The 71,947-nt window shown below is 40.3% G+C and overlaps 2 protein-coding genes across 2 annotated transcripts in view; both read right to left on the bottom strand.

Annotated features, from left to right (window-relative positions):
* LOC143027230 (uncharacterized) overlaps window positions 1–2,094 on the bottom strand; it is a 494,887-nt gene extending 492,793 nt beyond the window's left edge. The window contains exon 1 of the mRNA XM_076188447.1: window positions 1,899–2,094. The gene's annotated coding sequence lies outside the window, so the exon portion shown is untranslated. The remainder of the gene's footprint in view (window positions 1–1,898) is intronic.
* Window positions 2,095–27,183: 25,089 nt separating this feature from the next.
* Top1 (DNA topoisomerase 1) lies at window positions 27,184–48,688 on the bottom strand. Its single transcript, XM_076188455.1, has 11 exons — window positions 48,562–48,688; window positions 48,254–48,281; window positions 40,564–41,126; window positions 39,705–39,875; window positions 38,276–38,422; window positions 36,659–36,795; window positions 32,984–33,221; window positions 30,644–31,000; window positions 29,866–30,108; window positions 29,513–29,764; window positions 27,184–29,309 (listed from the first exon to the last, which is right to left on the bottom strand). Exons 1-11 carry the CDS (start codon window positions 48,589–48,591, stop codon window positions 28,647–28,649), a joined length of 2,829 nt encoding a protein of 942 aa, XP_076044570.1. The 5' UTR covers window positions 48,592–48,688; the 3' UTR covers window positions 27,184–28,646.
* Between the last annotated feature and the right edge of the window lie 23,259 nt (window positions 48,689–71,947).

A 71,947-nucleotide genomic window follows, 5' to 3' on the forward strand; every position in this document is an offset into this window, starting at 1 on the left:
CTGCCGTAAGTACACGAGGCAATGCGGTTGGACCTTTAAGAGAACGCCCGGTTTTCTTTTGGTTGTGCTATTCATATTAGCTATGAAGGGGGGTTGGCAGTATTCTCACCTCCTTGCCAGCTGGTTTCTGTTGAGATATTTCTCTGGTGTCACCTTATTCATTATATTCGGTGAAGCCCTATATCTATAGGGTGCCCAATGGTCCACACCGTCATTATGACGGTACCCCATATATCTATGAGGAATTTCCCTGTTCGAAATCAGGGACATGCCAGTTACCAGTGGGTCCTGCGACTGTGTGTGTGTGTGAGCTGCTTTTTGTCTAATTTTTCTTACAAAACCTGTTCGATATGGGTGCCCCTGCTGAGATTTCCTCTCTATCGAAATAGTTTTTGCAATCATTAAAATTCTGAAGCCTATCCACCACGTCAAGGTGTCAACTCTCGGATATATATACATATATATATATATATATATATATATATATATATATATGTATATATATATATGTTGGTACATTATGACAAGTTGATGAAGGTGGAAAAAGATTCCTCTGAAGAAGCATAGAGCGAAACCGGTCAGGAATAAACTCAGTAACTCGGAACTAGACCCGTGACTTCTTTTTCCTTGTATATATATATGTATATATATGTATATATATATGTATATATATATATATATATATACATATATATAAAGGTGATCAGTAATTCCTTACTACATGTTAAGTTGATATGACCACAGCTTGAGTTTGATTTGATTTTTTTTTCTTTTTAATATTAAATCTTTTTGAAGGTGGATTTTTCATCCTCGGGGAGTCGAAATAAAATGTTTCCACATTTTAGTTTATAATGTTATGAATATATATATATATATATATATTATGTGTGTGTGTGTATTCACCATGGTCTTTGGATCACGTGTTGGACTCGTGACCGACAGCTATTTCCCTCGCGGAGGAGAGCTCAGAGCTCGTATGACCGATCTATGGGTAATGGTGTGATCTTACACGCACACATACACAACTCCCCGCCCACGAGAGTTGGAGTAACGACTCGAAGTGCAGTGATACTGAAATTCTTTCAGCCCTGGGCAGGATTCGAACCCGGACCGCCGTAGTGACAGTCGGAGACTCTACCAACCGCGCCGCCGAGTCGTAGTGTGTGTGTGTGTGTGTGTGTGTGTGTGTGTGTGTGTGTGTGTGTGTGTGTGTGTGTGTGTGTGTGTGTGTGTGTGTGTGTGTGTGTGTGTGTGTGTGTGTGTGTGTGTGTGTGTGTGTGTGTGTGTACGCACGCATTTCCCCAAGCTTGATGTTCCTCATTACAACAAACGAAATATTTTTGTATTGTCTCCCATAATTCTGGATTCCCCTGTGGAATATGACCACCTGCATGCGCACACTATTATACAATTAAACGGTTAATATGTTGCCTTCTATTTGCAAAACCTGTTACCTCTAAACAATGCAAACTCATTCCGTACCAGCAGGCTCTGCCCATTTTGTGTTTTGCTGCCGCCTAGCGAACTAAATCATTTACGTGACACCCCATCGGTACCTCTTTTCTCCATCCCTTCCTCCCCCACGCAATGGGTGGCACTAATCCTTCCAAAAATTCTGCCGCCTCCCCCTGGCAGCGCCAGGCTTGTACTCTTCTCACCTCTCTGGCGTCACCTCTGTAGGGTGGAGGTTAAAGGGAGCCCTTCTGTCCAGCAAAGGGTCAAGCGAAAGATAGGAGCAAGTCATGGACCAGTTTACGTTAACTTACCCAAAGCTGACCTCATCAATTGCCTTGGGTGAAGATTTTGCTCCTTCAAAATCCATATTCCATTATCATTCTACATGACGTTATACTATGTTAACCATGTGGTCAATAGGGTTAAATATCAAATCTACTTACTTCGTCCATACGTAAAAATTGGATCTTGCATGTCACTACATTTTGGTCGATTTCTTGCTAATATATTCATTCAACAAGTCTTGCTTTACTATATCAGAGCCTGTAATAACGAATTCGTTCATGAGAATGATGTGGGACCAAATTAAGTAATGTACCATACACACACAAACACTTGAGCGGACTTGTATACCTTCACCTCACAAGGTTCAACCAACACTGTTGGTAGCATTACTGTACGGTCGGCTGCAGCCATGTGTCGGTAGAGGGGAGGGGGCGGGAGGGCGAGAGCTAACCGAGACATAGTTGCTAACTGCTCTTTTCTATGCCATTTATTTCGTCAGATATTACTAATTAGAATATAAGAGTATTTTATGATATCAACCTACACATATACATTTACCTGCGCTATATATATGTAAAGGCGCAGTTTTTTATAGATACATTCCTACATAGATGAACATGATTTATAACTAACATATGTCGGCAATCTCACTGTGGATACGTTTTCTGATGTCTACAGAAAACGGTACATAGAAAACTATACCTTTAAATCTGTTTTGTTGCAACTTAACTATGCGTAGAACTTAGATTACGTCATGATTTTTGCATTTGAGTTGTATTTATCCTGTATATTTATCCTGTATATTTCCCCTTATATTCGATGCAAGAGAAATAAAATCACATAGACGTTTGCTGAATTGTCGGTACAGAATGATAAAGTTAACCCGATCGCTTTTCACAGTTGCACTTTTTATGCATTTATTCATTTTTCACAGACGCAAAAAAATAAGAAGTATGTAATTATATGAAATATTTTCAAGAAGATTCGTTATAAGAGACTGATAATCATCTATTAGGAACATACGCCAGGTGTCGCGTAGCTTCACTCACACGCTGTCGCCAGTCCCCACAATTTCTCCTAGCAAGTTCCCATCCATCCACCCTTCGCTTTCCAAATAATTCTTTAGGTTTTATCGACTTAACCCATCTATGAGATCTGTGGGCGTCCCCTTAGTATTCTGAGGAATGTCTCTTGTGGAGACAACACTGAGTGGGATCAGCATCAAGAAACGTACCACATTCCTACTATACTCATTGCATTGAGAAATGGCCGATAGGGCGGAGCACTGGGAGTTCCCCTGTGGTGCCACATATAATTATTCTATAATTTTATTTTATTTCATAATTTTATTTTATATTTTTATAATGTTGACACATATAATTATATTATAATTTTTTGTCACACACCACCACTGAGGTAAAAATCAAAGCAATGTTTTCTATACAAAGTTTTCGTTTCCTCGAGTCAGACATGACATATGAGCACTAGAGAGCGACGGTGCCGCTACATCTATTCTCTAGCCCCGGCCCCCTCACACTGCATTCAGTGTGAGCCGTGCGGGCCGTGTTATCTGTGGAGATGTGGCAACACCGGGAAATCTCCTAACCCCGCCTTAACGGTCACTTCTCGTTGCGCTGACTATAGTATTCTAATTTAAACCCGAAAGAGTAAGGGGAATATTTAATCTCGCCTTGCATGTGTGCATGTAGGGGAGTGTATATTCCCATTGGCAGTTAATAATTCGAGTATGTTCGTGAGGTTATTATACTCGGTGCATCGAAAACTGGCCGTTAGGGCGGGGCACGGAGATTCCCCCTGTGTTGCCACATATAATTATTTTATAATTCTATTTTATTTTAAACTTTATTTTATGATTTTATAATGTTGCCACATATAATTATATTATAATTTTTTGTCACACACCACCACTGAGGTATAAATCAAAGCAATGTTTTCTATACAAAGGTTTCGTTTCCTCGATTCGTGGACATGGCATATGTGCGGGAGAGAGCGACGTTGCCACTCTATCCCTTCTCTGGCCACGCCCCCACACTGCATTCAGAAAACATTGCATCCACACGCACGTTCTCGCCATGGATAAATATATATATATATATATATATATATATATATATATATATATAGAGAGAGAGAGAGAGAGAGAGAGAGAGAGAGAGAGAGAGAGAGAGAGAGAGAGAGAGAGAGAGAGAGAGAGAGGGCGGGCGGGTGGGTGGGCGAGCCGTGCGGGCCGTGTTATCTGTTGAGATGTGGCAATACCGGGAAATTCCCTAACCCCGCCTTAGCGGCCAGTTCTCGTTGCGTCTACTATAGCCGGAACGTTCACGAATTATGCTGGTGCCTAAGCTGACCCTCAATAAATCGTCTCTGTTTAGATACATAACCATTTCAGCAATACCCCATAATTCTCCGAAAGCACTTGAAATTGAAGACGTCGGGACACCTCTTCAGGTCAGCATTCAATAGCCATGTCTCACATCCAAGACAAGGAGCACAAGCGACTTGAAGAGTCAGATCTTAGCTCCTACATATAGATAACGTCATATATTCTGATTGAGCGAACCCATAACACCATGGGCAGTGCCAATCATTCGAAGGACTTCCTAACTTGACTATGCAACTCACTACCTATGGAAAATATTAAGACACCCGACAAAATTCCCTATCCCTTTTAATACATAATGATGACAGTGTAAGCTTAATCTAGGTGACCGACCCACCGAGTTAAATCTGGGATACTCATGTGAATTACAACGTTCACATTAGAAGCATAAAACTACATACCTGTGATCGGCAGGGACTCATCGAACTCTGAAAAGTACAATGGCATCACAAACATCATGTGTCTTTGTGATTTATATTTCAACAAAACATAGTAATGTAGTGCCACAATGACACCACTGTCGTCAAAATATGTAGTGCCACCGTGGCATCCAAAATATTTATTTAATGAATGGTTGGGCGAGATGTTCATAACGTCTTCATAAAACAGTGTTCCTTCAAGAGCACCACCTATGAGGAAAATCAAATATATCTATATGATGGTAATTTGGAAAATCTGATATTAAGTCTATTGTTTTAGTAGTAATTGCTGCCACCACCCAAAACTCCCACAACATAAATATAACTGGACCCTATGGTAGTTCTTGAACAAACAATATTTTATTCCATTCTCCCCCTTAAAGGCCGTTTTGATGTCAATTTTGTATACTCCAGGTTTGGTAATTAAAGAATATTTCAAGTTTTCAATCAGTTAATTATTAAATTGTAATAAAAATATAATAAAAATATGAATGTAATATACCCACTATTACAGTAGACACAGTTTATTTAAACTATTAGAAATGAACCGTTGGGAATTAACTAAAACCCGTCCTGGATGATTATATATGAGACAACGAGGTACTAGATAGGTAGCGTGTTAGGGGGTTATATAATTCAACGCCGTAATGGCGTAGTAGGAGGCATGGGTATTACGATCTAACCTTCTGGCCACTTATCTAATGTTTACTTCACCTACGCCTAACCTAACCTCAATACAAATATATTTTACTTTATCTCTGGAGAAGAGCACTCTCGGCTACAATCCCACTTTACAAATTTCACATCATTTACCATAAGAGATTCTTTCGATTACATGCTCTATAATCCATGTTTGTTCGTGTTGCTTATGTGTTTACTTCCTTTTCCCCCTGGTAGGGAGGAGAGTTCTGGGTTAGCACTTGCACTTAAATAATTTGTTTATATACTATATAATATTATTTTATATTGTTCCATTATGTCACTATTTTCAAGGGTTTGGTGCAGAAAATATACCTGGTAGGGAATATAGTTCTGAGTTAGCACTGACTATTTTTCAAATGCAATACCTATCAATGCCTCTTGTTGTTCGTGTCTCTAGGTAACACCCCGACTAACACCTCGTTCTATATGTCAAGACTCCGTTACTTCGTTTCTTGATGTAATATTTATGTATCCTAAATCCCCTATATTATTCCTCTAATGGAATCCTGAACTGGAGGTTGGGAATTTTTCTCCTTTTCCTTAATCTAAGGTTCCTAGTCTATGTTTACATCCGAATACGTTCTAATAATGTCACGGAGGAGTGTAGTGAGAGTTTACCCAAAATGCGTACTCGATCTCGCTTATAGAATTTTCTAGAAGAATGCAAATTAACGAAAATAATAATTTCTGGCCTTGCACGGCCCTACGACCCCCTGGAAGAAAAATTCCGCAACAATACGTGAAGGATTCTCTCTGATTTGATCAAACCCCGCAATAAAATCTATTCTGTCACCTTTAGAGAATAACTACTTTTTTATTTGGTTGATGAAGTACTCCCTCAACCAGCGCACTCGCAGATGTACAAATCACAGGTGACCCTTACGTACACAGATTTACTGTGAATAACTTCCTGGTTTCTTCACCAGTCTTTTTATTGGTTGGATTCTCCAATTGACCTTTTACAGATTTGACTTGACTGGACATGTGCAGGCGCTACGACGGACCTAAGCTACGACTTTCTCTTGCGGATTTGCCCCATGGGTGGCACACTACTCTTTCTTCCGTAAACTCACTTCTGGGCAATCGGCGATTGTCCACCAGGTCCTGTCAAGCGGGTAATTGTGGACTGAGTTGGGTTCGCGACCTCAACTCGAACTAAAGAACTTCCCTATTTTCTAATACTACTCCAGTTGAGAGTCCTCAATAACCATCATATGTAGTCTCTCTCCTAGACTCTAGATATGAACTTCTTTATCCTACTTTAAGTTTATATTAAGTTCCTTCACCTATTGCCAGCATTTTCCTTTACAATATAAATACATACATACATATATATATATATATATATATATATATATATACACACATCCACAACACGACCGCTTCATCAATTCGGCAACCCCCCCTCTCCGTCCCCCCATGCAGAAAAGGAGAAGACGGGGAGAAATCAATTCGGGCTGCGTCAAATTTCTCATACATACTTCTTCACCCCCCATCCCCCACCCACTCCCCCTCATGCATCACAGCATCATCTATACACAACCCTTTTCCATTCACCCCTATCTTCTGTCCTCTCCCGTCCATCCTCAACAGATATTCCTCTCTTTTGTAATGCCCCTTTCACCCCATCCATCCATCTCACCCTAGGACGCCCCCTCATATTCATTCCTTCCATCTGTCTTCCACATCTCTTTTACTAATCTTCTTCACTCATTCTTTCCATGTGTCCAAACCATCTCAATACTCTTTCATCAACCCCATCTCCCAATTCCCTTTCCACCCCTGTTCTTCTCCTCATCTCCTCATTTCTCACTCTATCCAGCCAAGTAACCCCTATCATACTTCTTAGACATTTCATCTCAAACACGTTCAAACTCCTTCTCTCTTCCTCTCTTATATTCCATGTTTCTGCTCCATATAGTGCTGTCGGCACAATCACTCCTTCATATAACCTCTTAGCATCTATTCCCAGATGTCTATTTCTCACTACACTTTTTAATCCACCAAGGCATACTCGCTTCTCTCAATCTACATTCTGCCCCATCTCCACTTCTCCCTTCCATGCCACATTCGCATCCAAGTATCTAAAACTATCCACTTCCTCCAGTCTTTCACCCTTAATGCTCAATTCTAGCCTGCTGTCACTCTCCCCTTATACATCTCATCACTTTACTTTTGCCCACATTTATCTTCATCTTCCTTCTTTCACACACCTTCTCAAACTCTGTCTCTAACTTCCTCAATACTTCCTCTGATCCTACAAGCGCAGTGTCGTCAGCAAACAATAACTGGCTTATTTCCAAGTTTCTCCGTTTTCTTTAACCATCTCCAACCACCTACCCACTACTCTTGCATTCACCTCTCGCACCACCACATCCATGTATAGATTGAACAGCCAGGGCGACATAACACATCCCTGACGAAGTCTCACCTTTACCTCAAACCATTTACTCTCTCCATTTCTAATCCTAACACAAGCTCTACCACTCTCGTAAAAACTCTTGACTGCTCTTAACAGCTTTCTTCCTATCCCATATATCTGCAGTACCTCCCACACTGCCTTCCTGTCTACCCAGTCGTAAGCCTCTTCCAGATCCATAAAAGCCAAAAAAAAACATCCTTACCTTTTCCTATAGCTTTCTCACATATCTGTCTTACCACAAAAATCTGATCTACACAACCCCTACCTGTCCTAAAACCACACTATTCCTCACCAATTACTCCCTCTCTTCCTCTACTAATCCTCTCAATCAAGACCCTCCCATAAGCCTTCCCAACTACACTCAACAAGCTGATCCCTCAAACTACTACACTCACACTTGTCCCCCTTTCCCTTGTAAAGTGGAACGATACAGGCACTCCTCCAGTCCTCCGGCACTCTACCCTCTCTTAAACAAACATTAAATAACCTCACCAGCCAGTCCACCATAACTGTACCTCCTTTCTTCAGACATTCTGTATGGCATCCATCCAACCCAGGTGCCTTACTTGCTCTCATCATCTTAACAGCTGCTTTCACTTCATCTTTTACTATTTCTCCTCCATTTTCCTCACTCATCACTCTCATTTTCTTAGCACTTCCCACTGCAACTACCTTTCCCTCCCTATCCTCCTTCACATTTAGCAACTCCCTAAAATACTCTGCCCACTTTCCTCTTACTGCCTTCTCTTCCATTATCATCTCTCTATCTGCACCTTTTACTTTTTCTTCTCTACTTGATTGACCTCCTCTTCCTCTTTTAATTTCTTTCCAAAACATCTTTTTATTACTTTCAAAATTTTCTGTCATAATCTTACCCCATTTCATATCTGCTCTCCTCTTTGCTTCTTTTATCTTATGCTTAACTTCCTTTCTCTTTACTTTGTACCTCTCATACGATTCCCTCATCCTAATTTGTAGCCAATCTATGAAAGCCTGCTCCTTCTCTTCTACACCCTTCTTTGATTCCTCATCCCACCACTCACTACCCTTCCTTCAATTTCCTCCCGCCCTCCTTGTTCCACACACCATCTTTGCACACCTTATGACTCACTCCTTGAACCATCCCCATTCCTCCTCCATTCCTAGTTCTACTCTATCCTTCACTACCTCCCACTTACTAGTATAGGACCCCTTCTCTCCCTTGTCCCCTCTTCACTCCTGAGTACCTCCCAACTACACTCCCAAACTCACACTCGCCCCTCCTTTTTTATTTTAGTTTCACTCAAGGCCAGCACATCCATCTTTCTTCTTACAGACATACTGCCTATCTCTTCCCTTTTACTCTCATCTGTACCACATCCACGCACATTAAAAGACCCAAACCTTAGGGTACTGGTTGGAAAACTCCCAGACCCTCTTATGCCTTTACTTTTTTTAGGAATGTCCTCTTTGGGGCTACAGGTTGCAGGACTCCTAATCCTATCCCCCGTCCCGTTTTTTTTTTTTTTTCGCCTTTTACGACTCAAGTGGGAAGAATTGGTTATAGCATTCTTTTTCCCCACCACAGGCTAGGCGAAAAAAGGAAATGAATATTCAGAGAAATGGTACAGGACAGTAACAAGGGGTTGGGGGACAGCATAACGGAGGGACAGTCGTAGTATAAAAGTGTCATCATTTCTCTATGAACAGAGTTTTTCCTCTATCACAGACAAAATGATGTGTGGCTCTGGTCCGTAGGGGCGCCCCATATAGACCCTAAAATATCAGCTGCATGCTACTTTGCCACAATAACATGCAGCCAATACCCCAGACGGGGTGTATATATATATATATATATATATATATATATATATTATATATATATATATATATATATATATATATATGTATGTATAAATACATATATATATATATGTATACATATATATACATATATATATATATATATACATACATACATACATACATACATACATACATACATATACCAAAGGCTTTTTCCCCCTACACGGGGGGTAACCAAGAAGAGAAAGGCATAGAAACCACTCCCACCCGTTCCATTTCCTATATATTCCATCCCCTCCACCCTCCTTCCTCCCTCTTATCTTGGCACCTCCTGGATGATGGGTCATCCCTGCATCCTGTCCACTGCCCTGGGTCAGAAGCAGCGTCGCAAGACACAGCACATCCACAGCAAGACCGCTTCATCAATTCGACGACCCCCACTCTCCGCCCCCCCCCCTGCAGAAAAGGAGAAGACGGGGAGAAATCCATTCGGGCTGAGTCAAATTTTTTATCATACATACTTCCTAACCCCCATCCCCCACTCACTCCCCCTCATGCATCACAGCATCATCTATACACAACCCCTCTCCATTCATCCCTATCTTCTGTCCTCTCCCGTCCTTCCTCCACAGACATTCCTCTCTTTTGTAATGCCCCTTTCACCCCATCCATCCATCTCATCCTAGGACGTCCCCTCATATTCACTCCTTCCACACTTCTTTAACTAATCTTTCTTCATTCATTCTTTCCATGTGTACAAACCATCTCAATACTCTTTCATTAACCCTATCTCTCAATTTCCTTTCCACCCCTCTTCTTCTCCTTACCTCCTCCTTTCTCACTCTATCCAGCCTATTAACCCCTACCATACTTCTCAGACATTTCATCTCAAACACGTTCAAACTCCTTCTCTCTTCCTCTCTTATGCTCCATGTTTCTACCCCGTACAGTGTTGTTAGCACAATCACTCCTTCATATAACCTCCCCTTAGCATCCATTCCCAAATGTCTATTTCTCACTACACTTTTTAATCCACCAAGGCATTTACTCGCTTCTCTCAATCTACATTCTACCTCTATCCCCACTTCTCCCTTTCCTGCCACATTCGCATCCAAGTATCTAAAACTATCCACTTCCTCCAGTCTTTCACCCTTAATGCTCACTTCCAGCCTGCTGTCACTCTCTCCCCTTGTACATCTCATTACCTTACTTTTACCCACATTTATATTCAGCTTCCTTCTTTCACACGCTTTCTCAAACTCTGTCACTAACTTCCTTAATCCCTCGTCTGATCCTGCTACAAGCACAGTGTCGTCAGCAAACAACAACTGGCTCACCTCCCACTTTTCTCCATTTTCTTTAACCATCTCCAACCCCTGACCCACTACTCTTGCATTTACCTCTCGCACCACCCCATCCATATAAAGATTGAACAGCCAGGGCGACATAACACATTCCTGACGAAGTCTCACCTTTACCTCAAACCATTTCTAATCCTAACACAAGCTCTACTACTCTCGTAAAAACTTTTGACGACTCTTAACAGCTTCCCTCCTATCCTGTATATCTGCAGTACCTCCCACAGTGCCTTCCTGTCTACCCTGTCATAAGCCTTTTCCAGATCCATAAAAGCCCAAAAAAACATCCTTACCTTTTCCTATAGCTTTCTCACATATCTGTCTTACCACAAAAATCTGATCTACACAACCCCTACCTGTCCTAAAACCACACTATTCCTCACCAATTACTCCCTCTCTTCCTCTCCTAATCCTCTCAATCAAGACCCTCCCATAAGCCTTCCCAACTACACTCAACAAGCTGATCCCTCTGAAACTACTACACTCACACTTGTCCCCCTTTCCCTTGTAAAACGCATCTATACAGGCACTCGTCCAGTCCTCCGGCACTCTACCCTCTCTTAAACAAACGTTATACAACCTCACCAGCCAGTACACCATAACTGTACCTCCTTTCTTCAGACCAGGTGCCTTACCTGCTCTCATCATCTTAACAGCTGGTTTCACTTCATCCTTTACTATTTCTCCTCCATTTTCCTCACTCATCACTCTCATTTTCTTAGCGCTTCCCACTGCAACTACCTTTCCCTCCCTATCCTCCTTCACATTTAGCAACTCCCTAAAATACTCTGCCCACTTTCCTCTCACTGCCTTCTCTTCCATTATCATCTCTCCACCTGTACCTTTTACCTTTTCTTCTCTACTTGATTCGCCTCCTCTTCCTCTTTTAATTTCCTTCCAAAACATCTTTTTATTCCTTCCAAAAATTTCTGTCATACTCTTACCCCATTTCACATTTACTCTCCTCTTTGCTTCTTTTATCTTATGCTTAACTTCCCTTTCTCTTTACTTTGTACCTCTCATACGATTCCCTCATCTTGATTTGTAACCAATCTCTAAATGCCTGCTTCTTCTCTTCTACACATTTCTTTGTTTCCTCATCCCACCACTCACTACCTTTCCTTCTATTTCCTCCCGCCCTCTTTGTTCTACACACCATCTTTGCACACCTTGTGACTCCCTCCTTGAACCATTCCCATTCCTCCTTCACTCCTAGTTCTACTCTATCCTTTACTCCCGCCCACTCCTCTTTCAGCTTCTTCTTATACTCATTCTCCTTTTTTTTCTCTCTCATTTAAGCAGTTCACTCTAAGTACCTCCGTACCTTCTGCCCTTTTCCTCTTTCTCCGCCTATTCTCCACTCTCAATTTACCTTCCACCAGAGAATGATCTGATATTCCCCCACTCTCTCCCCTTAGAACATGTACATCCTTAATTCTTCCTACCATACTCCTGGTCACCCCTATATAGTCCATTAACGCTCTATCTGCTACGCTTCCATCCACCACCCTCTCCCATATGTACTTATCCTTGACTTTCTTGCTAAACACTGTATCAGCTATCATCAACTCTCTTTCAAGACACATCTCCACCATCATTTCTCCACTACGATTTTTACCAGGAACTCCATACTTCCCAGTCATTCCGTCTATTGGATGATTTCCTACCCTAGGATTAAGGTCTTCCAATAGAAATACATTGACATTTCTCCCTAATCCCTCTATGCACTCATATATATATATATGTTTATATATATGTATATGTATAAATATATATATATGTATATATATACATATATATATATATATATATATATATATATATATATATATATATATATACGAGGTCCATTCAAAAAGTATCCGACCTTGGTCCATAAAGAAAAGATTTGTGTACATTTCAAAACTTTTATTCAATCACCTTCAAAGTACTCCCCTTGGGAGTGCACACACTTCTCCCAGCGGTGCTGCCACTGCTGGTAACATCTCTGGAATGCCGAAATTGGAATGTTGTAGAGCTCTGCCGTCGTTTTTCTCATAATTTCCTCTCTCGACTCAAAGCGCTTCCCTTTAAGGGTTGTTTTCAGTTTAGGGAAGAGCCAGAAGTCACAAGGTGCCACGTCTGGAGAGTAGGGAGGGTGCCGAACAAGTGGAGTATTGTTTTTGGCCAGGTAAGCTTGGATCAGGTGGGCAGAATGAGCAGGTGCATTGTCATGGTTGCGCGCAGCCCACATTTGCGGTCGTTTTCGTCGCACAGTATCGCGAAGGTGTCGCATAACTTCCAGATAATACTCCTTATTAATTGTTTGTCCTGCTGGTGCATATTCATGATGCACAATACCACTGGAGTCAAGAAAACATGTCAACATGACCTTGACGTTGCTCCGAACCTGTCGTGCTTTTTTTTTTTTTTTTTTTTTTTTTTTTTTTTTTTTTTTTTTTTTTTTTGTCTTGGTGATGTCTGATGCTTCCATTGTGATGACTGAAATTTTGTTTCCGGGTCGTATCCATACACCCATGTCTCATCACCAGTGATGATGGTCTTCATGAAGTCAGAATCACTGTTAGCACAGTCAAGCAGGTCTTGTGCGATTTCCAGGCGGAGTTGTTTCTGCTGTTCTACCAGCAACTTTAGAACAAAATTTGCAGACACTCTTCGCATGGCCAAATCTTCGGTTAAAATTGTATGAACTGATCCAATGCTTATTCCTACTTCTTCGACAATCTCGTTGATGGTTATACGACGGTCGTCCTCCACTATTCGACGAACATTCGCAATGAATTCTTCGTTTCTGCTGGTGGATGGCCTGCCAGACCGTGGCTTGCTCTCAACTGAGGTTTGTCCTTGCTTGAAGCGGTTATACCACTCCTTTATCTGTGTTATTCCCATGGCTTCATCGTCAAAGGCTTGCTGAATCTTCTGGATAGTTTGCACTTGCGTATCACCAAGCTTGTGGCAGAACTTAATGCAATAGCGCTGCTCGATGCGCTCCGACATGTTGCGTAAGGACGATAATCCGACGAGTACGTACTGGATGACTGCACTCTAGCCTTAACAGGTGGGAACTGGCGCGCACTACAGCTTTTAAAATTTCCACGCATGCGCAGTAAGGGTGCCGTCAACTGCCACAAAAATGGATTCCTGAATGGTAAATTATTTTTCCTTTTATAGACCAAGGTCGTATACTTTTTGAATGGACCTCGTATATATATATATATATATGTATATTATGTATATATATATATATATATATATATATATATATATATATATATATATATATATATATATATATGAACACTCAGAGCACCTTCAGATTAACTGGTATAATGAGAATCATCCCTTTTCTTTGGACTGTTACTGGCACAATATGATCACTACACTGTTCCATTTGGGCGATTTCCTGTTCACCTTAGCACGTTTTACCACTCTGTTTATCACTCTTCAATGAGTCATCTTGGTGCGCGACGCATTCTCGATGGGAGTATTTCCACTTCTGGGTCTGGTTGGAACTCTCAATAGCTTCCACCAACCACTCCTCGGGGCCTAGGTATGGTTTCACCTGAGCAGCAGCTCTTCTCGTCCCCTTTCCCGTGAAAGGATTTTCCAATACATATATACTATGTCCTGCTAATACTCCTACCACTTTATATGGTCCTTCCCATTTGGGATTCAGTTTGCAACAGGTACATGCTAAGGTGGTTTCTTCCGGATCCACACTAATTATCCAACTTCCACTCTCTGCTTGCCTTTTCTGCGATTCGCCACACTCTGTCATGCTGTCGTCATCTTTCGGTGAGTTCCCGGTTGATTTGGTGAGCAACCTCGGCTTCACCTTCCGCTCCTTCTACACCGGAGAGTCTATATCCTACCATTCTTGTTGGGTGTCTTCCGAAGAATGGCGAAATAGGGTGATTGTCCGGTTAGCACTGTTCATCTTCTTCTGACAGGCCAGTATTAGATCCGGCCATTTGTTCGGATGTCCCTGGCACAGTGTTGCTAGGATGCTCTTCAACGTTCGATGCATCCGCTCTACCACGCCGTTTGCCTGCGGGTGGCATGGGGTGGTGTATAGTAGGGTTATCTGCTGCTCTTCACACATCTCTCTGAAGGCGGTGTTGGTGAACTCCGTGCCATTGTCCATGATGATGCTCTCTGGGACGCCATAGTCCGCGAAGTACTGTGTCAGGGAGTGTAGTATGTGTGTTAGTGGTGTTTTGTTCTTAATGGGAAGAATCTAACGAACTTACTGTAGGGATCGATTATGGTCATGAAATACCTATAACCCTGTGATTCAGATACCATATCCGTTAAATCTATGCCTATTCTCTCCAATGCTTTTGTAGCAGGAGGAACTTCTTTGTGTTGCTGTGACAACCCTTGTGTATCCTTGAACTTTTAGCAAGTAATGCATCTCTTTATAAAATTACACACATTTACTTTAAAGTCAGACCAATAGAATAGCTCCTCGGCTTTATTAATTGCCTTCTTTTGTCCGAGATGTCCCGTTCACTCGTGTGCATGTCTTACTGCTTCCTGGATCAGATTGTGGGTAATTATAAGCGTGTAGTGAAGGCTTCCATCTGAATTCTCCCTAACGTAATATAAGATGTCATCTATTAAAGCAAATTGATCTAGTGTTGTCTTCTTTAAGTGTCTACTTGGTAATGTACCTCCTTCTAAATAACTGGCTAACTTCTGCCATGAGGAACTCTCTCCCTCTATCCTTGAAAGTCGTTAAAATGCAGTTAGTGTCTCTCATATTTTTCCAACTACCTTCTGTTCCCCTTTAGCACATGCTCCTTCTCCTTCTCCTATCAGAAAGTCCCATCCAGTTTTATCTTCCATTATTGATTAATTTCCTCTAATTATGTGTACTTCTATCAAAACTATACACACTGACGCACCACTTTCCCATTCAATCTCATTCGCTATTTCTATAATTTTATTTGCTAATTGTCTAGGATCTATTTCGTTTCTGATGACAAAACTTCCAATTCGCAGGATGTACAAGTTTTGTCTACATTGATACGTGGACAGGTGGGTTTCAGGTTAGCTAATGACGTAAATCAGGCTGCTGCCACCAAAAATACGTTATGCCACAATGACACCATTGTCGTCAAAATATGTAGTGCCACCGTGGTATCCACAATGTTTAATTAATGAATGGATGGGCGAGATGTTTATGACACCTTTATAAAACAGTTTTCCTTCAAAAGCACCACCTACGAGGAAAATCAAATATACCTATATAATGGTGAGATGGGAAATCTGATATGAAGTCTAATTGTTTTTAGTAGTAATCGCTGCCATTACCCAAAACCTCCACAACATAAATATAAATGGATCCTATGGTAGGGTTCTGGGTTAGCACTGACTATTTTTCAAATGCCAAACCCATCGATGATCCTTAGTGTTCATGTCTCTGGGTAAAACCCCGACTAACACTTCGTTCTATATGTCAAGACTCCGTTACTTCGATTCTTGATGTGATATTTATGTATCCTAAATCCCCTAAATCATTCCTGTAATGGAACCTTGAACTGGAGGTTAGGAATATTTCTCCTCCTAAATCTAAGGTTCCTAGTCTATGTTTACATCTGAATACGTTTGTAGTGTATGCTAGGAATTATAATTCCTATTAGTATTTTGTATACATGTAGGAAATTGATGCATAATTGGATGTGTGTGTGTTCGTACGTGTAACGAGTTCTGGAAGTTTCGGGAAGAAAGCAAAATTGTCATTTCTATTTACGTAATTAAATTATCATTTATATTATTATAATGCAAAAATTGAATGAATGTAAAATAAATTATCATGATAGTATTAAATTAGATTATTGTATTATTTTGAGTGTCTTATTTTCTGTGTACAAGTGGATAATTGAAAACAAATGAGTAAAAGGAAACTCTCGGAGACGCCGTTAGTTCCAGAGTTACGAGCATTAGTCATTCGTGAGCGAGGTCTAAGATTGAGTGGAAGTGGATAGTGGTGTACTTAATGGTGTATATATTATCGCTGTTCAATAAAACTGTGAACCGGAATCTCTGGTTTTTTTTTGTTTTGTTTTTTTTCAATGTTGGCAAGCAACACATTCTAATGACGTCATGGAGGGGTAGAGTGAGAGTTTACCCACAATGCCTACTCTATCTCGCTTATAGTATTTTCTAGAAAAATGCAAACGAACGAAAATAATAATTCCTGGGCTTGCCATACACTATTATAACTTACCGTGGCCTCAGGGCCACTTGGTGATTTTCTTTGTCTTTGTTCTGGTGGTGGTGATGTGTGCGTCGACTTCGGGTGTGGCATGGGGGATAGGTATGGGAATGGAGGGAAGGAGGAAGGTATGTGTTGAGGGGAGAAAGGTTCTCTCATTGAACGAGTCCCCTCACTCTTGTTTAGCACACGCTTCGTCTCATTTGCACTTCACACGATAGGGTTTATACGAGGTCTGTGAATGGGACAAATCTCATACCATTCCCCAATCACGAATCACTAATATTTCTGTTCAGTTTCAAATAATGTCTCGAACTAAGTAAAAAGAGGCCCGACGTCGCGCCGAACGCCTCGTGACCATTGACCTCTCGTTATCATAGATCTGTTGGAGGTACAATTTCACTTTAACTGAAGTGAAAATGTTGCACGATACATGTAATAGATAATCCTCGTATATGGGAATTAGATATGGGTAATACACCAGAACCAATACCCAAGACGGAGAAGTCACTAGGTGGTAAATAAAAAGATTAATAACGAAAGTCATATATCGGTAACCCAAAATTCGTGGAGAGGGTAGTCAGCCATGGTTGGTCCTATGGCGTCGAGTCCCTTATATAATATTTTATATAATGTTTTATATAATGTTTTAGTATATATAAACAAAAATGATAGGCCATTCTATCTAAATGGAAAAAGTAAAGTTGTATCATTCGTTTTAGATGCTTCCATAAACTAAGCATTCTAGAATGCAGATTTCGTACAGCTTGTGCAGGGATTCAAGGGCTGCAACTAGGACACTCAACATCTCTACGAGAAGTACAGCCTCATCGGCAAAGACAAGAACAGTGGCCTTAGTGCTATCAATACATGTCCCGCAATAAAAAATATTGACAATTCTGTCCGATGCCCAGTACACGCAGATTTTGGGTTGGGACAAGGATGCATTCTTGGGTTATTCCTGACTTAAAGTCATATATATATATATATCTATATATATATATATATATATATATATATATATATATATACATATATATATATATGTGTGTGTGTGTGTGTGTGTGTGTGTGTATGTATATATATATATATACATATATATATATATATATATATATATATATATATATATATATATATATATATAGAGGATCGTCCCCACCCGCCTATAAAAATACGCTTTTTTCAAAACTTACATGTACAGGGTGGGGCGCGGAAACTTCCCGATTTGGGGATTGAATTATAAAGTGTTTACACTTCACAATTCTTTATTCTACTTTTATGTCTGTCACACAACATGGGAGATTTACTTTTACACAGTTCTAAAAACAATATCTTTTAAATGTCCACCTCCATTGTCAATACACTGATTCAGACGATTTCGGAAGCTTTGGTCTACTCTCTCTAGCATGGTGAGCGGTATATTGGCTATTTCAGTGCGGATGGCATTCTGTAGGTCTTCCAGGGTCTGTGGACGGTCGTTATAAACCATGGATTTGAGATAATCCCACAGGAAATAATCACAGGGGGCTAAATCAGGCGAGCGCGCTGGCCAGTTTAAATCGCCTCTCAGGGAAATCAGCGCGCTCGCCTGATTTAGGCCCCTATGATTATTTCCTGTGGGATTATCTCAAATCCATGGTTTATAACGACCGTCCATAGACCCTGGAAGACCTACAGAATGCCATCCGCACTGAAATAGCCAATATACCGCTCACCATGCTAGAGAGAGTAGACCAAAGCTTCCGAAATCGTCTGAATCAGTGTATTGACAATGGAGGTGGACATTTAAAAGATATTGTTTTTAGAACTGTGTAAAAGTAAATCTCCCATGTTGTGTGACAGACATAAAAGTAGAATAAAGAATTGTGAAGTGTAAACACTTTATAATTCAATCCCCAAATCGGGAAGTTTCCGCGCCCCACCCTGTATTTGCCGCCTATTCAATTAGCATAACGAAGTTCTGATGCTTTAAACGCAATTAATCTTATCCTTGGTATTTTCTAGAGGTCTTAAAAGGTCACTGCAGAAACTAACTTTGCTAGAACTCCATGGATCAGGGCAACTTTGAAATTCATGTTGTTTCTAATTTCTCTATATAATTTCAATAGTAATTTGCATGTAATCTTGAAATTATATGTTTTAAAACTTTATTTTAGTTCTCGATCCTTGCAATTCTATGAATAATCATTTAGGAACTTTAAGTTCCCCCTTAATTTTCTATTGCAAGGGTATTTTTGTGTGAAAAAATAAAAATAACACTCCTCCCACTTTTGACAAATTTAAAGATGATATTTTTTTATGTGGCTTAACAGGAAATAAGCTGGATACCCCTCTTCGACACTTCATAACACCCAGAGCATAAGCCAGACATCAAGTCAGTAATCTTTGCAGTAAACCCATGGATCCACATAAAATCCCAGAACACCCCGATATGCAGTGCGTCTAAAAAATTTGGGGTCAACATAGGCTGCAAGAAATCCCTGTTGAAACTCGTCAGCGCCCCCCTAAGAACACGATGCGCTAGGATCCGACCAATTGTTGACTTACCTGGTGTAAACCCAGACCACTCAATCCTCTGAAACTTAAGCACGTGCCATCAACAGATGGGCGACCTTGTCTAGCAAACAGTAATATAATACCGTGGTAGTTGTTGCAGTCTTGCCGGCCCCTTATCTCCTTCCAAACAGGGACGACCAAGCCTTTTTTCCAGTGAAAAGGAATGATACCGGAATGCTGAATAGCAGACGGTACTGCAAGTAACCCACGGTTCATGGCCTCACCTTCAATTTTCACCAATTCCTTGCTGACGTTACAAATGTCATCTTCATTTTCATACTTCGACTTACAGCTTATTTGAACTTCTTCAGAGAGCGGAGTTTCATCAATCGGTAAACACACCTGTCAAGCTACTGTGGTGTCTTGCCGTAAGTTTTTTGCGTTAGAGACCATAAGTTTGTGTATAGAACGGTAATCAAACCATAAGAAAACCATATTTTTTCATTCAATTTTGTTTCATAACAAATGCAGAATGAAAACACAATGTAAACACATGACACAGTATGAACACCACATACTGGAAAACTACTGTTTACAAAGGTTCTTGTAAACAGTAGGGGAGAGTAGGGCACAGTGGGACATGGGGCACACCAGGACAATCAATATTCTTGAGTAATCTGACAACTCTAACATTTCTAATTACTGCCACAATAACTTCTTCTCTCAGTGTCTCTACTAACATTGCAAGAGAAGGTTGTGCGGCTCTCAGTCTCTTGTAACAAAGGTGAGTCTAATTTAACATGCAAAAGTATTTTTTTTTTTACTATGATTATGTATGTATCGTATATCGTGTGTTGGACCAATAGTTTCCATAATTATTGTGTCAGTATAACAATTCTATGTTTTCATAATGCGAAGTTCCTGTAGCCATGTGCCTTCATGATGTTTCTCGAATATGCTTGAACTTGAAGTGGGGCACACACTGGGGTAGTGTCCCATTGTGCCCCATCTGTCCTACACTGCCTTATATTTTTATGTTTGTTTTATGCACTGGAATTCCAGTCACAATTTATGATATCGGAGCATTAGTTAACACAGCTTTCAAGCGCTCCATGACCCCAACAAATATAACATCTGGTTTTCAGAGGACTGGAATATTTCCTTATGATGACAATGTATTCGATGACTGATTTCGTTCCAAGTGCAGTTACCGATCGTCCTAACCCAGAGAGTTCAGTTCCAGATCGTTCAAACCCTGGAGAAGCTCTGACCCCAGAAGCTGTGTCTCCAGAGGCAGGACCATCTCATGGTTTTCTGTCTCCTGGGGATATCAGAGGATATCCAAAAGCTGTGCCAAGAAAGAAGTCAGGAAGAGGTCGAAAGAGGGGCCGAAGTTTAATTGCAACTGACACACCTGAGAAAAAAAAGACTCGCTGTAGGTAGAAGTACATCTCAGAAATGTGCACAATCCAAGGACAATACAAAGACTTCAAAGAAATATTTAGTATTTGATTAATCAACATCTGAAGAAGAAATTGTGTTGTCAGATAATTCATCGGAAGACTCTGATCCGGGATGGGACACCGTAAAACACGAACTTTCTCTACTAGAAGATCCCAAAGAAAATTACTACATTTTGGCCGAGTTCAACACTCGACTCAAGAAGTATTATGTTGGTAATAATGAAGGGAAAGGATGATGAAGGGTACTATGAAGTTTCGTGTTTACGGAAAAAAAAGGAAATCGAACGAGTTCTTCCCGCAAGCCCCGGACGTGGCCTCCATCAAGGCTATCCTTCCTAAGCCAAGCACATGTGGTACAACAAAGAGACAACGTGCTTGCCTCAAATTTAATTTCGATTTTGATTTTCTTAATATGAATTAGACTTGTCCCAGTGTACCCCAGGTCTCGTCCCATTGTGCCCCGAGCTGGGGCACAGTGGTACACGAAAAAAAGTTTTCATTTAATATGGAATACCAACTTTATATAAAACTACAAAGTTTGTTTTACATATGCTCAAGGAAGGTAAATGATGATACTTCTTTTTCAGTATGAAACATTCGTAATAAGTATTCAAATACAGAAGGTACAATGACTTAACTGTTTTTCTGTCCCACTGTGCCCCACCTTCCCCTACTGTTTTTTCATTGTGGTGCTTATATACTGTGTCATGCGTTTACATTGTGTACAATAAATTGTTTAAAACATTAAAAAAACACATCGCATGCGGAGAAAAAGTGTAAGATTTTCAACTTACGCCGTAAGACTTGAAAATCATTAAAAAAACGTAAGACTTACGTAAAAAAATGTAAGACTTGACAGGTATGGGTAAATCAGCAACCTTTACCTGAACACAAGCCAAGGTAAGCTGTTCGGGTGATATCCACCAGCAATTGCAACATTTTGGATACAGATTTGGAACAGTTTCTTCGGGGTTCGGTAATCAGGCCCGGGGTCATTTGCATTACAATTTGCATCGATATCCTCAACAATTCCTTATCCATTTTCACGAGATCTCTAGACCGCTGTTTACGAGTTCTACATCGGTCTAGATCACCAGCCAATCTGACAGCACGGCACACTTCACGGATAGCGACACCACTCCTCGATCTTGGACGCTCTTCAATGCACTCCACGCTGCTCTCGGAGTTTCACGCTTGAAGGTATCCAACAATTCTCCGAGGTCATCAAGGATGCCAAGACTTCGAATTGATTAGTGATATCGCATACTTTTGGATACACGCATCATCCCTGAGCTGTTCCAGATGAAATCCATGTAATTATATATCGCGGTTCTTCTTGACTTAGCTACAAATAATATAAAATAATTAGTAACTCTCTAACTTTTCCAGATGCTATATTACTAAAATGTAGATGTGGATTCATCGCATTCTGGGTATGTTTCTCCAGACTCATTCGACTGGACCCCACCTCAGCTAAAAACATCTGCGTCCGTGTTTGTGATCTGAAACTACTATCATACCCAAGATGGCGAGTAGGCAGACATTCACTCTAGGACTTACACCAGACCTTCATACAGAACAAACTCAAATATAGACGTCAAGCAATAGCCCTCCGAATGCTACCTATCGCCACCTTGGTCAACGTCTCAGTACATGTGCTTTAGCTGTACTCCACTAAATAATATTTTACACGAAATGGACACCCAATCCCCCGGATAACCACCGTGCCTTGAAATTTCCAAACTATTTTTACCACACCAAGAGTAGCAACTATCAACCCAATTTTCCAAGATTTCGCACGACAACGGCTCGATGTTGTTCACAAAGATTGAAGCGCTACAAAACTACTTTAAACAACACCCATCAATAAACCGACAAATATCCACTCAGTGCTTATTCATTTGGCAAAAGAATAGCAGACCTGCTATCTACATTGGAATTTGGAGACGAAATCATCCCTACAACGCCCAACTGATCCCCTTTGTAAATTCCTCCAATACACCCATGCCTCCTCACCCTTGGCCACCAAATGATCACTTGTCGACTAGTCATCCAGTAATTATCCCTTTCCCACCTATCTGCCTATTCGACAGGTGTCAACATAACACCATAATGCCTCCTGCTCGAACCAGTAAGTGGGTTACACATCAGTGTCACCGATTGAAACAATATCTAGATACCTCCTCCCCATCCCCTCAACCTTCATTGTAACTTCTTGCCATCCTCACAGCCTTATACTGTATTATATCCACCATCCCCACCTATCTCAATTCTCGAAGTGCCTTACAATCGCCGCCCGAAATTCCTTCTACCCAATGATCCACAAAGTTTATTCAAATCTGTATCCCTCTCTTCGGTGTTATCTCGCATAAGCATTCTCACATGCCGACGAGGTGGTTTGGTAAGTGGCATTCACTATCCTTGATGCCTCAATTCCACTGCATTCGATAAACAACGCTAAATATGTATAAAAGATGCTAGGAATAACCAAAAATCATCTAAAAACAATCGAGCTCCACTTACATCCTTGACTGTTATCACATTAACTTGATCAATGTTTTGGAACGGCACTAGTACATCTAAGTACAATGACATTACCACCAGTGCAAAATCAGCCAGGATAGATGCCTTGGTAAGCTAGTCCATAATACCAAGCCTGTCTGGGTTGTTAAGGCATTGAATGTGTTATACCGAGTTCTTGATTATATATGTTCTGTTAGGGTTCTTCATGAGGGCCACGCGTGTTTTTTGCACATTTTAGGCACTTTCAGGACTCATATGTATTTAAGAATCAGGGGCAGAGTTTATAAAAGGTCCTAACCCTAATGGAGATTTTACTTAAATCCCCATTTCGGCGACCTAAATGCTTATGTCTAGACATAACCTAGACATTATGACAGCTGATTTAGGTAAAATCTACTCCATTTTGAAGATTTATGTCTAGACTTAGGATCTTTTATAAATTCGGTCCCAAGAACCTTAGGTAGTCCAAGTCAGGGCCGTCTTGACATGGGTCAAATTGGTGACTGGTACGGGTGGGCAATGTCATTTACTAGGGTCAGGGTTGCACTTGTTTTCAAGTGCTTGCATTTCACGATGATGCAAACGACGGTGATTTGGTAGTTGCCCTGGTGTTACCAATGTAGATTGTCATCCAGTTAGGGACAGGTATTCCCTCTGTTCACAGGAGTCACATCGCAGGTCAGTAGTATAACAAAGATGCATTGTCGAAGAGCTGGTCCTGTTTTGTTACTATTTTTACTATCATTATGTATATACGCGTAGATGAAAGTGATGCAAGGATGGGAGAGGGTAGGGGATGGGGGAGTAGGAAATGGTTAAGTGTAAATATTTTGGTGCAGCCCAAAGGGACTTCTCCCAGTCTTCTTTTTTATGCATGAGGGGACGATGGGGGTGTCGCCAATGAAGTGAAGCGGCCATACTGTGTATGTATTGTCTTTCTGCACTGGTTTTGATCCTGGTTAGTGGGCGGGATACAGGGATGACCCGTTATCCGCGAGGGGTTAAAATGAGAGAAGAGAGGGTGGTGTGTGCAATTCAAAAAAGGTGGGAGTGGGTACGTCCCTTTTGAATTGGTTGCCTTTCTATATGGGGGCCTTTGGTGTTTAGAATATGATGTCTGACTGCCGAATGGTAGGGTGGTGAAGTAAACACAGGAATTGGAGGCTTATCATTGACGTTTTGTCCTCAACAGGATTTCTTGAGAGTACATACAATTACAGAAATGTAAAAACTATATACAGCATCAGACGAAAGCCTCGTTCCTCTCCTTCCACCCCTCCGTTCAGCTTCGCCAAGTACCAAACAGCTCACCATTCTCGCAGATTTAATGAACTCATCCCGATGGTTGCTACTTGGAGCGATGTATGCTGCATCAGTAATTTCTCTCCTTTTCTTTGAGTCTCTAGGAGCACCTCTATTCATAGCCACTTACCGGATTGGGGTGGAATAGAGGTGCTCCAAAAAAAGGACTTGCAAAGAAAAAATGAAAAGTAATTGAAGCAGCATATATCGCTTTCCATCCAAGTAGCAGCCATCGGGGTGGATTCATTAAACTAGCGAGAATGGCGAGCTGATTGGTACTTCGCGAAGCTGAACGGAGGGGTGGGAGGAAAGGTCGACCGCAGAGGAGGCAACCTTCGGCTGTAATTGTATGTTCTCTGACGAAGTTAGCAGATCTCCAACAGTTCCCTGCGTTTATCTCATCACCCTACAACTCATCGATTACCATCATTACCTAGTTTGGGTGATCTTGCTACTCAACCAGGTTGGGTAGGAGGCAATGTTTGAGGCAGTTCTCTTAACCTCCCCATGTGGGCTGGAGTGCAGATAAGAGGGCTGCCCATTCATACATGCTGCTGCCCCAGTTCAGAACCACCACTGAAATCCTTGTAGATTATGGACTGTAGCTTACCAGCATTTCTATCCCTGCAGACAATCTCTCGTACCTGTTAGATTCTACTTGAATGCTAGTTTAGTTAGACAAAGGTTTGGTTAATAGTCTTGTTTTCAAGTTGTAAAGCTGTTGGTGTTTCGTCATCCATGTTTTGCTAGAGTTGATGCTCTTGAGAATGCAAATGACAGTAGCGTGTTGCTGATGGGTGACTTGAAAATTGGGCAGTCCAGCAGTATCAGTGATACTGTGATGAGCTTTATATTTGCAAATAGGAAGGTCGTTTCCGGTCATTAAGTGGCCATGTGTAAAGCAGAATGTACTTTCTTAGGCTAGTGTAGTACCGTTTCTTAACACCGGTTATGTTGATACTTTTTACTTGGGATGGTTTGGACACATGGAAAGAATGAGTGAAGAAAGATTAGTGAAAGAAGTGTGGAAGGCAGAGGTGGAAGGAGTGAATATGAGGGGGCGTCCTAGGATGAGATGGATGGATGGGGTGAAAGGGGCATTACAAAAGAGAGGAATGTCTGTGGAGGAAGGGAGAGGACAGAAGATAGGGGTGAATGGAGAAGGGTTATGTATGGATGCTGCTGTGATGCATGAGGGGGGGGGGGTGAGGAAGTACATACATACATATACCATTCCATCCCTGAATACACTCCACACCCCTCCCTCTCAACTTAGCACCTCCTGGATGACGGGTCATCCCTGCACCTTGTCCACTGCACTGGGTCAGAAGCAGTGTCACAAGACACAGCAAGGCCGTTTCATTAAATCGGCGCCCCACCCTCTCCGTCTCCCCATGCATAAAGGAGAAGACGGGGAGAAATCCCTTCGGGCTACGTCAAAATTTGCTCACACATACTACCTCACCCCCATTCAACCCTGTCTTCTGAGAGGGGGGTCGCCGAATTTATGAAGCGGCCTTGCTGTGGATATGCTGTCTTGTGACACTGCTTCTGACCCAGGGCAGTGGACCAGATGCAGGGATGACCCATCATCCAGGTGCCAAGAGCAAGGGAATGGAATGGGTGGGAGTGATTTCTATGCCTTTTTCTTTTTGGCTACCCCCCATGTAAGGGAGAAAAAGCCTTGATATATGTATATTCATGCTATTCGTGAGGTTAGTTTTTTTTTTTAGATAATAGATGATTTGTTGTGTTGCTCCCAGCATTCTTGCCACATTCTGGCACTGGTGATCATTAGGACAGTAACTGTTCCTGGCTGGAGTAGTCATTGAAATGATTGGATGTCACCTTTTGAACTGCCTCATCAGATTTTTGTGAATTGGAGCTTCCAAATATCACCTGCCCTAACATTGTTCAACTGGTGGTGGTCCCAAATTGTAATACTTCATTCATGGTAGGTATAACATTACCCCTAGGTATGTTAACTTTGACTTCCCTAGTTGGAGGAAAGTTCTGACCGTGATCAAAGATACTGTCATTCTCTGTTACTTCTTCAAACATAACTTTCCTGATGGGTCCATCCCAGGGAGCATCATGAGGTGGTGGTGGTGGGGCAGTTCTTGTCTTCCTTCAGAAAGAAAAGGATGTAGTGAGGCAGCATTTCACCTTCCAACAGGAGGTAAAGCCCGGAGCATGGCCTAGTCAACATTCAAAGATTAGTATCAGTCCTGCCAGACATCCCAATATTAATGCAAAAGCAAAGTACAGTGAAAGTTACTACATTTGCTACGAAAGGCTGACTGACATGTCTGCTTCCTAAGACTAGCTAGGGTGCAAATGATTGTCAAATGAAGTGGAGAGTTTACTGATGTTATGCTATGTACAAACATTTGGTGAAACTATCACATCACTGTTTGGAATGACAACACTGGCATCATTTCATTGTTCTGTGGCAAGAATTAGGTCCTGAACAGTTTAAACACGTTTAAACTAAAAATACACATTTAGTCCTATCATTCACAGTAATTAAACTTTTACAAGGGTTTGGGAGCATGTAAGGGTAATAAAAGCTACACTTATTGCTAAACTACAATAAATGGTATATCCAATATGATCAACTGTTATCATTCCAGCCTTTTCACTAATTCAAGGGAAAAAAAATATATATATATATATTACGACTTTTGTCTTGAGCTAGAACATACTTTATGTGAGTGTTCAAATGCTGCATATACACAACCACAGCACACTAATAAATAGTCTATCAAAATTGTGCTGATTGTATACTGCTTATTAGGACCAAGATAAAACTTATTGCAGTCTTAAGCCAACTGCAAGGCACATCTCCACAAATAATTCATTACAGGACTTCCCCTTCAATAAATGATGCAGTACACTACAGGCTTCTTCATTCCATTACCAGCAGGCTGGCAATGTCACAATGAGGACAGTACATTTCACTTTTTAACCAGAAAATGTAATACATTGCTTACTCAATATCCTCTCCATTTTGATTCAGTTTTTTCCAACTCTCCTCAGATATGCACTATCATCAGATCACTAAAAGAACTAGACATTGTAAAAGGTCAAAATTACAGCATTTACTACTGTTCATCCAACTCACATTTTTCTTAGCAAATATAAAAGACACAAAGGTCCAAGGTTAACATATAAATAGTAACTTAATGTTACTAACCTTTCTCGCTAAAAACATCTGGTATGGGGCATCACCCCAGTGATTTGCACATTCCCTTCACTACTAGTTCTAGTGAAATAACTACAATGGCTTCACCACACATGCCCACATATACATTAAATAAATATCAACTTAGCAAACCTATGTCATCAAATCAACTGTCTTCAACTACCTGTGAATACATGCCTATGATAGATAAGGGTCCAATGCTTAAATTACAAGATTTCTTTATACCTCTATGTGTACGTGTATGTGTATGTGTGTGTGTGTTTGTGGTTGTTATGGACTGTACTTTACCAGTGCTTCTATCCTTAGTGTGTGTGTGCATGCGTGTGTGCACATGCTTAGAGTGGGGATGGGGTGGTTGGGAAAAATAATAATAATAAAAACAAAATAAAAATAATAGTAATATTATTATTAGTAATAATAATATTACCCACTATTTGGGCCATGGTTACAGAGAAACTAAAGGCTTGTGAAGCACCTACAATGTGTGGACCAATAATGATGACAATATGCTTGTGGTAGGGGAAAAGATAATTATAGTATTCTGTGCTTCAACTATTCTGATCGAAGTTCATCAATACTGATAAACCAAAGTGAAACCAGATTCATTTCACTCCTCCTCGTCGTCAAGATCTTCTTCATCATCTTCATCTTTTGATTTGTTTATCATATTTTCTGAACTTGTGAAGTCATATTCAGCAGTTGCCATATCAATGGCCCACTGGAATTTCTGACGCTGTGTCTTATTGTAAACCTTCTCAACTGGAACACCATTCTTCTTGCACCATGCAACCGAGATACGAGGATCCAAGTAATTAAGTTTGGATGTTCCTAAAGCAATCTGTTTATTCTCCTCTTTATCAGTGGCTGAGAGCTCAAGTTTATGTAACTGTTCCCGTAACCGTTCAACAGCTTTCTTCTTTTTCTCATATGCCATCTTCTCTTTCTGAGATCCACCCTGTTTGGCTTGTTTCTTTAAAGACTTCAGCTCCCTTTCAGCTTCATCAACTACTTCTTTTTTCTCATCAATCTTCTTCTGAAGATTTGCCATTGACTTCTCAAAGGTCTTGGGTACTGCTCTCTGATGGTTACAAAGTATAGCAACTGCACGATTAGCACGATTATAGGACAGGATTTTTGCAGCAATATTATCATCATCACTCGTTAATATTGCTAGCTGTTCCTGAAGTGTTCTCGAAGCATTGTATGTACGGAACACTTTGGCTGTGAGTCCATCCATAATTTCATTCAGGTGTTTGTTCAAGATTTGTGTCTGGAAAAAATATAAGCAATGATGAGAGAAAGAAAGAAAGAAGACGAAGAAGAAAAAAGTATATATCATCCCATTTTGAAACAATAGGCAATTAGTCTTAAAGAATTATGTTGAAAGTTATTTTCCATTATTTTTTATGCCTTGGAAGGGGGAAAATGGCATTTTGGTATATGTACACATATAAAGATTTTGGCTTGACTTACATTCAATCTGTCAAACAGATCATCTCCTGGCTGCTTATTTTCCACGAAGAGCTGGAGATTCTTGAAAACACGCTTCTCTACAGGCACTTCATTATAATATCGGATGGAATCCTTACCCAAGAAATCAAAGACCACAACATATTCTTTTCCATCCTTTTCTTCATGTAATGATATGTGCTCCACACGCAATGAGCAACAACCTACAGTGTCTGCCTGATCTTCATCTTTTTCATTGCCAGCACGAAGGGCAAGCTGAAATCAGAAGAAATTAGATACCAAAACCAGTTGACATGAATATACAACAAAATTAAAGTTACATAAAACTTTTGAAATAATTATGATGCAAAGCTCACCTTATCAATGAAATACATTGCAACAGCCCTTTGTCTGATGCGCATTTCTTTACTCTTCCAATCTGCTTTGTAAGTATCCCGAATTCTATCAATAATTTTGTGAAGCTTCCTTGCAGTTTCATACTTCTGCCAATCTTTTTCTCCCTTTAGTTTGGATGCAGCATTAAGCATGACATATTTTGTCTGCCCTTGAACATTTTCCACCCAACATGCCAGCCAAGTGACATTTGGGTCATGTCGAACCTGCCAAATTGATAAGAAACAAATGAGGAAAGCCAACAATCATGATTAAGTTAGGAGATAGTGAGTTCTTAGTTTCTATAAAATACAACTTGTTTATCACCGGACATAATTTCTAAACTGACTTAACATTTCCAACCCTACTGTGACCTAGTATGCATTAACCCAAGAATTATATATTTTTATTTCCTGCCTACAGGCAATTGGATGGTTATAGTCTCTAGTTTACTGGCATTGCTATCATTGTACAATCTTATTCTTCATTTACTTACTCAAAAGTATTTTTAGTTTTGTTACGAGTTCTGTTTATTGCAGGGCATTGTGGAGAGATGATCAAGGTACTGATATATCATTTTCTAAGATTTAAAATACTACTAATGACTGTGACCACCCACCAACAAGAGTAGTTATAATGGACCAGCTAATGAAGGTGTTTAATGTGAGCCGAAGAGAGGAAACTCAAGTTTCTCATACAGAGAATAAAGAGTTTGAACTGGTAAAAAGGAAAATACTATCCATTTCAACTACAGTTACTAACCTCTTTCCACTTATAACCTTCTGGTGGCTTTGGTATGACCGAATCCTTTGATACATTAATGATAACATCCTCGGGCATTATTCTTTTCTTCAGCATGCCCTGCTTTGGGTGTTCCCCTCTGCCACGAAACAATCCAGGAGGCTCAATCTTGAAGTTCCCTATCCTCTGCCTGTGACCATCAATATTACACCAACCATACTCTTCAATCAATTTTTCATTCCTTTCTTTCAGGGCCTTCTTTTCTTCTTTGGAGCGATTTTTTCTCTCTTCATTCAACTGGGTGTAATAATGGTAGATATGTTTGAAATCACATTTACTAAGGTCTCTGATGCGCTCCCTTTCTTCTGAAGTCATGACCTGAAAATTGAAAATGAAAAAACATAATTACATACATACATATACCAAAGGCCTTTTCCCCCTTACATGGGAGATAGCCAAAAAGAAAAAGGCATAAAAACCATTCCCACCCACTCCATCACCTAATACACTCCACTCCCCTCCACCCTCCTTCTTATCTTGGCACCTCCTGGATGACGAGTCATCCCTGCATCTTGTCCACTGCCCTGGGTCAGAGTCAATGTCGCAAGACACAACACATCCACAGCAAGGCCGCTTCATTAAGTTGGCGACCCCTCCTCTCCATCCCCTCATGCAAAAAAGGAGAAGACGGGGAGAAATCCCTTTGGGCTGCGTCAAATTTTTCTCACACATACTACCTCACCCCCCATCCATTCCACCTCATGCATCACATCATCCATATACAACCATTCTCCATTCACCCCTGTCTTCAAGTGTCAATAAATGTTCAGTGGAGAGAAAATTATTTATATATAGCATGCATTCACACACACACACACACACATATATTCTATTCTACATGCCAAAGGCTTTTCCCCCCTTACCAGGGAGGTAGCCAAAATCAAAAGGCACATACCCACCCCCATCCATTTCACTCCTATCCACCACCCTTTCCCATCATCTTAGCTCTTCATGAATGACAGGTCATTCCTGTATCCCGCCCACTGCCCTGGATCAGAAGCAATGTAGCAAGACACTGCACTTCCACAAGACTGCTCCACTTAGTAAGCAACCCCCACATCTGCCCTCTCATGCAAAAAAAATAGCATACATACACATACCAAAGGCTTTCCCCCCTTACAAGAGAGGTAGCCAAAAAACAAAGGCATAAAAACCATTCCCACCCATTCCATCCCCAATACACTCCACTCCCCTCCACATATAATCATCCCCTAACCCCTCCCTTCCTTCTTTGCATTACAGTATCATTTATACACATCCATTCTCCACTCCCCCCCATCTCCCACATTCTCTCTTCCCTGCTCAGCAGACACCCCTCCTGTTCAACACCTCTTTCATCCCATCCATTCATCTCATCCTCAGTCGCCTCCTCATGTTCATTCCATCCACCTCTCCCTTCCACACCTTTTTTACTAATCTTTCTTCACTCATTCTTTACAAATATCCAAACCATCCCATATATATAATTACATATACCAAAGGCTTTCCCCCCCTTAAATGGGGGGTAGCCAAAACGAAAAAGGCATAGAAACCACTCCCCTCCACCCTCCCTCTTATCTTGGCATCTCCTGAATGACAGGTCATCCCTGCATCCTGTCCACTGCTCTTGGTCAGAAGCTGTGTTGCAAGACACAGCAAAGCTGCTTCATTAATTCGGCAACCCCCCCCCCCAATACACTACACTCCCCTCCACCCTCCCTCCCAGGGTTTCAGGGGCAGAGCTCCCAGTGGGGGTCAAGGGGCTGTGGGCCTTAGCTGAGTCCCTGGGTTGAATTGCTAGTAAACAAACACATGCAAGCTGTTCCATTGATGTTGCTATTGATATAATTTGGCCAAAATAAAATCTACCCCAGTCATCACCTTGCTATGTATACATGTGCGCACCACACCATGCAATGCTACACAAAACAAAACATTTGTGGGCCACCACAAAATAAACCGCTTATACACAGGTACAGTTGACATATGAATTACCCAAAACTTCACATCAACCAAAAATTATTCAAACACAAATATTTTTTTAACATGATCACTTATTACAATCAGGAATTAATGACAAAAAATCGAGATCATTGTCAGAAAAAGAAAAAAATAGGAATTCAGATTTAAATCGGAAGAATATCATGCATAGTGGTTGCATCTAGGGCAGTTTGATTCTGTAGCCAGGCCTATTCTCTGTTGATACTGTGTTCATAGTGTATGAAAGGGATTTTCTGTGGAGCCAATGTCTGGGGTTGTTAAAGGAGTATTGAGTTTGGTCTGTCTTGGGATATAATCATGTTCTGGAGTGATAATACTTACCTTTCTCCAATCCTTAAAGAAGTTTGTGTTAAAAACTTCCTTTGATGTATAGTCATGTGCCAACATCTTGGCATAGAAACCTCCAACTTCTTCTGCTTCCTGAGAGAGCAGCATTGCTTTACCTTCGTAGTAAAACTTGATATTAGGAGGTAATCTAACATAGGATTCTGCAAACACAGGCCCCTTATGTTCCAAGAATGTCCACTTCAGGCCATCATCACGCTTGGTCTCTTCCCACCTGAGAAAATGTGAAATACATTAAATATTCATTCATGTGATCATATGCACAATGTATCTTTGGATAAATCAACTAAGCCTTTAAAATGAAAATACATACACATATTAAAGGTTTTTCCCCCTTACAAGGGTGGTAGGGAAAGAAAGAAAGAAAAGAAAGAAAGAGAAAGAGAGGAGAAAAAAAAAAAAAAAAAAAACTTTCTCATTAATGAAAATACATATAACAAAAGGTCCTTTTCCCCTTATAAAAAGTGTGGCCTAATCAAGGCATACACAATGCCTTTGCCCATCTAACACCCATTTGTTAAGTGGCATATACCCATTTCATTACTATCCCTTTTATCTTAACTCCCATCCCTACTCATTTCATTACTATCCCTTATATCTTAACTCCCATCCCTACTCATTTCATTACTATCCCTTTTATCTTAACTCCTTGTGAATTAAGGGTCATCCTCATCCCACCCACTGCCCAGTCAGAAGCAATGTAGCAAGTCACAGCACATACAGCAGGGCCTAATAAGCTGGTTTTCTCCAACAATTTATTACAGGGTGACCCTTCCTCTTTATCCATTCAAGAAATTACAAAGCAAACAAGAAATTGCTTTGGGCCACATTAGTTTCTTATCCATTCATAACTATTATCCACTCACATCTATTCCCCTCCTCTCTCCCTCAATCCCATCCATCCATTCCATTCTTGGTCTTCCCTTTTAATTTCATTAATCTCTGCCTTCCACATTCTATTTGCTTGTCTTTCTTCATTCCGTCTATAAGCAAACATCAACCCAGCATATTATCTGCCAGCCTTTTTTTTTCACCCATTCTCTGCCTTACCTCAACACTTTTCACTCTGTCCATCCCTATTTTTATCTACATGCTTCATCTCATTTATTCACTTTACCCATCCATCTAACCCCTACCATACTTCTTAAACACTTCATCTCATACAAGCTTCAGCAATTCCTTTCCATGTCCTTCCCATATCCATGTTATGTCCCTACTACCCTTGTGAATGGTCATCCTTATTCCTTGCCCACTGCTCAGGTCACAAATAATACAGCAGGAACCAACAGCTTAAGCCGATTACCCACACCACTTCATTATATGGTAATCTTTTCCACCCCCACTTCAGAAATTACAGAGCAGGCAAGAAATCTTTTCAGACCACATCAATTTATCATCAATTTACATCTCTCCACTCACACCTGTCTCTTGTCATCTCCCTTATGTGCTTGACATATTTCCTTGTACCCAAAGCCACCTTCACCCCATCCATCCCATTCTTGATCTTCACCTCTGCCTTCCAACTTCTTATCAAGTACCTTCATGTTTAACCTCCATCACCACCTCATCCTACTTTGAAGAATGGCAACATTACACAGCCCAGTACAGACCCACCCACCTAGCCTTCAAACCTCTCCCCATCACAAAACTTTACTATGTAAAAGCTTTTGAATATTAGCAACAGACTACAACTCCTCTCTGGCAACCATTTCTTCCTCTCCTAAATCCACATTACTCTATCCTAATTACTTCCTCTGTTCTCATCCTTATCCTCTATATTTGTATCCTTCCACATATCTTACCAGCTAATAACAAACCTTTTAGTAATTCAAGGAGAAAGCAATCTTCATTAAACCTTTCAATACTAAGTAGCACATTTATTCCTACCATTACCAGACTACTGATTCAATACTGCATAACCCTTTAATACATACATGTACCACAGGCTTTTCCCCTCTTATAAGGGAGGTAGCCAAAAAACAAAGGCAAAAACCACTTCCACCCATTCCACCCCTAACATACTCTACTTCCTCCACCCTCTTATCTTGGCACCTCCTGGATGACGGGTCATCCCAGCATCTTGTCCACTGCCCTGGGTCAGAAGTAGTAAGCTGAGAGTGGAGGATAGATGAAGAAAGAGGAAAAGGACAAAATGTAGGGAGGTGCTTAGAGTGAACTGCTTAAATGAGAAAAAGGAGTACAAGAATAAGCTGAGAGGAGTGGGGAGTGAAGGAGGAATGGGGATGGTTCAAGGAGGGAGTCATAAGGTGTGCAAAGATGGTGTGTGGAACAAGGACAGGAGGAAATTGAAGGAAGGGTAGCGAGTGGTGGGATGAGGAAGTAAAGAATGTTGTAGAAGAGAAGAAGCAAGCTTTCACAGACTGATTACAAAATAGGACAAGGGAATCATATGAGAGGTACAAAGAAAAGAGAAGAGAGGTAAAGAATAAGATAAAAGAGGCAGAGGAGAGCAGATGTGAAATGGGGTAAGAGTATGACAGAAAATTTTGAAAGTAATAAAAAAAATGTTTTGGAAAGAAATTTAGAGAGGAAGAGGTGAATCATGTAGAGAAGAAAAGGTACAAGGTATAGATGGAGAGATGATAACGGATGAGAAGGCAGTAAGAGGAAGATGGGCCGAGTATTTTAGGGAGTTGCTAAATATGAAGGAGGATAGAGAGGGAAAGGTAGTTGCAGTGGGAAGAGCAAATAAAATGACTGTGATGAGTGAGGAAAATGGAGGAGAAATAAGGAAGGATGAAGTGAAGGCAGTTGTTAAGATGATGAGAGCAGGTAAAATACCTGGGTTGGATGGATGTCATGCAGTCTGAAAAAAGGAGGTACAGTGATGGTGAACAGGCTGATGAGGTTATTTAACCCCTTCTATACGGTGCCGCACACGTAGGCGTCATGAGGAGCAAGTGGATTCGCGACGCTGCCATATCGGCGTCTTGATTATATTTATTGTAGTCGCCCCTGTGTTTTTACATTCTCCCAAATGCGCCCTGAATCCCATTCTCTGTGGTTTTCAAAATTCGCGGGTGAAAGAGAGAACGATCGATATAAGCGGTGACTATATTTTATGATGCGAATATTATTACGACACGTCATACGCTGGCATTGGCTGCTGCCCGCGAGATTTAAGTCCCGTATTAAAGTGGTTAATGTTTAAAAGAGGGTAGAGTGCTGGAGGACTGCCTGTGTAGTTTCACTTTACAAGGGAAAAGGGGACAAGTGTGAGTGGATTAGTTTCAGAGGGATCATCTTGTTAAATGTAGTTGGGAAGGCTTATGGGAGAGTCTTGATTGAGAGGATTAGGAGAGGAACAGTGTGGGTTTAGGACAGGTAGGGGTTCTGTAGAACAGATATTAGTGGTAAGACATATGTGATAAAGCTATAGGAAAAGGTAAGGATGTTTTTGGGCTTTTATGGATCTGAAAAAGGATTATGACAGGGTAGACAGGAAGGTAGTATGGGAGGTATTGTAAATATATGGTATAGGAAGAAAGCTGTTAAGAGCTATCAAGAGTTTTTACGAGTAGTAGAGTGATGTTCTAGGAACCTTTTAGTATCAGAAGTTAATTTCAACAACACATATCACTACTTTGTAGTCTTACACTCTACAACCACAGTTATCATCCAACAACTTACCATTTCCATACATTTGCCTGTTCCTCTTCTTTCTTAGTCTTCTTTGTGGGTGAACCAGTATCTGATTGACTATTATTTGCATTGGCTTTGGCCTTTCCTTTCTTTTCCTTCTTTTCCTTTTTAACTTTCTTCTTCTCCTGAAAAGTTAAAATATAACAAGTCTTCTATGCTAGTAATACAATGTCAAAATGCCTGAAATCCATTCAAAGACAACAATTATAACTAACTGAAAGACAAATCCTACACCTGTGTGTATACCTCATTGTATCTACCAAGCTGTAATATACAAGGTCTTGTATACATGCTTTCATCAGCTGAATTTGGCTTTAAATTTGCTTCTTGTACATGATATTCCATGACACTTCATTCCCACCTTGAACACCTCCAGATATTTACTAGTTTCCTTACTCTAATTAAACTCCACCTCCATGTCACCTTCACTCTCTCCAGCCTCTTGCTCTTTAAACTTGCCTCCAACCCACTCCCGGCCTCACCCCTTATACAATCCATCACACCCACATCTACTTTCAGCTTCCTCCTCTCATATTCTTTCCCAAACTCCACTAACTGCTTCTATCTTCCTCATTTAGCAGTGTCATCCAGACAATAAGTGGCTCACCTCCCACTTCCCTCCACATTCACTTTCCTTTTCTAAACCCATGCCTAACAACCTCGACACGAGAGGCACACAAACACTTGCCGCAGCCACCACAAACACATCACACCCGCTACACTACATAGCAGAACACCCACACACACCAAGAAACATTAAAACAACACCCAAAGACCTTTATTACGCACAAATACTCTCTTCTCTTCCTCCACAACCACCAAATACCAGCCTCCGGAAACATATTCATAATCATATCACTCACCGCTCCATTAACACACTGAAAGACAACACACTGCTGCATGCCAGACCCCCTGATATCCACCCTTCTGAATCCTCTCTCCCACGAAAGGACAGAGTCCACTTGGCCAGACTGCGATGCGGCCACCACCCAGCACTTCTAAGCTACCAGAAGAGGCTGGATGACCGCATTGTGAACAGCTGCCCAGGATGTAACACTTCACCCTATACCATACAACACATAATGGAAGACTGCATTATACACAATCATGCACGCAAACAACACAACATACACTCTATAAAGGATTTGTGGGAAAACCCAGTTTCAGCTGTAGCATTCCTTGGGAAGACGGGACTGCTCGGACAGACAGTCTAGGGAACAACAACAACAACAACCTAGTATTTACCTCCCATGCTAAACATACACATCTAGCAGCACCAGGGTGACATTAAACAACCCTGGTGCAGTCCCACTTTCCTTCTAACCACTCCCTCTATTCCCTTCCTTTACACAGGCTCTACAACTCAATGTATAAACTTTTGTCTACCCTCAACAGACTTCATCCTGTCCCACACATCCACAATACATTCCATACCTTTTGTCAACCCTGTCATATGCCTTCTGCAAATTCAGAAAACCTTAAAGACATCTTTATCTTTTGACAAAATTTTATTTATGCACCTTGCTTCCTTTCCTTAAACTTGCACTGCTTTCTTAAACTCTCAGGTGCCCTCTCCTAATCCTCAAAAATCATTTCATCACATACCGGTTTGAAGTCCTCATCTTCATCCTCTTCATAGTTAACCTTCTTCCTCTTCTTTCCTTTTGTTTCTGCTTTTGGTTTCTTTCTTGAAGACAATGGCAAATCATCCTCATCATCATCTTCCTCTTCCTTAATGCGCTTTCTTGCAGACTGAGTGGATAATGAAAACATAAAAATTTTAAGTTATCATACATTTCCCTAATGTACATCTTTTTTTTAATAGAAAAGTGGCTCTACAGATCTAAATATATCTTTTTAGTAGGTAAAATAGTAGGTAGGTAAATATAGGAGTACCAATACATCACAAAACAGCGAAAAATTATCCATACTCAAACACTCGAGACCATCCAAAAGTAAAAATGTCCACAATGAATGTGTTATTCATGACCATAAAGGATGACCTCATACAGACAAATCAAATGGGCACAAATGACAATAAATAGCCCAGAGGTCAAGGGTAGAAGACTTAGAATGTCATCCAATATAAAAAATTTAAAAGAAAATTGAAACAGTGAGTTTGACAAGCAGAAATGTAAATATGAAATGTTAAAAAGATACACTTTAGAGAACATATATCTACCATGGGCCTCTTTCCCCTTATAAGGGAGGTAGCCAGCCAAGATACAAGACACGAACTCAAAACCACTCCCACCCATCACCCATAGACACAAGTAAAAATACAGTAACAAGGTAATGAAACCACAAAGGAGAGAAGAATGTGGGGAAAAGAAAAAAAAAGTACCAAGTAATGTATAAAAAGAGAGGAATAAATAATTATAAAATGTACCACAGTGGTTGAATGAAATGGGAAAAACTTAGCAAGAATGTACATACATACATACATATACCAAGGCTTTTTTCCCCCTTACCAGGGGGGTAGCCAAAAAGGAAATAAAAGTATAGAAAAAAAGTGAGAAGGGGAGGGATGAGGGAGAGGAGAGAAAGGAGACAGGAGAGGGAGAAGGAAAGAGAGGAGAGAAGGAAAAGAAGGAAAAAAGAGGAGAGAATGAAAAAGAAGAGAGATGGAAAGAGAGGAGGGAGGAGGGTAGAGGGAAACTGAGAGAAACAATCTACACGAGTCCTCATCATGGACCAAAAGGTCTCTTGGTGGCATGCTTTGCCAGTGCCAACCATTGTGTACCACCGTTAGCATATACTTACTGATCAGCATAGGCGGTACACCCATGACCATAAAATACTGGAAAGGAGGACACTGACTCACATCCAAGAAGTCAACTGGGTTTTCAAAGTCCATTGTCAAAGTCCAATGACATAGCTAACCTAATTTTTTATACAAAGTTCAAATCACAGCCCCTTTGCTCACCCACATTTCTAATTTCTCTCTATATATGCCCTTATTCTCAATATTCACAAGCTTTTCAAAAATATACAATGTGCACAAGATCATTGACAAATCTCTTTAAATACTTACAAGGGGGATATCATCCTCATCTTGTGAAGTTTCTTCTTTTAAAGGTTCACTTATGACCAACTTATCCTCCTCCTCAGATTCTACAGGCTCCTCTTTAATGGCCATGGGTGCCTCCTCTTCTTCTGGAGGTTCTTCCTTTAGTTCAGGCTCAGGTTCTTCTTTCACCTGGACCTGTACAATGTGTGTAGTGTGTGAGCCTCAACTTGTAACATCTTAATAATTAATTGTTGCCAAGCCTCACTAAAAGAAAAACCCACAGCCCTGCAGTAGCTGGCAGAAGTCCCTGGGCCCACTCCCAGATCTCTCTGGGAAGAAAATTTGGACTTGTCTGGGTTGCATTACTGTGGGGCTGTTTCTGCCACTGACTGAAGTCATGGGGAATGGGGAGTAGTTGCTGGTTGTTAGCTCCCCATGTGTGAAAATGTGCATGAAATCATGTTGAAATTTATCAAATATTTTGGGCCCAGTTCTGAGATCAATTGTCAGCCCCCTGGGGCTGCACCTCCTGATGGAAATGAAAGAGCCAACAAGTTTTGAAAATAAACAGCTTCGCTGTCCATTTTGCAGGACCACCACATGCAGATACCCCTAACTGATCCCACTTTCTTCATTCTAAACTCAATTTTTTTTCATAGTATAGCATCACTCTCTTTCCTTTCCCACAAACATAAAAATCTTTGAAACTAAGGAATTACAACCTACCTCACTTTGCCCCTATTATATCAAATGGCACTTCCTCTTATTCTGGCTATTTTACTTACCTTCATGGTACCCTACTAGTAGTGAAGGGGCATGATTAAGATGTATACAACTCAAACAAGTCTTTAAAAATAAGTTTCCAAAGCCACCTGGAACTCACCTTTTCTTTGAGCTTCTCCTTATGTCTTTCCTTGTCTTTCTCCCTGCTTCTGTCTTTGTCCTTATGAGAACTTTTGTGACTTGAATGACGATCCCTGTCCTTATCCCGATCTCTATCCTTTTTGTCACTTCCACTGTGTTTACGATCCTTATCATCTCTGTGTCTATTTTTATCCTTCTCCTTGTGTTTATCCTTATCTCTGTGTCTATCCTTGTCCTTTTCCCTATCCTTGTCCCGATGCCTTTCCTTGTCTTTATCCTTTTCCCTGTGTCTGTCCTTATCATCTCGATGCCGCTCTTTCTCCTTGCTTTTCTCCTTTTCCCTGTCCTTGTCCTTATCCCTATCTTTGTGAGAACTCTTATGACTACTTGAATGCCTATCCTTATCCCTATCTTTGTCTTTATGGGAGCTCTTATGTCTATCTTTATCACGACTCCTTTCCTTTTCTTTCTCACGATCACGATCACGCTCCCTGTCCTTGTCTTTATGTTTGTGTTTGTGCTCTTTGTGCTCCCTATGTTCCTTGTGGTTGGAGATGCCATTGGACAAGCCATTGGAGAGACCTGTAAAGAAATATTCCACTATAATTACAAAGAACTGAATTTACACATGCACACACAAAAAATCAAACAATAAATAATATCAAAAACATATATACATAAAAAGTTAATAAATAAATGTTGCCACAGCTCTCTGCAAACAAGTTTTGGACCATTTTCTGATGTATTAGTGTGGGATGGTTTCTATGTCACTTCCTGAAACTGGTAAGGGGATGGGAGCAGTCGCCAGCTCCCCATGTGTGAAAATTATATGTACAGTTAAAGTTGATAAAGATCTTGGGCCCAGTCCACAGTATTAGATCTGAGACATGATGGTGAGGGAATTGATGGATTTTGAAAATGGGCAAATTGGATGTCCATCTTGAAGGACCACAACATGCAGGTACCCGTCCCAGGGAGGAAGTTAACTAAAAGGATTAGGAAGGGGATGGAACGAGTAATTTAGAAAGAGTTGGGTAAGTTTATGGAAGAGATAGGTAAGTAGGTAGGTAGGTGTGTGTGTGTGTGTTTACCTAGTTGTATTATACAGGAAGGAGAGTTATGCTCGTGGTGACCCGTTTTTGTATCTCACAAGATCAAGTTTGTTCTTAAATTCTTGTACTGTGTTTGCACACACTATTTTTTCATCTAATTTGTTCCATATATCTATCACACTGTGTGGGAAGCTATTTTTTTTTCAGGTCTCTTCTGTAGTTATCCTTTTTGAGTTTCATTGCATGTCCTCTTGTTTTTCCTCTGTCCCACTTTAACAAGTCCTCCCTATCAACGCATTCTTTTCCTTTCATAATTCTGTAGATGATCAGTAGATCCCCTCATTCTCTTATTCCAGGGTCGGCAATTCCAGTTCGGCCAGTCTTTGTTCATATGTCAGGTTTGAAAGTGTTGGGGCCATCTTTGTGTACATACATATAGCAAAGGCTTTTCCCCTTACACAATGGGGTAGCCAAAAAGAAAAAGGCATAGAAATCACTCCCACCCATTTCATTTCCCATATATTCCACTCCCCTCCACCCTCCTATCTTGTCACCTCCTAGATGATGGGTCATCCCTGCATCCTGTCCACTGCCCTGGGTCAGAAGCAGTTTCGCAAGACAGCACAACCACAGTAAGGCCGCTTTATAAATTTGGCGACCCCCCCTCTCCGTCTTTGTAGTCTTTCTAATTTTCTTATATTCTTTTTTGTACTGGGTGACCATATCAATGCTGCATATTCCAGTTTTGGCCTTGTCAGTGTTTGAAATATTTTCTTAATCATTTCCATATCCAGGTAATTAAAGGCTACCTTTATTGATCTGAACAAATTGTATGTTTCTCCGACTATTTTATTTACATGTTTATCTGGCAACATGTCTTTGGTGATGATTAATCCTAGGTCCCTTTCAGAATTTACTTTCTTTACTTCTATTCCGTCAATTTTATACTGTCCTGATATTCCATTCTTGCTTTTCCCAAATTCAATTATAATGCACTTCTTGATGTTGAATTCTACCTCCCATCTTTTGCTCCATACTGAGACTTTGTTCAGATCACTCTGTAACAAGTCACAGTCTATTTCAGAGTTTATTCTCTATAATAACTTTGTGTCATCCGCAAAGCAGTACGTGTAACTTTCAATACCTTTGCCCATGTCATTTACATATATTGCAAATTTTATCAGAGCTAGTGTGTGCATAGGTGTGTAAGGGGGAAAAAGCCTTTGGTATATGTATGTAGTGTAGGCGCGCGCGTGTGTGCGCGCGATTCACCATGGTCTTTGGTGGGAAATAGCTGTCGATCATGAGTCCATGTGTGTGTATGTATGTATGTATGTATGTATATATATATATATTTCAATAGCAAGATGAATAGGTTTTCGGGTTTTCTTGGATTTGGAGAAGGCTCATGACGGGATCAACAAAAATATAATGGGATGTTGTGGAAATATGGGGTAGGGGGAAGGCTGTTGAGAGCTTTGAAATATTTTATATGTGTGTAGTGGGAAGCGAGAGGGCAAGTGGTTTGAGGTAAGGACAGGGCTGCACCAAGGTTGTGTAATGTTGTTCAACATCTATATGGATGAGGTGGTGTGGGTGCTAGGCAGGAATTTTGAGTGAGTGGAGGGAAGTGGATGGTGAACCAACACTTGTAACAGACTTGACAGATAGTGGTAGAATTTGGACGGGAATGTTGGAGGAGGTTAAAAGGGTTTGCAAAAGCAGTGATGAGATGTACTTGGGATGATGGTGAAATGTAGGAGTTTAAAGCAGGGGTTCCCAAAGTGGTCGAAAGGGGTCAGTAAATTGCTATGGGGTCGAAAGGTAGTCTTTAAAATTAAATTGTTTGCATAAAATGATCTTGTTCTCCTGTACTGAGTGAGAGTAATCAACCCACCAATATCTAAACTTAAAGAAAAACCATGTCAGTTCACCGAGTCGAAAATCCTCCCCCATTCTGTGAATGTAGGGAGAATCTCACATACACACAACCACATCGTGAATGGACATCAAGATGATGAGATTGTGTAATATTATTGGCTTGAATATTACTTATAGTAATATAATAAAGAATATATAACATCACAATATCAACAACAAAAATGATAACCATATTGATAACACTACTGATAACTAAAATTGTAACAATAATAATGATAATGATAACTATAATAATGATAATGATAACTATAATAATAATATTACTAGCATTAATAACAATAGCACCACCAATAATAAACTGACATAATTCGTGAATTAATAGTTTGGGGGTCTATAGAACATCTTAAACTTTACTAGGGAGTCGATGAGCTGAGAAGTTTGGGAGCCCCTGGATTAAAGGGTGCAAAGCTGAGGGTATTGTCATCTGCAAATGTTAGGTAATTAAAATATTGCCCATTAATCTTTAAAACTTTCTCTTCCCAAGTCAACTTTCTGAAAACCTCTTCCTAGCAAGCTGTAAATATTTTGGATGAAATTGCATCACCTTGCCATACTCCTTTTAAATTTTTATGTTGTTGAATTACAGCAGTACTGTTCACACAGACAGATCTTTTCTTGAACACTTACCATGTTCATTTGCATCCTGCTTGTGTAGCAAGTTTATTGCTAGTCCAACTGAAACGAAAGCATCCTCGTAATCTACAAAAACTAAACAAAGGCACATTGTATTTTGTTGTTTTCTTGATTAGTTGATTCATCAACTGTAAACTGCCTAGTCTTCTAAAACCTGCTTATACTTTTGGTTGGTTTCCACCTAAAACTTTCCATAGTCTACTTGTAAGGATATTGAAGAATACTTTATAGGCTTTTGATGAGATAATTGGTCATTATAGCCCTGCACCACGATTCAGTAACACTTTCTTGATATATAAACACTGGGTGTACAACTAGTTTACAATTAACTTCTTTCCCTATGTCTTTCAGAAGATTTATTGATGTACCATCATTCTCAGGTGCTTTTACTAGTTCCATACTCTTTAAAGCAAATGCTACTTCTTCCTTTGTAACTTCTGGTTCACTAATAACACCTACTGACGAATTTATTGACCCAACTACAGTCTTTGACAAGTACAGCTTTCAGTCTTCTACTCTTTTTACCATTTACACATTTAAGGACATTTCCATTTCTATTTTCCAAACATATCATTTGCTGCCTCCTTAGTCTGTTATTGGCCCCTTTAATTTTGTTACCTTTCCATATAATTCACTCTAATTCATCCATGTTTCTATTCTCTGATCTCAGGTTTTTCTTTCAATTAGATAATTTGTAGTAATTGTTATCTCTGCCTTTGGTAATTTCTACTTTCTCCAGAGTATCTCTAATGATATTCATCGAAGTCAAATTCATACCTTCATTGGTGTCCTGGTTATTTCTTAGGGCTTTATATCTGTTTTGTTTTTTTATTTCTGAAATTCCTTATCCTTAACCTTCACAAGACTTATTTTCTTTTCCAAAACTAGTCTATTTCTGGCTCTGAAATTTAATTTTGCTGTGCAACCTACCATTCATGTTCACTACTTACGAAATTTATTTTGTTCTTTGTTGTTCAGTTTGGATTTATCCATGTCTATTTACGACCTATATGCTTTTGGAGAAAGCATTCATTACTGTCACATACTTTTCGGCAAAACTGACCAAAACCTTGCTATTGTCATTTCTCTCACCTACTCCAAACTTTCTTAATGTACAACTCATCTTCCCGCTTTTTCCTTCCTCAGCTATAGTCACCTATACCAATGTGCATTTACTTTTTTCTAGATCAATTACCTGACATATCACAGGACTCAATTTCATCACCTAAACTCTGAAATTAGTGCAAAAACCTGCATTATTTTTAGTATCTTTTACACAGCCTAATCACAATCCATGCTACCTTATTTGATAAACTACTAAATTTATGTTACCATTTAGACATATCCATCTTGTATGTTTTTGCTTACTTGTGTTTTCTTAACCTTGTGTGCAGGGGGTGAAATTGAAAGTGTGCTGGTTTTGCATTTGCTTAGATGCGAGTTCGAATCCCACACTCCTCTCTGATTCCCAGCAGTGACTGTTACCTGCCCTGACAGTCCAAGTACATAGGGCAAAGGTGGCAATTTTGTCTGTAGCTATGTGCCTCCTGGTGTAGGCTGCCCTCCTTACTTTACCTATGAATCTAGGAAGATTACTTTATTCCCCTCACCACTCAACAGATATCCACTTTCCAAAATCATAAAAATTCATGATACCTCATGATCAATTCCTTTGGGATTTGAACAGAGTATGCTTGATAAACATCCTGCCGCACTCCAGGACCAAAAAATACAAGTAATAATAACCAATACATCAACACATGAATTTCAAGAGCACACAGAGAAAAAAATCCTTCAGGCCAAATCAACTTCTTGTCCATTCACATCCACTCTCTACTTACACATATATCTTGGTCTTTGCATTCCCTGCTAAACACATTTCCCATGTACCCAAGGCCAACTTCACCCCATCCATCCCATTCTCAATTTCCCTCTAAAGTTGAATATACATACACCAAGGGCTCCCCCCCCCTTATAAGAGAGGTAGCAAAAAAACAAAGTCATAAAAACCACTCCCACCCATTCCATCCCTATCACCTCCACCCTCTTATCTTGGCACCTCCTTGGTGATGGGTCATCCCTGCATCTTGTCCATTGCCCTGGGTCAGAAGCAGTGTTGCAAGACAGCACATCCACAGCAAGGTCGCTTCATTAAATTGGCGACCCCCCCCCCTCTCCTGCCAAAAAGGAGAAGAGCGGGACAAACCCCTTCTGGCTGCGTCTTTTTTTTTTCACACATACTCCCTCACCTCATGGATCACACCATCCATACACAACCACTCTCCATTCACCCATCTTCTGCCCTCTCCCCTCTTCCCCAAAGCCCCTTTTACCCCCATCCATCTCATTATAGGTCACCCCCTCATGTGTCCAAACCTAAATGAAAGGGACAATGAGTGATTTTAAGATGCAAGCTCACATCACATTCAACCATCCAATCAGCAGCCTTTGGGTGGAGTTGTGAGTGGACCTGACCACAAATTCAGTGGGAGGAGCAGATGTCACAGGCATGCAAAATATGAATATATGAATACTTCTGCCCTCAAAGGTAAAACTTTAAAGAGGGTCAGGATACAAGGAATAATTTGACCATCATAGATACAATTTTTCATACAGATGTAAATATCACACATGAAAAAAGTAAATAGAGAAGAATATTAATTTTTTCTTACTTCAAATTACTTTTAAACAACAAAATATAATTATCTAAATTTCCCCAGCACATTACCATATATCAGAAAACATTTTCCATGAAATTAAATGTAGTAACAACAATAATAATGATAAAGCTAAGACATGACTTAGCTCTTCCTGTACCAGCAGACACATACTAGCCAATGGTTCTGATTGCAAATTGGCCACCTGTTTGTGCCATCCTCCATTTTGTAAGTGGATTCTGTGCTTTCAGCACTTCTACTCAGTTTGTTAAACTTGGTGGTTAGGTTTGGGTATGGTATACACCATATGATAGAGATGAAGGGGGTCTACCATAGAGCAATGCTAAGGTAGATTCTCAGCCATAATCCATCAAAGTGGCCAAATGTGATGTAATTGAAGTGATGATGCATCTTTTACCAAAAAATCTACATCGCAGAACACAAACAAATTTTTTAACAAAATTTGCTTAAAGAAGGTACTCTACTGTTATCGCCCCACTGAACCCTAAGTTCATCTCTGAATGAAAGTCACAAGAAAAACAGATAGAACCTAAAGAAATAGCTGTGTTTCTCCTTAAGTTGAGGGTTGGGTCAGATTAGGTTATGCTGGATTGGGAAGGTCCATGTTACATGCTGGATCAATAATCAATTATCTAATATCATGGAATTAATACCTTCACTAGCAATTCAGAATCAGCTTTAGGGGGAAAAGATGAACATGTACCAAATATTCCTTCCTAGAAATGTTGCCACATATTTTTCCAACATTACACAAGTAGTAGCATATCCTTTACATGTTAGAACCTGACATACACCTTGTATTAAATCAAACTTAAAATCCAGAAAATGTGCTTATGAAAAAGAAATGAGCATATCTAACACATACCAAGCCAATATCTTAATTCCCTTATTTATTTTACACTAACCTCCGGGTAGTGGTTCTTTTTCTGATGCCCTTTAAATTCCATTCGACTGAGTGGGCATCACTTCAATGTTTACTTTTATATTTTTTCTATACCCAACTAAGCGTTCCCATGAATTGCATAAATTTCCCATTTTGAGTGAGAAAGATCTATTAACAATCTTAACATCAAACTTAACACCCCATATATTGGCAATAAACGGAATAGTCGAGTCCATAAATCCATGATGTTGACGTTGCGTGCTGGCAACGTGGGACGCCATCCTTCCCCAAGCTGAAAGCTCATCACCTTCCGAGAACAAAGATTTCACTGGACAGGAAGACTACAAAATCCTAATTACATCAAATACTGCTCACATTGACTATGTTATACATCACATTATCCTGACGCTTTTTAAATTAACCGCTTGCTTAACAAATAGACTATTAGTAAGCCACCTTCCAATACAACGAGGATACATATGTTCTGCCCTAATTTTGACTAAGTCCAAAAACGTCACTTACCATTACTTATGGGACTCTCTCCGACTTCCTGGAAAAGTAAAAGTAAACATATTTGTTAATGATTAATACATGCAATTACGATTATAATATAGAAAACCTCAATAAATTTGTAACTACATACTTATGACTATAGAAAATGAGTTCAATGGACTAGGGACTCTGCCGCGGCGGCCATGTATGTCCACGACTTGTCACTATGCCAAACCAGTTCTTGGCGTAATTCTCATAAAATAACATATTGGCACTAGTCCTATTCAATATATGTTAAAAAGGTTCATAAGAAACACATATGTTTTACAGTAACTTACCATTGCAGCCATAGTCTCGTCTTCAGCCATCCTGTGTGTGGGGTTCAGAAATTTTCTAAGTCCACTAACGCTGCCCACAGCCTAAGTCCAACGATGATGCGAGAGACAGAGTGCAAAGTGAAAGCTAATACGCATGCGCAAATCAGGGACGTGTTGCCATACGCAGTAAATAATAAAAAATAATTTATTCAAACAAACTGTAAGTTAGTAAGGTATTTATACTATCAATATCATATTATATATTAACATTCATAATATGGTATAGAAAAACTGTTGCTATTTGGTACAGTAACAACAATAAATTGTGCTATTAAACCTAATATGTCAACTCACCTAATAACAGCGGTCCTTTCAAATCGACGAAAGCTTATGATTCTTTTAATACTCCTTAATAATCATAACGATGCACACAAAGAAGATGTAGAATGCGAGTGTAAATAGATCTGAAAAATTCATTCAGAGTTTTTATAAATATTAAGAGCAACGGCTGACTACTATATTCTCGAATAAATGTAGTATTCCCAACAGCTGCAAGCCTGAATTTTACTCGTTTTTTGTCTATGTGAATAACAGGGATTTACAAATCGTCACGCAATTGCTTTAGCCCTTTCTTTAACCCTTGTGCCTGAATCTCTTAATGGATTACTGCCATAGTATATAATATCGTACGACTGTTCTTCAATAACAAGTGAAATTTAACGCTTCGTTTAATCATCACAGTGACTCCCCGTGCAATAACTGTAAATGCACAAGACCAACCCGAATGAATGATCCAAACTTCCTTCACATTTACTACCTTAGTATATTACAGTAGAATAGATTTAGCCACCGTGGTTGTTATCTATGGCCTGTAGACGGCGCTTCTATCCTTGTGGATAATCACGCGCCGCCGTCGAACGGTATCTTTTATTTCACGAATTGGTCTAGAATCGTACTGAAAGAGGACTTGCTAGGCTACATCTAGGTGGAGAAGATTTTTCTTCTTCTTCTAAATTGAATAAGTGTTTTGTGATTCGATTAAAGACATTAATGTTGCCAAGTTTATATAACTTTTAAATTCATTAATAACATTCCGATAATTAAATTAACAACCATTGAAAAAATAGATATCCTCCTCGGATCTGGTCCTTTCCTTAGATAATCGAATTGAACCATGAAAGAACTACCTATCCTTTTCTCGGAACTTGTCCTTTCCTTCGATGCCTTCCTAAGGTGTCTCCTAGTTTTCTGATCTATTCTCATAAAGCATATAGCCTTGCACACTTTCTCTTCATATACTACGGACACAATCTTGAAGCATTTGTCGATCTATCATGTCCTACTACAACCTTATATTGGTAGTCCTGGTTTCTGTTTTTTCACAATTAAAATTATTTCATGATGGTACCAGTTAACTTGAATGTCTCTGCACAATTTTCACGGCATCTACACCTTTGATTAAGTAAGGTGTTGACTACACATCCGGTTCGTACACTCTTGTCAGTGCTCCAAACAGAAATTCCATCATCCAAGAGACAAATGTCCTAATTATTCCTATCAATCTATCAGCTTTATTAATCTTCCCAGCTAGGTTATGTAATAAATCTAACCTCTTATCCATTACCATCCCTATTAATTTTCTGCACCCATATAATTATTTCCCCATACATACTATATTCTTTGTTTTCTATATTATTCCTATGCGCATATATTTAGCCTACACTTTTGTGAGTGGGAAAATCACCCATATTCCAGATCATTCCTTCATATTGTTTATATCACCTTGCATTTACACTATATTTTTCTGTGTTCTTATCTTTATCGGGGTGTTCAGTTTGAATATAAATCCTGTTTTTAGTAGGAAGTAGTGGAGGAATGGTCCAGGTAGTGTTGACATATTGCCCAAAACCTGATATAGTTTAATTGTTATTTGAGTGGGGGTAGAGGAGGTGGTTGTTCCATAACTTCCATTTTTGTGTACAGTATATCCGATATTGTAGGAGAGAGGCCAAACGCAGACTATGGGACCCTGCTGGGCGAAACGTTAGATATATTGGATCCCATACTCTGCGTTTGGCCTCTCTCCTACAGTGCTGTTGCAGTCGTTGCTGCTTTTACATATCCGATATTCCAGTAGCACAGTGGTTCCCAAACTTTTTCAGTTTGTTACCCAATTTAACATGCCACATTAAGCATGTTACCCCTTACACAAAATGTAGTCAACATTGATATATATGGCTAAATTAATACACTTGAGATATTTTTTGATTATTTATTGTATTTGAACTTTGTGCATCTCTAATGACTACTGCCAAAGATATATAGAACATCAGTGGGATGGATGGAGTTGCATGCTTTGAAGCTAGTTGAGGTATTCTTGGTTTATTGATTTTCAGAATTCTTATTTTTGTCACTCCTCCACTACCCCCGAAAATAGGTTAGATTACACCCAGGGGGTAATTTACCCCCAGTTTGGGAACCACTGCAGTAGCATATGTGGTACAGTGATTGAAGTTTCGAACTAGTTGGTGGGAGAGATGTTTCCTGTTATGAGGTAGCCATGCGTGAGGCGAGTGCCCTGTTCTTAGATATACCCTACTCACGCCGTTTCTGAACGTTGTTATGTTAATATAAGACAGCCATGTATGTATGCAAGACTTGATTGTTTTAATTTGTTGAGTTTTGTTCCTAGCGCCTCTGTCGCATGTATAGCAACGTGAATCTAATATGTAGGATGCAGGAGTGTGTTTGGAATATAAGACGACAAAGATAATGAAAAGTTCAGCGCCGAAGATTGAGGCGATGGAGATCTAGATTTCTATCGATGGAGAATCTAGATTTTGTTTTACTTCGGTACACTCGTGTAATTTACTCCGTGGATAGTGGAATGACCGTTGAATGAGAATAGGTAGGGGAGATTCCTGCGAGATTATTTCCGCTGGATTTATTTATTAATTTATTTATTCATTATAATTTTTCTACGAATTTATCGATAATACCATATAGACGGGCATTAAGTGAGTACTTGTTAAAGCCATGATGGGCTATAGATATTTTGATAGAGTGAGGGATTAGATTGGTAAGTGTACTCTTGACGCGGCAAATATATTTAGGTGATGTTAGGGAATGCGTTCGCGTTTTCTGCACAATTTTTTTAAAGGGCTGCTGCGAAAGACACCTTGCTGAGGCGTGGCCAAAGGAACAACTTGTATACCTGTATTAGGTCACTCCTCGTCCTCATATCCTGGAGGGTCTGGAGCCCCAATCGCTGACACCTATCTTTGTATTCCAGGTTGGATAGTTCTGGTACCAATTTGGTTGGTTGGTTGGTTGGTTATGAGTTTGGCCGACGGCCAGGCACTCCAATTTGGTGGCCCTCTGCACTTTCTCTAGGATCTGAATATCATTCACCAGGTATGGAGACCATCCTTGGACCCCATAATCGAGGATTGGCCTGACCAAAGAAAGATAGAGTAATACCAGGATTTCTTTATTGAGGATGGTGAAATTTCTCTTTATGATGCCAAGGCGACTGTTTGCCTTGGCCGCAACCATTGCTACGTGAGCAGACAACTTGAGGTCACTTGATATCACTATTCATAGGTCCTTCTCTTGTGTTGATTTGTTTAATACTGAACCCCTAAGTCGATAAACCGCTTGCTAATTCCTGTAGCCAATATGCATCGATTTGCTTTTGTCTGTATTAAATGTTAGCAGCCACTTGTCACTCCCTGTATGCCGGCGCTCCATTATCCCTCCGTAGCGCCTTGACATCCTCTTCCGATGAAATGGTGTTGTACAGTATATTTTTGCATCATCCGCAAATAGGCTTACTTGAGGACTCCAGATTGCTGACCAGGTCGTTGATGTACACCAGGAAGAGACAAATCCCCAATATACTGCCGAGGGTGACACCGCTCATGACTGGTAACCATCCTGATGCTGAGCCTCGGTGATACTTGGTGCATTCTCCCTGACAGGTAACCCTTAATCCACTAGAGCAATTTGCCTTCAGTTCCTGTTGTTTGTAATTTGATCAATAATCTTCCATGTGGTACTTCTCACAATCTAAATAATTAACGTCAACACTGCCCACTGTCTAGAGCAGGGGTTCTCAGCCTTGCTTGGCTCATGCACCCCTTTCACCATTTGCCAGAATGTCATTCCCCCTCCTTTCCAAGATTGCCTGTTTCAAAAGGTGCATTCTAAATAATATGCAGATATTATCACACAGCGTAACACTTTTCTAATCCTAAGATTAACCTGGGTCAGCACTGGTATAATTCCACCCCAGGTGACAGGCCAGATAGGCCAGAGCCTATATTTGCTTTCCTCACTCCGTAAACTTAATGTGGTCACAATTCACCCCCAGAAAACCCAAAATTCCCCCCTGGGGGTGAATTTCACCCCTAATGAGAACCCCTGGTCTAGAGCAGTCATTCTCAACGGGGGCGAAAAACGTCTCAGATATTGCTTCTAACTGACAAATTTTAAGCCTAATATAAAAGATCTAGCAGCGAAGCACCAGGCGGCCCAAGGATCTCATAAAACACAACGTGAGTAAAACATTTTAAATTAGTTGTTTATCATTGTTGCAATAATTTTTATTATTATTTTCCAATTAAGGGGGGCGATCCTTTTTTCAATTGAAAAAGGGGGCGATATGGCTAAAAAGGTTGAGAAACCCTGGACTAGAGCCTTAATAAGGTCGTCCAAGTAGCACAACATGTTGATGAGACGGTTCCTCTTCTCCCTGAACCCATGCTGAGCATCTGTGATCAAGTTGTTACCGGACAGGTGTTTAACAATTACTTCCCGAATGATACTCTCTAACAGCTTACAAAGGATTACAAAGGCGGAGCATGCCGACAGGAGACCTTTTGGTCCATATCTAGGTCGGATGCGAAAAATCATAATAATGATAAACAAATAAATGAATAAATAAAAACGATAATAATCTAAATGATAAATAGAATGAATAAATGCATAGGTATAGTTAGATAATAAACAGGTAAATAGTAAATAATAATAAATTGACATAACTAATAATAAATGAGAATCAAACAAATAATAATAAACAAACGGACAAATGATAACAAAAACAAATAAACAAATAATATAAAATAAATGATAGTCATTACAGCATCTTGCTTAGGTGTATATCCAAATGATTCTTAAAACTTCGAACTGAACTACATTGCACTGCCTCCGCAGGAAGTTTATTCCATTCATTAAATGCACGGTTGGCGAAGTTGTTTCTACCCACTTCCAAATTAAATCTATTTCCGGACAGTTTGAGACCATTGTTTCTTGTCTGATTCTCATTCAGTGTGAAAATTTTGTCACTTTTGATGTTGTCAATTCCCTTTTTTAAGGAAAACAGATTCATATGTTTTAGTCGATTTTCGTATGATTCATTTTTGATATTTGGAATCAGTTTTGTGGCTCGCCGTTGTACTTTTTCCAATCTGTCAATGTCTTTAATGAGATTCGGTGACCATACGGAAACAACATATTCCAAATGTGGACGAACTAACGATTTATATAGTTTGTTAATGAATGATGGACTTTTGAAGTCAAAAGATCGCGCAATCAGTCCTAGAATCCTATTTGCTTTCTGCGAGGCTGAAATACACTGCTTTTAGAGTATAGAGTTTTCCAGGTTAGGTGTCTTTAAAAGCAGCAGTATGCCATGTTCTATGATCTCTGGGTTTAGGCACAGTGTGGATTCCACCAGGGGAAGGTGTGCAATAATGTAGATCAAGGGTCGGCAACCTTTGGAAGAGATTATGCCGGTTTCTTTGATTTGTAGAACCGTAAGTGCCAACAGTGCTTCTTAGAGCGCAAATTAATGGTATTTCTTGCACTGTTTTAATGCAGTGGGAATGCCAGTAAATGTCAGTTCCTCGACGACTTGGTTTTAGTTTGATCTCTTGTCGTCACAATTTCTGCCGATGCTATATAAAAAAAATTCAAACCCAGCTGGCGTGCCAGGCCCTGAGGTTACTGACCCTTGATGTAGATGAGGGTTTTGGAACTGACTGGAGCGTTGATGATGTTATGTGGTTTGTAAGATAAGCCAGTCTTGTGTCAGCTGCTGGGTGGTCTTCTAATGCTTGGTTGTATACGATGCGTTAAAAAAAAATCCAGTTTGTATGGGAAACAATCGAAGTTGTGGGAAGTGGGGAGCCGGTAAGGGGTGAAAGGAAGATATGGTGTAAATGTAGCATCACTGATCATAATCTCGGAGGAGGTCTGGTGTGCTGTGAGACAAGTCAATGGATGTGTTGGTCATTGTACGTGAAATACTGCAGGTTGGTTTGCACTGTATAGTAATAGGGAGTGAGTTGTGAGGAAGGAGGATATTAGTCTGGTTCGTAGGGATGTGGTGTCTCCCCGAAGAGAATGCCTTGCACTAAAGTCTCCTGGTAGGTAAGGAGGGTAGCTGGGAATGGATATCTGATGGTGTTTTTGAAATTATGTTTTATGATAGGGGGTGGGTGGGCATAGAGAGCAAATGGTTACAAGACGGTGTAGGGAAAGTTTGGCTGCAACGGATTGGAGGGGAATGTGTATACGGTAGTTCAGATGCTTTGGCAGATGAGGGTGAGCTGTATCCCCTCGCTTGGCTTGGGTAGGGGAGGGGGAGATAAGTATGTGCGCGCGTGTGCGTGCCTAGTTGTTAACTGTAAACAATGTGATGCCGACAGAATCTTTAAATGTTGTTGGGGAAGGATGTGTATGTACATTGTCTTGGAATCATGAATTATTACGAATTTACTAAGAAATTTTGTGTTTGTGGGAAAATTTCCCAATTATGTTGTTTCAATGTTTGAACTGTGGAGACTCCTTAAAACACAATAATTGTCAAATGATAGATTAAGCCTGTGACTTACATCTCAAGACAATGTACATACACATGGCTGGAGATGACCTTCCTAACTGACCCTGCGCACTCTAATACCTAAAGCTAAAATTATATAATTACTTATGGTAACACATTTCCTTTCATCCCAGCAGTGTTGAAGTAATTTTGTAACGTCCTTTGATAGGGAACCACTCTCAGACGTGTAGGATGTTGAAGATACACGCTAATAGACACTCCTTTGCCCAGGATTGCATTTGGGCCGACCTCGATTAATCATCCACGCGTTGTTGGCAATGGTCGTCGGCTGGATCCTCGCAATTTCATACTTTGCCGTTCCAAACATAAACTTGGTCACGCCAACTCGTCAAAATTATTCGTAATAGTCGACAGATGGGCCTTCGATTCAGTTGTCAAACAGTTTTCCGTGTTCATATAGTCTCCACGAGTACATCCTCCGAGGATGTGTCTCCTTTGCAGATAGAGTGGGTATAGGCCGACGCGACGCTTGAGGCAGTGTGGGTAGGGTATGATAAGCTGTTTTTGGTGGGCGTTTTCCTAATCATTAATTTGCGCAAAGAATGTGTGATGTCGAAGCTGAAGACCAGGCAATTCTAGAAGTCATGTGAAGTAATTACTAGTTAGAAGGAAAGGAACATATGATCCTAACCTAGTTTAAAATAGCCTAAACAAGAAATGGCAAGTCCGCAGGAGGGGATGTGAAAAGCAGCTGGCTCTCCAAAAGACAATAAAGATAAGAACAAATGATACATAGGCAAAAATGTGTTAAGTATAACACAGATGTAAAGGAATAATAATAATGGTATAACAAAGAAAATAAGTCAATTCATAATTTGAGACATTTGAAAATAATAGGAACATTTGAAGACTCTCAGCATGACAGGTTCGTGAAGACAAACTTTGTACGATGAGATGAAGTGATTCCTGACTAAAATCGAGGATACTTAAACTCATTAAGGCATTGTCAACCAATTAGTGTTAAACTCTCACAACAAAAGTTGTGGTGAAGAGAGACTCGTAAAATTTGAAGTCGCTTGAAAAGGGAGCAAAATACAAACAAGTAATCACTGGATGCTTTAAGACTACCAATACAGACAGAGTGAAGGAAAGGTAATAGCTGAAGGGCCTAAAAGAAATAAAAAAATGGAAAATACTAAGTAGTGTGTCACAACGCCAAAGTTGAGACAAGAAGGCATGGTAGTCGATCTGGGCTGTGTATAATTGGGTTGGTTATTGCAGTCAGGATTCTTTTAATGGGGGATCTAAACCTAAGATCGTGCATTTTCAGGTTAAAAGCATGAAACGTAGCACACTTATAGAGTAACCCTAAGTGATCATTTTCGGATATGGAAACAAGCTGTCAGGGTCCCCTGGTGGCCACAGCAGGAACTAACATCTTACCATGAAGCGAACGTCACGGAAATTAATTAAATGGTCGGTCATAAATATTTTATTTTCTAAGTTAGGAATATGAAACTTGGCAGATTTCTAAAATATTTATAAGAACTATCTCTTGGTAATAAAAATGGAATCAAAGCCCTCTAGGGATCAAAACTGCTAACAGTTTTTGTTGCAACCTCTGAATACAATTGTGAAAGGACCTGTGCCATTTATGTGCATTTGGTCAATATAAAAACTGAATATTTTCACCACAATGGATCAAATATTTTATATACAAGTGTTTTTGAAGTATTTTCCTGAATATACACAATAAACACAGAGGTTAACAATGAACATTCATTTCAACAAGTAAACAGACTTAATGACAGCAATCTTTACAAAACGAAAAAACAAGTTGTTTTGTCGTTTGTTACATAACTTTGAATTTCATAACCACTCACCACAAAACCAGAATACTGTTGATTTATCAAGTGGTACATTTAAGTCACAAACAACTTCAGTTTAAGGTGCCTAAGTTTGGAAACAGTCCCCTTCGTAGTTGCACAGTGCAGTGCATTTGAGCTGTGCTTTGCTGCATTTACACAGACCTCTGCAAGATTTCTTGCATTTGCAGCATATCAGTTCATAGCACACATCATGTGCTTGTTAAAGGGTAGTCTACTTTGGTGTCCACCTGGAACATGCTACATTGCATTCCCATCCAAAGAGCGATGGGCTTGTTGGGTCTTTCTCCAGGGATTGACCCCACACGTCCTCCTTGGAATGCTGTTCTCAGAGTATGTTACTTTAAAATAACTTCTGCTGCCTTGCTTTGTTGATATTAGGGAGCTCAATGGTGCGGTAATACCACAGCACTACGAATATTTCATTGAGAGCCAGCGAGATCTCCGTCAACTGACATTGTGTATTTGACTGTGACAAGAAAACTTCTGTGACCTCAGGGAAAGCATGTCTCCCATGCACTTTTTTTGCCTCTCCCGGTAAAGAAAGATGTTACATCACAGTCTGTGAAAGCTTGGAAGAATGGCAGAGCCTGGGTCTTGGGTGATGGCAGAGCAGTCCCAAGTGATATCCACAATTCAGAGGTCTTAAAATGGTGGAAACATGCCACAAGTACAACAACATCAGTGCCTACTGTTCTGATGAGGATGCGTTGGTGACCTTTGTTGGCAGCATCCATGACATGCAGCATGGTACGCGTGTCTGCTTCCTCCTGGGTGCAGGGTTTCAGGATTTTGTTCTTCACTGCTGCGTTGCAGACTACTTGCTCGATTAGAGGACAAAAATCTTGTTTGCTGTCATTCTCAATGCCTGCAGCATGTTCAGCAAGAAGAGAAAACAGCTCAATTTTGTTGTCATTGTTCCGGAGAGAACTCTCAGTTTCCTGGGATCTGGGTGGTGATAGTTAATTTGATATTAATTTTAACAATTTTCTTATCAAATTAAATCATTTAGTGCCTTCTATTAAATTTAAAACTGATGTAGAACAAGATAACAAATTATCCTTTCTAGATGTTTCCATTATTAGAAAAGATAGATGTTTTAGGTTTGACATTTTTAGGAAACCAACCAATGTTTTGTCATGTGTCCATTTCTATTCTGCACATCATATTAATACTAAGGTTTTGCAGTCCAGAATATTTAGACCAAGAAATAAGAAAAATATATGACATTGCATCGGGCTTGAAACATCCTAAATATGTTATAGATAAAGCGCAATATAGGGCCAGGAAGTCTTATTTTAATACATACATACATACATATACCAAGGCTTTTTCCCCCTTACAAGGGGGGTAGCCAAAAAGAAAAAGGCATAAAATCATTCCCACCCATTCCATCCCTGAATACACTCCACACCCCTCCACCCTCCCTCTTATCTTAGCACCTCCTGAATGACGGGTCATTCCTGCACCTTGTCCACTGCCCTGGGTCAGAAGCAGTGTCGCAAGACACAGCACATCCACAGCAAGGCCGCTTCATTAAATCGGCGACCCCCCCCTCTCCGTCCCCCCATTGCATAAAATGAGAGGACGGGGAGAAATCCCTTCGGGCTGCGTCAAATTTTGCTCACACATACTACCTCACCCCTCATCCACCCGCCCATTCCACCTCATGCAATCACAACATCATCCATATACAACCATTCTCCATTCACCCCTGTCTTCTGTCCTCTCCCGTCCTTCCTCAACAGACATTCCCCTCTTCCCCAAAGCCCCCTTCACCCCATCCATCCACCTCATCCTATGACGTCCCCTCATGTTTACTCCCTCCACATCTGCCTTCCATACCTCTTTTACTAGTCTTTCTTCACTTATTCTTTCCATGTGTCCAAACCATCCTAATACTCTTTCATCCACCCTATCTCCCAACTCCTTTACCACCCCTGTTCTCCTCCTCATTTCTCACTCTATCCAACCTAGTAACCCCCATCATACTTCTCAGACACCTCATCTCAAACACATTCAAACTCCTTCTCTCTTCTTCTCTTATGTTCCATGTTTCTGCCCCATACAGTGCTGTTGGCACAATCACTCCTTCATACAGTCTCCTCTTAGCATCCATTCCCAAATGTCTATTCCTCATTACACTCTTTAATCCACCAAGGCATTTACTCGCTTCTCTCATCCTACATTCTACCTCCACTTTCACTCCACCTTTCCCTGCCACATTTGCACCCAAGTGTCTAAAACTATCCACTTCCTCCAGTCGCTCTCCCTTAATGCTCACTTCCAGTCTACTGCCACTTTCACCCCTTGTACATCTCATCACCTTACTTTTACCCACATTTATCTTTAGCTTTCTTCTATCACATACTCTCCCAAACTCTGCCACCAACTTCCTCAATCCCTCCTCCGATCCTGCCACAAGCGCAGTGTCGTCCGCAAACAACAGCTGGCTCACCCCCCACTTTTCTCCATTTTATTTAACCATCTCCAATCCCTTGCCCACTACCCTTGCATTTACCTCTCGCAGCACCCCATCCATGTATAAGTTGAACAGCCAGGACGACATAACGCATCCTTGACGAAGTCCCACCTTTACCTCGAACCACTCACTTTTTCCATTTCCAATCCTGGGACAAGCTCTACTATTCTCATAAAAACTCTTGGCAGCTCCCAGAAGCTTTCCTCCTATACCATATATCTGCATAACCTATCACAGTGCCTTCCTGTCTACCCTATCATAAGCCTTTTCCAGATCCATAAAAGCCCAAAAAACATCCTTCCCCTTTCCTATAGCTTTCTCACATATCTGTCTTACCACAAAGATCTGATCTACACAACCTCTACCTGTCCTACATCCACACTGTTCCTCACCAATTACTCCTGTTCCTCTCAATCAAGATCCTCCCATAAGCCTTCCCAACTACACTTAAGAAGCTAATCCCTCTGAAACTACTACATTCACACTTGTCCCCTTTTCCCTTGTAAAGAGGAACTATACAGGCACTTCTGTAATTTTTGCAAGAAAAATCTTTTAGTTCTTCCCTTTAATGAAAATCTTGTAAGACTTCCTCGCATCCTTAAGGAGTTCAATATTAATGTTATTTTTAAAAAACAGTACCATCAAAGAACTCATTAAAAATTCCCCTTGTGATAATGTAGGATGTGTCTAAAGGATTCCTTGTAAACACTAGCTCCTGTTACATTGGCCAAACTGGTAAAGAATTAAATGTTAGGATGAATCAACACAGGTATAGTATAAGGACGGGCCAAATGTCTAGTGGGTTTTTTGTCTATGTAAGGGACACTAACCATAATATTGACTGGGACAATGTTAGCAAAATTGTTGTTTGTAATTCTGTGTTAGAAAAGGAACATAATTGAATCCAGTTTTATAAAGAGCAATTTTGATAACAATATCAACTTGAGTTTAGGTTTATTTAAATTAGACAATTTCATAATTAATAGGATAGTAAAGCGGTACCATGGCTCCTAATTGTGCCAGATGTCCTCTGGACGTTTCGGCCACATGGTTTTGCTCCATTGTATTTCCTGTTTTATTGTTTTATTATGACTATAATTAGTTCCATTAGTAAATGAATGTGTGTGTATGTATATTGTACGAAACTTTTATGTGACTATAACCTTCCCCAGTTTTCTTATTTCTGTATAAATATTATGTTCTATGTCTCTTGTACTCTGAGGATGTAATAGACGAAAACGTTTAGTATTCCGACTTTATTTTCCCTGTGGATTCTGCAACATCATTTAGTCACGCGTCGTTGTGATTATTTTTGCAATATATATATATATATGTATATATTATATGTATATATACATATATATATATATATATATATATATATATATATTTCTCAGCAGGGCATCGTTAATTTTTTTTGTTTTAGTCACAATTCATTAACTTGATTCACAATTTTCGGTTTTAGATTAAATTATCTTTCAAAAAGTTATGCTTCTAGTCTTTTTTTTAATTCGTTTGATTTCTGCATTATCTAAGTCAGCGGGGAGCACAATAGCCTGATGATACCCTTTTCATATATCTCATCTATCATTTTATTGAACTCTGGTTCAAACCATCAAAGTGGAATAAATACTAGAAAGCGCATGCGGACTAAAATGGCCCCACTGGGTGTTACGTCCTTATGCACATGTATGCCCCATGCACAAGTTCAAACACTCCCATGTATGGAATTTGAATTGCTCTTGTGTTTACATGATGTTTTCCTACGAAACCATTATTTCTTTTTCTCGCCACAATCCATTTTTGCATGGCAGTGAATTATTCCAGTCAGTTCATGAAAGGATGTGTGGGGAATCATTCTAGTATTAAATATTTATGATGACATCATAGTTTTAAAAGGGTAACAACATGATTAATAATTAAAAAGCTAACTGCGATGAGTAGTCATTTCTCTCTCTTAGGGATGTTCATATTTCTCATCAACCCTTGTAAGCGCGTGCAGAAAAATGTAATTAAATTGATTTAATGATTACTAAACCTTCCAATAACACAAGTGTTCCCCACTCAGTTTGGTATGTGTATAGCTGAGACTAACTGAGGGCTGATGGAAGGAAATTAAAAGAGGAAGGGGATGCGAGTTAAGTAGAGAAGAAAAGGTAAAAGGCGCGGAGGGACAGATATTGACGGAGGAGGGGACGGTAAGGGGAAGATGGGCAGATTGTTTTAGAGCTGTTGAATGTGGAGGAAAGGGAGGGATTGGTGGTAGCAGGGAGGAGCTAAGAAAATGACTATGATGGGAGAGGAAAATGAAGGAGAAATAAGAAAAGAAAATGAGCAAGTGGCTTTAAAAATGATGAGAGCAGGTAAGGCACCTGGGTTAGATGGGTGTCATGTGGAGTATCCGAAGAAGGGAGGTACAGTAAAAGTGGACTGTCTGGTGAGGTTATCTAATGTGTGTCTAAGGGAGAGTAGAGTGCTGGAGGACTGTATAGTTCCGCTTTACGAGGGAAAAGGGGACAAATGTGAGTATAGTAGTTTCTGAGGGACCAGTTTATTAAGTGTAGTTGGGAAGGCACATGGAAGGGTTTTGAGAGGATTAGGAGAGGAACAGAGGGAGTAATTGGTGAAGAACAGTGTGGGTTTAGAAAAGGCAGGAGATGCGTGGATCAGGTTTTTGTGGTAAGGTATTTATGTGAGAAATCTTTAGGAAAATGTATGATTTTTTTTTTTTTTTTTTGCTTTATGTATTTGGAAAAGGCTTATGACAGGGTGGACAGGAAATAAATGTGGAAGGTTTTGCAGATATATGGGATTGGATGAAAGCTGTTAAGGGCAGTCAAGAGTTTTTACAAGAGTAGCCTGTGTCAGAATTAGAAATAGAGAGAGCGAGTGGTTTTGGGTAAAGGTATGGTAGGTGTTTCTTGGATGTAGTGAGAAATTAGTTCAGGAGGAGAGCGGGAGTGGAAAAAGAGATAACAGATAGGGCTGATGAAAGTATTGAGGTAGTTTGGACACATGTACAGAATTAGTGGAGAAGGATTAACAAAAAAGGTGTGGAAGGCAGAGGTGGGGGGGGGAGTGAATTTGAAGGGACGACCAAGGTAAGATGGGTGGATGGGGTGAAAGGGACGTTGAGCAAGAGGGGAATGTCTGTTGACCAAGGGAGAAGGCAAGAGATAGGGATGAGTGGAGAGTGGCTGTGTATAGATGATGCTGTTATGCAAGGAAGGGAAGGGCGGGGATAGAAGTGCTTATATATGAATATTTTGATGCAGCTCGAAGGGATTTATCTACGTCTTCTATTGTTCTGCATGAGGGGACGGAGATGGGGGTTCGCCGATTAAGTGAGACGGCCATGCTGTGGATGTACTCTGACTTGCTACATTGCTTGACCCAGGGCAGTGGGTGGGATAGAGGGAAGACCCGTCATCCCTGAGGAGCTAAGATGAGAAGGGGGAAAGGGTGGTGGAGGGAAGTGGAATGCGTTGGAGTGGGTGCATGCCTCTGACTTTGCTACCTCTCTTGTGAGGGGGTGGGGAGCTCTATGTGTGTGTATTTACCTAGTTGTATCTTACGGAAAGGGGAACTACGCTCGTGGTGTCCCGCCTTCGTATCTCGCAGTGTCTAGTTTGCTCTTAAATTCGTGTATGGTTTTTGCACACACCATTTCGTCCAGTTTGTTCCAAGTGTCCACCACTCTGTGTGGAAAACGGTGATTCACCATGGTCTTGGATCACGTGTTGGACTCGTGATCGACAGCTATTTCCCTCCCGGAAGAGAGCTTAGAGCTCATATATGACCAATCTATGGGTAATGCTGTGACCTTACACGCACACACACACACTCAACTCCCCGCCCACGAGAGCTGGAGTAACAACCCACAGCGCAACGATACTAAAATAATTTCAGCCCTGGGCGTGATTCGAACCCGACCGCCGTAGTGGCAGCCGGGAACTCTAACCACTGCGCCACGAGGTGTGTGTGTGTATGTATATACATACATATTACACAAAATATGTAGGTAATATTAGTGGAATATATATTATATATATATATATATTCATGTTCTGGCAACCACAAAGCCGTAATATTAAGTGGTTTTTGCCAATGACACTATTTTTCAGTTATTCATAAATTATATACTATACTACGAGTAACGTGCACATCTTACGTACGTGCGATAGTACGCGATAGGTGTAGTATTGTTTATCTATTAATAATAAAATCGGTGAAAGTAGGAAATATTGTTGGCATAAAGTTAACGTTAACTATAGGCAATTCAAATTATCTCAGTCGATCCTGCGTTTTCGGTTGGTACCTGCTCACCCTTCGCTATCTGACTATCGAGATTTGGGGAGGGCGCTCACTGCACCCCAATACAATCTCGATAGTCAGATAGACTATGAGTTCTCATGGTTTTATACCGTCGATGGTCGAGCGGAGTAAGGCGGGTGTCTTGGAAGTTTGGGTCCAGATGCAGCGGGTTCGAATCCCGTGCGCCACTGTCAAGGAGATTGTCTGATTGATGTCGCTGTTCACTAGCGAATTTCTCATATAGTTAAGTTGGCGATAAGCGTGAAAGGGATTCGTTCCGGTCCTTACCCCTCCCACGTGTGCGGTTGGCCATGGGGTGAAAATTGGGGTGATTGGGGTGCAGTGAGCGCCCTCCCCAAATCTCGATAGTCAGATAGACTATGAGTTCTCATGGTTTTATACCGTCGATGGTCGAGCGGAGTAAAGCGGGTGTCTTGGAAGTTAGGATCCAGATGCGCGGATATATATATATATATATACATATATATAAACTCTACATAAATCGTCTGCACTTCGAAAACAGCTTCACTATCGTTTGGAAACTTCAAAAGTGTGACGTATAAGTAGTCAAACATAACTATTTACACGCCATTGTTAAACATTGAATCTATTGAATATCTGCAAGAAAATATAATAAAATATGGTCTATTGTGTAGGTGCCAATAGTAAAAATGGCTAAGGATGTAAAAAAAGAAAAAGGGATCTCCACATCTGTCGGACAACGCTTCCGACGCATGTCGATCCGCCTGAATCCTATTTATGATGTTTTGGGATCCTCCCTTGTAATATGTAGTATCCTAACGGATATAAATACAAATTTTTTCATGCAGAGGGTTCTCTTATAGAGTATTAAACCACTCCCTCTATGATTGCAGTATATTCAACAAGGCATATTACAGAATGCTTTTTTTTTTTACTCCTGAGAACCTCCCAACTATATGTATAAAGTATAAATCCATGACTTAAAAAAAGTCATGGATTTATACTTTATACATATAGTTGGGAGGTTCTCAGGAGTGAAAAAGGGACGAGGGAGAGAAGGAGTGGCTATACTAGTAAGTGAAGAGATAGGTAAGCGTGTAGTGGAGTGGAAGGAGGTTTCTTCAAGGTTGATGTGGATGAAGGTGAAGCTGGGAAGGGAGATGTAGGTTTTTGTAAGTGCATATGGACCTGGTAATGAGAAGAGTGTAGAGGAAAAGGAGGCTTTTTGGATGAGTGCATAGGGGGATTAGGGAGAAATGTCGTTGTAGTTGTATTGGGAGACTTTAAATGAACCAACAGATGGAGTGATTGGGAAGTATGGAGTTCCAGGAAAAAATTATTGTGGAGAGTTGATGGTGATGTGTTTTGAGAGTTGATGATAGCAAATACAGTATTTAGGAAGAAAGTCAAGCATAAGTACACATGGGAGAGGGTGGTGGATGGAAAGGTGGTAGATAGAGCGCTAATGGACTATATAGTGATGACCAGGAGTATGGTAGGGAGAGTTAAGGATGTACATGTTCTAAGGGGAGAGAGTGGGGGAAATGTCAGATCATTTCTTGGTGGAAGGTAAGCTGAGAGTGGAGAATAGGTGGAGAAAGAGAAAAAGGGCAGAGGGTAGGGAGGTACTTAGAGTGAACTGCTTAAATGAGAAAGAAAAGGAGTATAAGAAGAAACTGGGAGAGGAGTGGGAGGTAGTGAAGGATAGAGTAGAACTAGGAGAGGAGGAATGGGAATGGTTCAAGGAGGGAGTCATACGGTGTACAAAGATGGTGTGTGGAACAAGGACAGGAGGAAATAGAAGGAAGGGTAGCGAGTGGTGGGATGAGGAAGTAAAGAAGTGTGTGGAAGAGAAGAAGGAGGCTTTCATAGACTGGTTACAAATTATGAAGAGGGAATCGTATGAGAGGTATAAAGTAAAGAGAAGTAAAGCATAAGATAAAGAAGGCAAAGAGGAGAGCAGATGTGAAATGGGGTAAGAGTATGACAGAAAATTTTGAAAGTAATAAAAAGATGTTTTGGAAAGAAATTAAAAGAGGAAGAGGAGGCAAATCAAGTAGAGAAGAAAAGGTAAAAGGTGCAGAGGGAGAGATGATAATGGAAGAAAAGGCAGTGAGAGGAAGGTGGGCAGAGTATTTTTGGGAGTTGCTAAATGTAAAGGATAAGGAGGTAAGGTGGTTGCAGTGGGGAGCACTAAGAAAATGACAGTGATGAGTGAGGAAAATGGAGGAGAAATAAGGAAAGATGAAGTGAAAGCAGCTGTTAAGATGAGAGCAGGTAAGGCTCCTGAATTGGAGGGATGCCATGCAGAATGTCTGAAAAAAGGAGGTGCAGTTATAGTGGACTGGCTGGTGAGGTTATTTAATGTTTGTTTATGAGAGGGTAGAGTGCCGAAGGACTGGGGGAGTGCCTGTATAGTTCCACTTTACAAGGGAAAGGGGGACAAATTTGAGTGCAGTAGTTTTAGAGGGCTCAGCTTGTTGAGTGTAGTTGGGAAGGCTTATGGGAGGGTTTTCATTGAGAGGATTAGGAGAGGAAGAGAGGGAGAAATTGGTGAGGAACAGTGTGGTTTTAGGACAGGTAGGGGTTGTGTAGATCAGATTTTTGTGGTAAGACAGATATGTGAGAAAGCTATAGAAGGTAAAGATGTTTTTTTGGGCTCTTATGAATTTAGAAAAGGCTTACAACAGGGTAGACAGGAGGGCACTGTGGGAGGTATTGCAGATATATGGGATAGGAGGAAAGCTGTTAAGAACAGTCAAGAGTTTTACGAGAGTAGTAGAGCTTGTGTTAGGATTAGAAATGGAGAGCGTTAATGGTCAAGGATGTGTTATGTTGCCCTGGCTGTTCAATCTATATGTGGATGGGGTGGTGCAGGAGGTGAATACAAGGGTTGTGGGTTGGGGGTTGGAGATGGTTAAGGAAAATGGAGAAAAGTGGGAGATAAGCCAGCTGTTGTTTGTTGATGACACTGTGCTTATAGCAGGATCAGAGGAGAGGTTGAGGAAGTTAGTGACAGAGTTTGTGAAGGTGTGTGAAAGAAGGAAGCTGAAGATAAATGTGGGTAAAAGTAAGGTAATGAGATGTACAAGGGGAGAGAGTGGCAATAGGCTGGAAGTGAGTATTAAGGGAGAGAGACTGGAGAAAGTGGATAGTTTTAGATACTTGGGTGCAAATGTGGCAGGAAAGGGAGGAGTCGGGGTAGAGGTAGAATGTAGATTGAGAGAAGCGAGTAAATGTCTTGGGGAATTAAAACATGTAATGAGAAATAAACATTTGGGAATGGATGCTAAGAGGAGATCATATGAAGGAGTGATTGTGTCGACAGCACTGTGCGGGGCAGAAACATGGAACATAAGAGAGGAAGAGGAGTTTGAATGTATTACCTAGTTGTATTTTACAGGACGAGAGCTATGCTTGTAGTGACCGATTTTCGTATCTCTCCCCATCCAGTTTGGCACTCACTGTTTCTCCATTTAGTTTGTTCTAGACATCAATCACTCTATGTGGGAAGCTATTCTTTTTCAAATCTCTTCTGTAACTGTCCTTCTTTAGCTTCTTTTCGTGCCCTCTTGTTTCTCTTTAGTCCCACTTTAATAAGTCGTCCCTATCAAGAACTTCCATCCCTTTCATAATTCTGTAAATGGTCAACAAATCACTTCTTTCTCTTCTCTGTTCCAGTGTTGATAGATGTAATTTCTCCAACCTTTGTTCGTATGTCAAATTTGATGGTGTAGGTTTGAATTCTTTCTAAAAAAAAATTTTTTTTTTTTTTTTCTTTTTTGTGCTAGGATGGATGGATGGATGTCATGCAGAATGTCTGAAAAAGGGAGGTTCAGTGATGGTGGACTGGTTGGTGAGATTATTTAATGTTTGCTGGAGAGAGGGTAGAGTACCGGAGGACTGGGGTAGTGCCTGTATAGTTCCTCTGTACAAGGGAAAAGGGGACAAGTGTGAATGTAGTAATTTCAGAGGGATTAGCCTGTTGAGTGTAGTAGGGAAGGCTTATGGGAGAATCTTGATTGGGAGGATTAGGAGAGGAACAGAAGGAGTAATTGGTGAGGAACAGTGTGGATTTAGGACGGGTAGAGGTTGTGTAGATCAGATCTTTGTGGTAAGACAGATATGTGAGAAAGCTATAGGAAAGGGGAAGGATGTTTTTTGGGCTTTTATGGATCTGGAAAAGGCTTATGACAGGGTAGACAGAAAGGCACTGTGGGAGGTTATGCAGATTTATGGGATAGGAGGAAAGCTTTTGGGAGCTGTCAAGAGTTTTTATGTGAGTAGTAGAGCATGTGTTAGGATTGGAAATGGAGAGAGTGAGTGGTTTGAAGTAAAGGTGGGACTTCGTCAAGGATGCGTTATGTCGCCCTGGCTGTTCAACTTATACATGGATGGGGTGGTGCGAGAGGTGAATGCTAGGGTAGTGAGTCAGGGATTGGAGATGGTTAAAGAAAATGGAGAAAAGTGGGAGGTGAGCCAGCTGTTGTTTGCAGACGACACTGCGCTTGTGGCAGGGTCAGAGGAGGGATTGAGGAAGCTGGTGGCAGAGTTTGGGAGAGTATGTGATAGAAGAAAGCTAAAGATAAATGTGGGTAAAAGTAAGGTGATGAGATGTACAAGGGGTGAAAGTGGCAGTAGACTGGAAGTGAACATTAAGGGAGAGCGACTGGAGGAAGTGGATAGTTTTAGATACTTGGGTGCAAGTGTAGCAGGAAAAGGTGGAGTGAAGGTGGAGGTAGAATGTAGATTGAGAGAAGCGAGTAAATGCCTTGGTGGTTTGAAGAGTGTAATGAGGAATAGACATTTGGGAATGGATGCGAAGAGGAGACTGTATGAAGGAGTGATTGTGCCAACAGCACTGTATGGGGCAGAAACATGGAACATAAGAGAAGAAGAGAGAAGGAGTTTGAATGTGTTTGAGATGAGGTGTCTGAGAAGTATGGTGGGGGTTACTAGGCTAGATAGAGTGAGAAATGAGGAAGTGAGGAGGAGAACAGGGGTGAAAAAGGATTTGGGAGATAGGGTTGATGAAAGAATATTAGGATGGTTTGGACACATGGAAAGAATGAGTGAAGAAAGACTAGTAAAAGAGGTATGGAAGGCAGATGTGGAGGGAGTGAACATGAGGGGACGTCCTAGGATGAGGTGGATGGATGGGGTGAAGGGGGCTTTGGGGAAGAGGGGAATGTCTGTTGAGGAAGGAAGGGAGAGGACGGAAGACAGAGGTGAGTGGAGAATGGTTGTATATGGATGATGTTGTGACTGCATGAGGAGGAATGGGCGGGGGGGTGGGGGGTGGGGTAGTATGTGTGAGTAATTTTTGACGCAGCCCGAAGGGATTTCTCCCCGTCCTCTCCTTATATGCAAAGGGGGACGGAGAGGGGGGGTCGCCGATTAAATGAAGCGGCCTTGCTGTGGATGTACTGTGTCTTGCGACACTGCTTCTGACCCAGGGCGGTGGGCAGGGTGCAGGGATGACCCGTCATCCAGGAGGTGCTCAGATGAGAGGAAGGGTGGGAGGGGTGTGGAGTGTATTTAGGGATGAAATGGGTGGGAGTGTTTTTATGCCTTTCCCTTTTTGGCTACCTCCCTTGGAAGGGGGAAAAAGCCTTGGTATATGTATGTATGTATGTGTGCTAGGCACTTATAGTGTTACAGCATACTCTAGTTTAGGTCTTATTTTTATAACCACTATTTTCTTTAAAAAAATTTCATCCATGTAGTCGAAGGCCACTTTCAGTTGTCAAGTCACTTGAGATAATCACTCCCAGGTTACTTTCTGAATTGACTTTTTCTTCTTCCTTGTTTCCAATTTTATATTGACCCGATATTCTATTTTTGTTTTTTCCAAATTCCATTATGCTACATTTCTTAATGTTAAAGTTCATTTCACATCTCTGACTCCATTCCCATATTTTGTCCAGGTCTTCTTGTAGCGATCTGCAATCTTCTGTGCTTACTCTCTTGAGTAATTTGGCATTCTCAGCAAAGAAGTTCATGTAACATTTACTCCCTCATCTATATTATTTATATATATGGCAAACATTAAAGGAGCCAATACAGAGCCTTGCGGGATGCCACTTATCACATCTTCCCAGTTCGAATTTTTGTCTCTAAGTACCACTCTCATTTTTCTCCCACTTAAGAAATCCTTCATCCATTCCAGTAGCTTACCTTGTATTCCTCCTATTATTTCAATTTTTCTTATTAACTTTTTATGTGGTACTTTGTCAAAAGCCTTCTGCAAGTCCAAGAAGGTGCAATCTGCCCAGCCATCTCTTTCTTGTATTATCTCAATTAATCTCGAGTAAAAGCATATTAAGTTTGTGGTACACGATCTTCCACTTCTAAAGCCAAATTGTTTAGGGTTTAATATTTTATTTTCTTCCAAGTGTTTGATCCATTTGTTTCTGATAACTTTTTCGCATATTTTTGCTACTGTGCTTGTAAGGGATACTGGTCTGAAGTTTGTAGGATCTTCTTTGTTTCCTCCTTTATATATTGGTACTATGTTTGCATCTTTCCAATCTTGCGGTACCTTTCCTTCTTTGAGTGAAAAGTCTATTATCTTGTATAATTTGTCCGTCAGTTCATCTATACACTCTTTCAGTATCCAATTTGCAATTCCATCTGGTCCATGCGATTTCCTAACATCTAGGTTTTTTATTTGGTCTCTTATTTCTTTTTTGTGTTACCCATATTTCTTTCATTTTAGGGGGTCTTTCTTGTTGTCCATCTTCCCAAACTTGTGAGCTCTCAATTTTAAAAACAGACCTGAAATGTCTGATAATAACTTCTGCCATTTCTGTGTCATCTATATATTCTTTATTTCCTTCATGCAGTTTTACAATTTCGTGTTTATCCTTTAATTTGTCATTTACATATCTGTAAAAGAGTTTAGGTTGATCCTTACATTTGTCTATAATATCTTTTTCATAATTTTTTTTTCTTTCCTGTGTATATTCACATATTTGTTCCTAAGTTTTATATATGTTTGCCATTTGGATGTTTTTTTTTTTTTCTCTTTTTCAGGCTTTGTCTCTTGTCTTTAGCCTCATTGCACCTTTTGTTATACCAACATTTTATATAAATCTCACTTTGTTTCAACTTTGCTAGATATCTATCAATTCCTTCCTTGTATTTTTCTTTGAATATGTTCCATTTGTCTTCCATCTTTGTTTCCTCTTTAGAGAATTTATCCTAGTTTGTGTTTTGGAAAATTTTTCATTTTACAAAATCCGTTTTGTTGTACATTAATTTTCCTTCTCTATGTTTATCATTCCTTCCTACATTGTTTTGTTTTTTAATTCAAACTCTATTAGTATATGGTCACTTTTTCCAATTTGTGTTTTATACTCCATTTTCTTCACAATATCTGGTTCAGAAGTTAATATTAAGTCTAGTTTCGACAGTTCCTCATTGTTTCTATATCCAGTATTTTCCTTAACCCATTGTGTTCTTGTGTATTTGATGGTCATATCCAGTAGAATGTTGCTCCTAAGTTCTTCTCCCCCTTTTGCTATCATTTCTTCCCAGATTATATCCTTTGCATTAAAATTGCCCATGATTACTGCGTTACCACCCTCTTTCAGTAACTCGTTTAGCACATTCATTGTGTCTTCCAGTAATTTAGAAATGTCTGAGAAGTATGATAGGAGTTGCTAGGCTGGATAGAGTGAGAAATGAGGAGGTGAGGAGGAGAACAGGGGTGGAAAGGGATTGGAAGATAGGGTTGATTAAAGAGTATTGAGATGGTTTGGACACATGAAAAGAAAGAGTGAAGAAAAATTAGTAAAAGAGGTATGGAAGGCAGAGGTGGAAGGAGTGAACATGAGGGGGCGTCCTAGGACGAGATGGATGGATGGGGTAAAAGGGGCATTGGGAAAGAGAGGAATG

This window comes from Oratosquilla oratoria, chromosome 7 (assembly GCF_046742065.1).
Source record: "Oratosquilla oratoria isolate Oo_2021 chromosome 7, ASM4674206v1, whole genome shotgun sequence".
Lineage (NCBI taxonomy): Eukaryota > Metazoa > Arthropoda > Malacostraca > Stomatopoda > Squillidae > Oratosquilla > Oratosquilla oratoria.

Coding starts and splice junctions, on each gene's coding strand:
- Top1 (XM_076188455.1), bottom strand. CDS start 48,591: ATGGCTGAAGACGAGACTATGGCTGCAATG. Junction 48,282..48,561: donor ACGAGACTATGGCTGCAATG/GTAAGTTACTGT, acceptor TTACTTTTCCAG/GAAGTCGGAGAGAGTCCCAT. Junction 29,310..29,512: donor ATCTGTTTGACAGATTGAAT/GTAAGTCAAGCC, acceptor TATTTTTTCCAG/ACACAAATCTTGAACAAACA.